General features: G+C 35.1%; 1 protein-coding gene across 2 annotated transcripts; it reads right to left on the bottom strand.

Moving 5' to 3' along the window:
- Nucleotides 1-22,326: 22,326 nt before the first annotated feature.
- LOC129320308 (uncharacterized) lies at nt 22,327-60,424 on the bottom strand. 2 transcript variants are annotated; one of them, XM_054965697.1, is made up of 10 exons: nt 60,249-60,424; nt 56,923-58,576; nt 56,690-56,827; nt 42,453-42,539; nt 34,429-34,470; nt 25,362-25,448; nt 24,893-25,000; nt 24,659-24,751; nt 24,152-24,231; nt 22,327-23,491 (listed from the first exon to the last, which is right to left on the bottom strand). In XM_054965697.1, the coding sequence occupies exons 2-10, from the start codon at nt 58,522-58,524 to the stop codon at nt 22,681-22,683; spliced, it is 3,048 nt and encodes a 1,015-aa protein (XP_054821672.1). In that variant the 5' UTR covers nt 58,525-58,576; nt 60,249-60,424; the 3' UTR covers nt 22,327-22,680. The 2 variants fall into 2 exon arrangements, with proteins under 2 accessions (XP_054821672.1, XP_054821670.1); XM_054965695.1 differs by having other exon boundaries at nt 56,923-58,565.
- Nucleotides 60,425-72,089: the final 11,665 nt, after the last annotated feature.

The following is a 72,089-nucleotide window of genomic DNA, read 5'->3' as shown; positions in this document are numbered from 1 at the left end:
TATATGGAATAAGCTAACAAGTCATTGAATCTTCTTATGAATTCTTTCTCATCCAAGTCTCTCTACCTAAAAGCATGAAATTCCTCTTCCTTCTTGGTTTTGAATGAGACTGGAAAATGTTCATTAAAGAATATTCTCTTGAATTCATCCTAGCTTAACTGAATACCACTAGTTGGCCTCACAAATTCCCACCACCTTTTAGCAGCACTAACCAGTTGCACCATGGCCAAAATAACTTTCTGCTCTGAAGTACAGATTACCACCTTAAAGATGGTTTCCATTTGCTCTATCTACAATTTTGCTTCACCTTCCTTCATACTTCCATTAAATACCGATAGGTTGAATCTAACAAACATCTTCTAAGCATGATCAATAGATGGATCAATGCTAGGAATCTCTTGTCCAATACCTGAATTTCAAGACAATCAAGGTTTACTATATGCTTCCTACACTGGGATATTCTGAGCTTTAACTTTTCTATTTCTTAGCATAACTTAGCCTTATTAGCTACTTCTCAACACATTTAACCATATTCATATTCACAATATAATATGAGCCCTTAAATTACTCATTTCACCATAATTTGTCGCTTGACTTAAGACTCACTAACACAAACAACAGTTTCAACATAATATACTCAAATCATAGCCCCTTTTGTCTCAATCAACACACATACATATAATTGGGCTTGATTTCACAACCTCTATTCAAAACATGTATGCAACCTTATGGAAACTCATTTATACATATATGTACAGTCTTAGTTTAGTTCATTACACAAACTCAAAGTGCACAGCTTCACAACTTAAGCCAGACCAAACTCTCTTTCCTTACTCTGATCACTTCCCGATCTTGTAAACACGTAACCACAAGGGTAAGATAAAAATTTCAATAATAGAATAACTCATTCCTATGGACTATCACATGCAACAATATGAAAGTAAACATAGTATATCATTAAAATCTCATAAAATAGCATTTATATCACATATCTTATTTCATTCTCAACTTTTTATCAATCGCATAGGATCTCATGTCATGTCAAAGCATATCTCATCATATCACATAGCACGCTAGCATGATCTCTACCAACCTAACCTCTAAATCACCCCGACATGAAACTATAGGCTCATCTTAGACCAATGTACAATCTCATTAGTCTTGAGCTCACTTGCAGTGGTAGAATCATCTGGCCAAAGATGTTCTAATGCACAATATGGACTATAGTTTCCCTCAATACACACGATAGGGTGTTGTTGACTCCAACACCGTATTGCAAGGACACTAAGGAGTCTCTCATCTCCAACACTATACTTCAATAGGCACTAAAGAAATCTTTTCCAACACCGTACCTTTCAAGGCACTAAGAAAAATTGTTTCTAACACTGCACCTTAACGAGTGCTAAGGAAACCTTGCCATATGGTTTTTATCATCTCCTATGCTCAAGTGAACTCCCACCTTTATGATCATGCTTTCCCGAACCATTTAAAGTTCCTATTTATCATTTCACTTTCTTATACGTAATATATACAAATAATACTTTACATTACAAAACACACATTTCCATGCTTATTTCAACCAAAAGCCATTTCACACGACAATCACTCAATGCTATAAAACATGCTCAACTTAAAATTGTTTCATGCACTACATAGCATACTAACATATAGTTACAATAAATAGTCAAACAAAAGAAGTTATTTAATTACCTCAACTCTTCTGTCATTAAAAATGTTACCTGTAGATCTCAACTATTATATAAGCTTATCTCAAGCTTCCTTTCTCTATTCACGCGTCCAATATACCAATCTGAATATATTTGGCACCTTTTAGTCATTTGGTCTATTTTGACCAAAAACTCATTTTTTACTACTTAGGGTTATATTCATCTGTAAACTCCTTTTCATTTATCTATTCTAACTCCATGACTACCCAATTACTACTTTACATCACCTCAACTGGTCTTATTTCACTCAAATCAAATTTTTGCCCTAACTTTCTCTCTTACGGCTAAAATTAAGCTACGAGTTTAAAGATCTACCGTTCAGCTTTAAACTAGTCGCAAAGCTCTAATTTAACTCTCGAGAACCTTTTTATTACTATTGACAAAGACTCAAACCCCTTAAATTCCACCTATTCAATTTCCCTATAACTCATTTTCAGAGAAATTTATGTAGAATAGAAGGTAAGAGTTATATATAGCTTACTGACAAGTTATTGATCCTAATCACCTTCCACTACTCCAAAATAGCTTAACTTAGCTTCTCAACCTTTTCCTCTCTCTATCTCGTGTGTTTCTCAATTTCACCCCTCTAAAATTTCTAAAATTTTGTGACTTATGAAGGTAATTTCTAGTCCATGCACTATGGTGCATGCAGTACAAGCCACGGCGTAAGACACAGTGAGATTTATTCTCACCACATATACTTGCTTCAACCCAAAATGCACTCCTCTTGCCCGTATCTGCTCATACAATATACAAACAAGTCAAAATACCAATTATTCATCCGAATCTTTAATCCCATACTAACTTTTACTTCACCCTCGATTAACCTCTAAACTTAAGATTAAGAAATTTAGGATGTTATATTTTTCAAGTCAATTTTGATAGAGATGAAACCACTCTTGCATTTTTTTAACTTGCTTGGAGTAAATGACTTCTTAAGTAATGATTATGTTAGCATGACTTTTTATCTACATGCAATGAAACTACTCAAATGTTGTGCCACTACTTTGTCCATGATACTTTTAATTCTAGAAGTCAACATTTTAGAGATGACTTTGTAGCTAACATTATGCAAAGAAATGGGTTTGAAGTCCTTGGTGATTTTTGGTTTATCAATTTTAGGAATAAGGGTGAGGAGTGTGTTGTTGATCTCTTTAACATTATTAGGATTATCAAAGACACCTTAACTATCTTGGATATATCAACAAGCAATGAGATGCCTGCAGTCTTGGTAAATAAAAGTTTGAATTCCATCATGATCTAGAGTACTTTGAAAGCACCCAAGTCAAAAGTAGCACATTTAATCTCTTCATTTGACACCTCTCTACTTAAGAATGCTTTATCCTCCATAGAAAGATGAGTGTATCCTATTAGAGTAAACAAACTTGCACTTGGACGTTTATTATTTTTGAAAAGATTCTTACAGAAATTCGTATCCAATTGTTGAAGTTCACCTTGATCTTTTTCCCACTCTCTATTTTTTCGATAACCCTATTTTAACCAACTATAATGAGACTTTTAGTTCTAAAGCTACTCCTCCTTGGCAAAATTTTTATTGTATTTATTTCATAATTTAATATAAACTTGTTGAAATTATTGACTATCTCTTCTGCATCTTGTTATATCAATACTATCTAAACTATGAATAAAACCCTTACATTTATAAGAAATGTTGCCTATTCTACTTTTATTTTACTGTGTAGCTTCTCTTTCAAAATTTTTAACATCTACATTCTAGATGTTCATTCTCCAAGCTTTTTTTAACAGTTTTTGAAAACATCTTGTTCAAGTTATCAGGTTGCATAATATCTAAAAGACTTATTTTTAGTCAATTGAGCAACATTAACAATATCTTTAAGGAGAAAAGGTCTATAGTTAGGACCATACATGTTCATATGGAAGACTTTAAAGTAAGGAAAAGTATTGATCCAACTACTATTTAAGAAAGTCCAATTAATCATTTTTCATAGCAAGGTTTTTCTTGTTAGATATGGAAAAACATCCAAGAGGGTAGGTGAACTGGGTGTTTGAGAAAATTTTGGTTCTTTTCCAACTTTTTAGTAAAAATGTGTTCAAAGGAAGTTTTGGCAAACTTGATTTCTAAACTTTGTGTGTAAGAATTCCAAAGTTGTTTTCACAAGCTCAATATGTGTATGAATGTTTAGAAGCAATTTCTAAGTGCTAGTTTGAGTAAGAGTATGTAGAAATATCAAATTCAATTTCATACACAAAAATAAAGCATTAACTAAGGTTGCTAAAAATATAAAGAGTTGAGGAAAGAGAGATTACAAATAATAATTTATCCTCATTCAAATCCTCCTCTTAAGCCTACATCTAGTCCCTAAGAAATTACTTGAGATTTCTTTACTATAACACAAGCTTGAACGGGTGCTTGCCATCTCAGTACATCCACAAGTTTAGTTTAGGCACTTGTGAGTCTTTATAACAACTCACTTTACTAGTGAGCTTTTTTTTCGAAGAGAACAACCTCTCTTGATTCCCAAAGAAATCTCTCCCTCACATTTACAAAGGTCTTGAGTATATGTATCACTCAATTAAAACTCTCTCTAAGAGTAATAATGAGTACAATGAAGCTCTAATACTCAAATGATAAAGATATAGATGATCTTAGCTCAAGATGATTTTCATATAATAAGAGCAATATGATTATGAATTTCATAGTTCAATAATTTTTTAGGTTAATCTCATGTTTAGATCAGTTTGGAGTGTTAAATTTATAAGTGAAATAAGTGTCAGAAACATAAATGACTATTTAAAGACATTACACAGTGAATATAGCCATTGGTGCATTTTCTTATGAGTAATAAATGTTAATTCATGCATGTTTTGGAGGTTTCTTAAGCAAAAATGACATATCACATGAGTTTTGGAAGTGTCTCACACGTGATTTGGCTTATAGAACTTATTCAGTGAAAATAAGGCTTCTGGAGGTCATTTCTCGCATGTGTATAGGTAATTTCACACATGATTGACCATTTAGAAGTTATTCAGTGTGCAAATATGCTTTTGGATGATTTTCACACATGGTCAAGAGGTGCTCTCACATGAGTTTTTACACTGGTGCTAAATCACGAGTGGTTGACTGCTGCTCTCTCGTATGATTTTGCAGCTTCACTATATAAAACTTCATAATGTCCTAACTCACTCAATACAACTCCACATTTGACAAATTATATATCTTTGGAAAGCTACTAAAGTCTAGTTTTCAATAAAATAAGTTTCATGCTCAAATTAGACGTGTATTTTGAGATATGATCAAAAAGATGAATGAAGGTCAAGACTAAAAGCTGTGCAGAATTAGTATCTCAACACTCAACTTCTAAAGCTTATATCTTTCTCAATGGAATCCTATTTTGAATAAATAAACTATCATTGAAAAGCCATTGGAGTCTATTTTTAAATGAGATATTCTTCATATTAAAATGATCTTTTTAGTAAGAGATATGACATAAAACATGATCAAAGGTCAAAATAAATTTTCTACACAATTCACATTTCAAAGCATAAACTTCAAGTGTTTATGAATTTTTCAACTTAACTCCATTTTGAGTAAATAAAAAAACTTTGAAAACTTTATGGAGTTAGTAAATAAAAAATTCAAAATTTGTGAGGCGTATGTGATGAAAGATGAAAATCATGATTATAGAAAATTATATCTTAAGCTTTTTCTTAAGAGCTAAAATCCATGTTTTGGTTTAAAATATCTTTAGCCAATACTTCATATCTAAATCAATGAGCTTACATAAAGGCTTCTAGTTTAATGATATTATACCTATCAAGTTGAAGGCTATCAAGGCATATCCAAGCTTGTATGAATGTCTTCATTTTTCTTAAGTTCTTCTTGGATCATCTTTCTCTTTATCTTTATGTTCTTCAATAATGAATGTAGCATGCGAATGATGACTTCAACTTTATTCCTCTTCATGCTTACTCTCATCTTCACTTTGAACAACCTTAAATGATATACCATAAATAAAATGGTTAGTTTAAGTTTAATATGTATATATCTAAGTTGTGAAAAATAATACTATAAAAACTCTTAGAGATAGAATCAATTAAAGATAAGAAAAATTATGATAGTATAAAATAACTTTAATGCACACAAATCATTTTTCTAAATCTTATGTAATATGGAACAACATGAGTAAAAATACTTTAAAGCACTTGTTCTATAATAACTAACAACTATATATATGAAAGAAATTAAGCATAAGTATATTGAACTCATCTATATTTGTTATCATCAAAACTTAAGCTAACACATAATGTTACAAGTCATTATATCCAACATGTCTTTCAAGGGAATCTATCACTAATAGTGTCCACTTTTACTAGATTAGCATTTTGAATGCCTTTAAAAAATTGCCTCATAGAAGTAACATTAGGAAGAGCACCCCTATGCTTATCATCACGTGAACTGTATGCATTTAAATCCACTATAGTCAATTAGGAAGCAACTATATTTTGATTGAGGATGAAGAGATCTTCCCACAATCTCTTCCTAAATAAATAGTTGGGTTGAGCATGAACATAAGTAAGCCAAAAATGAGAAGATCCATCCACACTTCTTGGAAAACATGAAGAATTTAAGTAGTATACAAAACATAATCAACAAAAAGATCATAGTTATTCTAATTATAAAAACTGAGTTGGAGACAATTTTCTCAATTGTTGCCCTACTAGCTTTAGTTTTCAATAGGATCCAATTTTCACTTTTTTTTACTACTGAGCATATCTTTAAGTCTTAAAGGAAAAGTTTCTGAGGTAGCATCTCTACAATTTCAACTTATTAAATCCATAAAATTTTTTAAAAAAAGCATGAAAGAAAAATCACACAATTAATAGTTAACTTTTTCTTATTCCAAAAATTTCTCATCCTTTATTAATATCAGTTTCCTTCTCATCAATCTCCATTTCAAAAAATTGATCTATTAGATCACTACTTTCACCTTCATTAAAGAAGTAGTTAAGAGCTTAAGAGATGAAAATTCTTGCCTAAGCAAGAGAGGAATAAGAGAGAGCAAGTGAGAGAGAGAGAGAGACAAGAGCATTGTGAGCAAAAATAGTGGTAACATGGTGATAGGTACTAGAACTCCCTTTGAGGAAGTATAGCTCAACCTTTGACAAACTCTGAAGTATAAGAACAAGGCTTGAACAAGATAGACATGGATAGAGCAAGTAGACTAGAGGTTGTTCTCAAACATTTACCACCAAGTCCTAAAGATACAATGAGTCCTCTAACAATATCAAGTCTTATAAAACTTAGCTAACGGAGAAAGAAGTGGTAGAACTAGAACAATACTTTAAAGAGTAAGTTAAAGAGTGGCCGGAAGAAGAGAAGGGTTTATAGGCAAAATATAATGAGAATCAATAAAAAATTCTACAATCACTACATACACTGAAGGTACCCGATTAGACATGGATGAAGCTATGCTTGCCATGGAAAGACATTATTATAATAACCTTACTTGGATGTAGACTAAGAAGGAAGAAAATGAGGGATCAACCAACTACCATGTGGGGAATATCACCTTTTGAACTTATTATTTTAGAAAGCACCTATTACGTTACTCGATTTGAGGAACTATCAAATGCTAATAAAATTCTTTTTGGTGACCCATGGATGATCCAAGAACATTATCTAGCAATTCAAAATTAGAGTCCTAACTTTAATCTTAGGCGTAACACTATAAGAAAGGTAGCTATTTGGGTTAGAGTGCCAAACCTCTTTCTACATCTCTATGACACTAAAGTTCTCAAAGATCTAACCAATTGTATTAGGAAGACCTTAAAGGTTGACCTTAACACACTATCATAGGAGATTGATCATAATAGAAAAGTGGAGAGAGGCCAATTTGCAAAGGTGAGCATTGAAGTTGATCTCTACAAAAGCTTGAGTCTTAAAGCTTTCAGTAGAGGACATGTTTTCATAGTGGAGTTTGAAGGGTTAAATATAATACATATTAAATGTGGAAAATATAGCCATAGATAAGAAGATTGTCCCTTGAGAATGATAGTTACAACTTCTTCATCAAGTTCTACACTCACACATGCAATATTAGTGCCTTGACCTGTATTGCTGGGCAAGCTATGGTGGACTTCCTTTAAAAGACATCTATGGAGAATGGATGAAGTCTAAGAAGCTCTTATGATCATAAGTACCTAAAAGTTAGCACTGACATTTGATAAAATAAAAAGTAAAATGGAAAGGGGAAAGCTGGAAAATCATAGCCTAAGAAGAAGACAACTTCAAGATTTGATGTATTAACAAAGAATACTAGCAAGGGGCAAACTTCAAATGAAAAGTCAAAGAGGATAAAAGAGTGAGTAGTAAAGAAAGGGAAGTTGATTTAATAGATGTAAACCTAGAGAAGCAAACACAAGTTCCCTTTATCTTTGATAGTCTAGTGCCTAAAGCTAGAGGAGATAAAGTTGAATCAAGCAAAAATAGAAAAAGAAATCTTTAGAAAGCTTGAAGGCCTATGCGAATAAAAGGGACATAGAAGAAAATGAGGTGTTTAACAAAAATAGCTCATTTTTTCAAGGACAAAAGAGAAGAAGAATATGGGCCAGTGGAATGATGGATCCAATATGAGCGGAGGGAAAAAAGACAAAAGCTCCAGGCCTCAAATCCTTTCCCGATCCATAAAAAGCAACAAGCTGGACAGACTCGTGTAGTTGTTAAAGGATTTCAGATGGCTAGAGGCTTAATAGACCTAAACTAAAGTAGGGAGCATAATAAAGATTTTAAATGAACAAACACTCTCATCACACATGAGATCTCCAGATAAAGGTTCTGTAGATGGTAATAAGGGGAACTTAAGGAAGGAATGAAACTTAAATGAAGAATTGTTGCTTACGCTAGATGAGGCTATAAAAGAAAAGTACGCCAACTGTGATGATGATCAAACAAGGGAATCAAGCTAATCAAGTTCTTCTTTCCTTATTTATAAATTTTTTTTATAGATATAGTATCTTGAAATTGTAGGGGAGCGGCTGCCAGATCATTCTCTGATAGAGTTTGATATTTACTAAGTTGTTTTCCTAATAAAATTTTAATTCTTATTGAAACTCAGATTAGTATACCAAAGGCTAATGGTGTAATTAGTAAGTTGGAGTTTCCTAATTGGATAAGAGTTAAGACTATAGGCTTTATTAGAGGGATTTGGGTCTTGTGGGATGCTACTACTATTACTTTAAATTATTTGAGTTCATCAACATAATATATTGACTATCTTACTGAGAAAAAAGATGTAAAATCCTCCACCTAATAGCTGTGTATGGTGAAACAAAATATAACTTTTGATCAACTCTCTAGAATGATCTTACAAACATTAGTACAGTGGTTCAAAATGATTAGGTTGTAGTTGGTGATTTTAATGCTTACTTAGATTGTGGTGACAAACTGGGGGGTGCAACTCTTAATATGAAAACAATAAAGGCCTTTCAAAATTGCATTGATAATTCTAATTTGCTAGCTCTTGACTTAGTAAGGGATAAACTTAGAATTTAGGAGCTTTTAATGAAAAAGTCAGGAATGCTTGGACTGAAAGGGATTGGAACTATTATTTGACAACTTTATTGTAGCAACTTTAAAGGGGAATAAGGAGAAGATAGGAAATATTGTATAGAAAAAGCATAGTTATTGAGATGCCTTGAAGATTAAGTAAAGCCATAAGTTCTTAGGACACCCAATATTTAACGTAAGATGAGAAGCAATTGTGGAATGAATACAACAAAACATGCCAACAAAAAGAACTCATTTGGTTTCAAAAGTCAAGATGTGAATGGTTAAAGTTTGTGACAAGAACAGTAAAGTTTTTCATTCTTCTACTATTTTTAAAAGAAAGGAGAAAAGCATTGAGGAATGATGAAGGGGAATGGGTCCACAATCACGAGGACCTTAAGAGAATGGCTACTGATTACTACCAAAATCACTTCAACAAAAAAAAATGATAACAATCTCTTACAAACAGAATCTAGTTTTCTAAATGCTAATGAACCTAAAGTTAGGAATCTCCACAAGATATCGATGATTTGGAAATAAAAAATGCAATCTTTATAATGGGAGCCTTTAATGTGCTAAGCCTTTAATGGCATTCATGTTTTTTCCATCATGATCAATAGGATATAATTGGTGAAGTATGTAAAATGATGAAAGGCATCTTTGAAAAACCAAGAATATTAGGAAACTGACCAAAACCTACTCTCATTCTTAAAGTTGAAGCCCTGGAGTCTATTAAGGAATTCATACCCATCTCCCTATGCATTATGAGTTACAAGATTATATCCAAAGCAATAGTTAAAAGGCTAAAGCCTCTTATAAACAAACTTGTGGGCCCTCACCAATATAGTTTCTTTCGAGGCAGACGAAATAGAGATAATATCATTGTAGCATAATAAGTCATCCACATCATGAAGAATCTTAAAAGAAAGGAAGGGATTGTGCTAAAAGTGGACCAACAAAAAGCTTATGACAGAGTTTTGGCACTTCATTTGTAATACCCTCACATCCTTAGGAATTGATGGTAAGCTCTATAATGTAATTAGGATTACTAGTTTTCATGTTCTTTAGAGCAGCCAAGCTTCAGTCTCCTTCAGACCATCTCGTGGCTTAAGACAAGGTAATATGATGTGCCCTTTCCTTTTGACACGTTGCATGGAGAAGCTTAGTCACATTATTAGAGATGAAGTAAACAAACAAAATTTGAAATCAATTCAACTAGTGAAGGAAGGACCAAAATTCACTAACCTCTTATTTTTTGATGACTTGGTACTTTTTGCACTAACAACATTTGTCCAAGTGGAGGTTTTTAATAGTTGTATGGAATGATTTTGTTTCTTTTCTAAACAAAAAGCAAATAGGAGGAAAACTAGAATGTGTTGTTCTCGAAATGTACATATTAATAGAGCTTTAGCCTTAAGCCAACAACTCCAAGTAAGTTTGACTAAAGACTTGGGTAAATACCTTGGTATTCATCTTTTTCATGAAAGAGCCTCTTGCAATCTCTTCTTGAAAAGACAAGAAACATATTGTCAAACTAGAAAAGAAAATATTTGAATATTGGAGGGCGCTGAGTGCTAACCAAATCAGTCATTTCCACTATACTAAGCAACTACATGCAGACTTTGTTGCTTCTCAAAAAAACTTCTTTGAAAGATGGAGAAGTTAAGCAGAAGCTTCCTTTAGGGGTCTCATAGTAATAGATAGAAGGTGAATCGTGTTTAGTGTCAAACCATCCTAAAAGAGAAAAGAGATGGTGGCTTAGGTTTTAAAGACCTTGAAAAAACAAAATAAGGCTTTCATTTTTAAGCTTTATTGGAAATTGATGAACAATGAGGACTCCTTATGTGTGAATATTTTGATATCAAAATTTAAATGTGGAGAAAGCCTTCTTTCAAAAGTGGAGAAAAAAGCAAACACATCACTCACTTGCCTTAGTATTTCCAAATGCTACGATAGATTAATGGAGGGTATTTGGAAGAGAGTAGGAAATGGCTAAAGTATATGATTCTGGATTGATAACTAGACTTCTTATGGTGTTTCCCTTTGTAACCTCCTCCTATATTCGCTTAATATAGGAGAAGATTACGGTGTTATCATTTCCTCGCATCAAACTTAACAATCAAATTTCATTTCAAAGGCTTCAGTTGAAAACTTATTTTATAAAATTGATCAATTTACAATACAATCAGAGAAAAACACAGCGAAAGTAAATCATACGCCTCAATTACATAGTGGACATAACCCACCAGCATTTTTATTTCCAATTGCATGCAATTCAGCACAAAAATAAAACTAAAACTTAGTACATGGGCCACAGTGGGCAGTCAGTGTGCCGCGGCATGTGGCACAGAGCCACACACTCGCCCTATCTATGTCATGCACCATAACATGTGTCACTATACGCCGCGGCACACCTGTCTGAATTTATGCTGTAAATGATAGCAAAAATGATGAACTTCTGACGTGCGCTAATTTCTTATACGACATTTATTAGAGTGATTCGAGTGCCCACACAAAGCTTAGCTTGTATATTAACTAATGAGACAGGTTTGGACACGATATAACGGTCTGATCAAAATTTAGACAACCAGGTGTAAAAAGTCACTTTTTCTAAAAATTTTGTGCACCCAAGCACTCAAATCGATCCCTTACTCTCATTAGACCACACTAGGCCTTGAACCAAGTCCAAAAGGATCTAATACACTTGATTGACCACAATTAATCACAATCATACTCATATATCAAAATTTGACCCTTCTACGGCCAATTTTCACAATTCACTAACTTAATATACTATGCCATTTCTCGATAAAACTTAGCCCACTTGGCTATTTCTCAATTCATATATATACAATCATATTCATAACGCAATATTAGGCCCCAAATTACTCATTTCATCATAATTTGTCCCATGGCTTAAGATTCAACACAAACAACCATTTCAACACAAACATACTCAAATCAAAGCCCTTTTGTCTCAAACAACACATATATACATAATCGGGCTTGATTTCACAAAAACTCAGCTCAATACATGCATCCAACCTTATGGCAACTCATATATACTTATACATATATAGTCTCAATTTAGTTCATTACACAACCTTAAAGTACACGGCTTCTTAACTCAAGCCGGTCCAGACTCTCTTCCCTTAGCCTGATCACTTCCCGGTCCTATAAACATGTAACCACAGGGGTAAGAGAACAATCTCAATAACAGAATAACTCACTCCTATTAATTATCACATGTAACAATATGAAAGTAAACATAGTATATCGTTAAAACCTTATAAAGTAGTATTTACATCATATATCTCATTTTATTTTCAACTTTTCATTATATCACATAACATACTAGCATGATTTCTACCGACCAAACCTCTAAATCACCCAGACACAAAACCATAGGCTCATATCAGACTAATATACAATCTCATTAGTCTTGAGCTCACCTATAATAGTAGAATCACCCGATCAAAGATGTTCTAATTCACAATACGGACTATGGTCTCCCCCAATACATACAATGGGGCATCATTGACTCTAACACTGTATCCCAAAGATACTAAGGAGTCTCTCATCTCTAACACCATATCTCAATAGGCACTAAGGAGATCTTCTCCAACACCGCACCTTTCAAGGCACTAAGAGAATTATTTCTAATACTGCACCATAACAAGGTACTAAGAAAACATTACCATATGATCTTTATCACCTCCTATACTCGGGTGAACTCCCACCCCTATGATCATACTTTCCCAAATCATTTAAGGTTCCAATTTACCATCATCATACTTTCTTGCACATTATATACAAATAATACTTTTCATTTCAAAACACACATTTCTATGCTCATTTAAACTAAAAGTCTTTTCACACACAACAATCACTCAATGTTATAAAACATGCTCAGTTCGAAACTATTTCATGCATTACATAACATACTAACATACAGTTACAATAAATAGTCAAATAAAGGAAGTTATTCAATTATCTCAACCCTTCTATCACTAGAAAGGTTACCTGTGGATTTTCACTATCACACAAGCTTGTCTCAAGCTTCCTTCCTCTACTCACGTGCCCAATATGCCAATCTGAACACATTTGGCATATTTTAGTCATTTGGCCTATTTTAACCAAAAATACATTTTTACTACTTAAGGTTATATTCATTTATAAACTCTTTTTCATTTATCCATTATAAGTCCATGACTACCCAATTACTACTTTACATTACCTCAACCAATCTTATTTCTCTCAAATCAAATTTTTCCCTAACTTTCTCTCGCTAAAGGCTAAAATTGAGCCTACAAGTTCAAAGCTCTAAACCAATCACAAAGCTCTAATTTAACTTCCGAGAACCTTTTTATTACTATTAGGGAAGAATTAAACCCCTCAAATTCCACCGATTCAATTTTCTATAACTTATTTTCAGAGAAATTTGTATAGATGGAAGGTAAGAGTTATACGTAGCTTACCTGACAAGTTACCGATCTGAATCACCTTCCACTGCTCTAAAATGACTTGATTTACCTCCTCAGCCCTTCTTCTCTCTCTATCTCATACGTTTCTCAAATTCTCTCCTCTGAAATTTTTAAAATTTCACAACTTATGAAGTGAATTTTTGGTCCATGCGCCGCAACGCATGCAGCACAAGCCACGGTGCGAGGCACAGTGAGATTTATTCTTACCACACGCACATGCTTCAACTCAAAATGCACTCCTATCACCTATATCTGTTCATACAACACACAAACAAAGTCAAAATATCAATTAATTATCCAAATATCTAATCCCACTTTAATTTTCACTCCACCCTTGATTAATTTCTAAACTTAGGATTAAAAAATTCAGGATGTTACACCCTTTATCAACTTACTTACCTAGATACATATAAGCCAAAAGATAGGGTGACTGCTTTAATTAATAATGAGGATTGTTGGGATGCGTGAAAAATGGGACTTTGGTTGCCTAGCCATGTTATCCATAACATTGCTTGCTCACCTATTCTAAGAATTAATAGAAGAGAGGATTGTTTTATTTGAAAACCATCTAATGATGGTAGCTTCAATATATGATCTGTGTAACCCTCTCCTATATTCGCCAAATACAAGAGAAGATTAACTAAATCACACACTTAAGTCACCACGGTAATCAAATACATTGTTTGAAAAGCTTGGGTCTAAAACTCCTTTTGCAAACTTATAAAAATTATAGTACATCAGAGTACTACACAGCATAAACTAGTTATATGCATTCATAGGAATTGTTGCATGCCTTCAATACAAAGAAATAAGATCAGATTAGGGGTCATTTATCACGGTAGACAACACATGTGCCACGACATGTGGCACAAAGCCACACGCCCTAATCTCCTCTGTGTCATGTGCCGTGGTGCACAAGTCTAAATTTGCTATTATCATTTGATAGCAAAATAATGAATTTTCGGCATGCGTTGTTTTCATATACAATGTCTAATCAAAGTAATTTAAGAGTCCACATGAAGCTAGCTTATAAGCTAGCTAATGAAATAAGTTTGAATATGATCTAATGGTCCAATCAATATTTAGACACCTAAGTGCAAAAAATTATTTTTTAAAAGAATTTTGCGCACCCAAGCGCTCAAACAAATCCTATTGTCTCATTAAACCACACAAGACCTTGAATCAAGTCTAAAAAGACCTAACATACCTAATTAACCACATTTCATCATACAAATACACATATATCAAAATTAAGCTATTCAACGGCCCATTTTCAAAAAAACTCAACTTTTCACAATTTAATACAATTTAGCCCACTTGGCCTTTTCTTACCTCATATCACCATAAATTTACTACTTTCATATATTCACAACATATCACAACTCAATCTTCGCCCCAGTCACTCATTTCATCACGTAACTTCACACATAGGCTAAGGTTCACTAAAATTAACTACAATTTCAATATTTCACAATTCAAAACATGCATGCAATCCTATGGCAACTCATTTACACCTTAACCACAAAAGATTCAGTTCATTACAAAATACTTTGGGTTCACTTGGCTTCAACAACTTAAGCCAATCTATACTCTTTTTCCTTGCCCTAATCACTACTATGTCCTATAAAAATGTAACCACGAGGGTGAAATAATAATCTCCGTAATAAAACAACTCACTCTTATTGACTACCACATACAATTATATGAAAGTATAACATAATATACCATCAATCATAACATATAACATATATTTCATTTCAAACTACTTATATAAATCATTTCATCACTTTTACACTAGTTTCACTACTCTTCACTACTTTTTCACATATATAGCATGATCACTACCATCTAAACCTCTAAATCACCCCAACTTGAAACCATAGGCTCGCCTTAAACTAATATACACTCTTATTGGCCTTGAGCTCACCTTTAGTAGTAGAATCACCCAATTAAAGGTGTTCTTTTGCACTTTCAGACTATGATTTTCCTCAATACACACAATGGGGTGTCATTGACTCCAACACCATATCACACAAATACTAAGGAATCTAGATCTCTAACACCACACTTCGAAAAGAACTAAGGAGATATAATTTTTCAACACCGCATCTTATCAAGTACTGAGGAGAATATGCCATAGGGTTTTAGTACTATACTTTATATGGGTGAACTCCCACCCCTATGATCATGCTTTTCGAACCAATCATAGGTTTCACATTCACACATGTATCCCCAACATATTTTGTGTGTGTGTGTGTGTAAAGTATGAAATCACATATTTTTGATCATCTATTTGATCAAAATTCATTTTTCATGTAATTCACACAATGCTATAAATCATGCTTAATTTAAAACCATTTCATGCACTAAATAGCATACTCACACACAGTTACATTAAGTAGTCAAACAGAGGAAGTTATTTAATTATATCAACCCTTCTGTCATTAGAAAGGTTACCAGTGAATTTTAGTTACCACAACAACCCATTACAAGCTTCTTTTCTCAACTCACACGTAAAATACGCCAATCTAAACACAATTGGCACAATTAGTCATTTGGTCCAGATAAACCAAAACTACTTAATTACTACTTATGGCTACATTTAGCCATATATTATTTTTCATTTATCCATTCTAAACCCATTAATACTCGCTTACCACTTTATATCACTTCAAATGATATCACTTCAGTTAAACACAATTCTCACCCCTAATTTCTATTGACTTAGGGCCAAATTGAGCCTACAGGTTCAAAGGTCTATCATTCAACTCTAAACCAGTCAAAAAGCTCTAATTTAAATCTTGAAAACCTTTTTATTATTATTGGATAGATATTAAAAATTGTACCCTAGGGCCAATCATTGTACTATGCACATTGTTATTTAATGAATTTCTCTATTGTTATCATATCAATTACATGTTCAATATGATAACTATATCCTCAGACAAACTATAGTGATTGTCCTAAATGTCCTTGGTCAGTCATCTATCAGGGATCATAGATGAAATAAGACTAGTATGACTGTAATTAATTATAGAGATACAAATTAAAGAGTATAAGGTGCTGGACCAACTCACTATAAGAAAGTCACATGGTACAAGTCATAAGCTTATTTCATATGTAGCTATATCACTAAGCCCTTTAACCTAAGATCATCATGAATTCCTATATGATGACCACTAAACATTGGCCTAGTCAAAACTCACCTTTGATTGGGTGATCATAAAGGCTATGATTGAGTTTAGTGATATTCATGCAGAGGAATATGATTGGTCAAGATGAAATTTGTCCCTCACATTAATTGAAAGATACTATCGGGCCCCTGATAAATAAGACTGAGAAAATGTATGGCCGTACTACGATAAAAAGGGTTTTTTCATTGCTACAGCCAGTCTACTTAGAGATCAAGAAAGTAACGGTCAAGTAAAAGAGAATGACAATTTCATGTCTCACACTTGACTAAAATATCATGTGACAAAAGGGATGTGATACAGTTGTATGATAGGTTACATTGGATCATCGATCCCTATGTGAATTTGGTAGTTGTAATGTCTTGCTAAAGGCCACTTGTAACTTGTAGGCTAATAACATAATTAGCCTACTGTCAATTTTATATGGGCTTACAGAATCACACACAAGAATAGCCCAACTCAAGCTGTAATGTCTAAGGTCATTGAATTTGAAATATGTCTAAATTCAATGAATGTAATATAGGGCAAATGAAATATATATATATATATATATATTTGAATATTTATTTGATATATATATATATATATATATATATTTATATGAAATATAAAATTTGAAATATAATTTTATATATATATATATATATATTCATGTGTGTATGTGTATATATATATATATATATATGTATGTATGTATATGTATATGTATATGATATATAAAATTAAATATATATATATATATATTTTGAAATATATATGTGTATATATACATTCATGTGTATATATAATACAATATGTATATGTGATATATATTATATTATATTATATTATATTGTGTTAGTTTTAAATTTAATTTTATATGACAGATTAAATTTAATAATTAACATGATGTGAGAGAATATCATGTCAGTTTTATAATTTGAATTTATAAGATAAATTTGAATTAGATATGATATTCATGGATTAAATTTATGAGATAAATTTAATTAAATTTTTGTAGGCTTCTAACTAAAAGACAAAAACCCTTATCCATATACTATATATAGATAGGGACGTCCTTTATAAAGAAAGAGACAGTTAGAAAAGTTCTGACAGTAAAAATACTTTGAGAGACATGAAACACCTTATAGAAAGAAAAACAAACGTTCAAGAAGAACGAATGTTGAGAGTGCTAGCACGCTGTTTGAATTAGAGAGCTATTCGTATAGATACCAATAAAGGGAGCAGATCTACATTGTTAGCTCCTGAGATCCAAACTGTGTCAAGTTTAAAGGATTAAAAGGTAATATTCTTCTATCCACCTTAACTTAAACGAGTTCGTTCGATCCATATCTGGATAGGGATTTTTAAAAAAATTAATCTTTCGCTGCGCCTCCCTATCCAACATAAGAATCAAACCCCTTAAATTTCACTGATTCAATTTCTCTATAACTTATATTCATAGAAATTTGGGTAGAATAGAAGGTAAGAGTTATACGTAGCTTACTTGATAAATTACTAATTAGAAGTGCTACTGCTCCAAAATCTCTTGCCCTAGCAAACCCTTCACTCTTCTCCACTCCCTCTCATGTGTTTCTAATTTCTTCCTTTTGAAATTTATAAAATTTCATAACTTAAGAAGTCATTTTTAGTCCATATGCCATGGCTCATGCAGTAGTAGCCACGGCACATGGCATAGTAATTCTCACCACACACACACACTTCAACCTAAAACGCAATCCTTTCACCCTGTATCTGTACATTTAACATCCCAAAGATATAAATCATCAAACAACCATCCAAATCTCTAATCCTCTACTAATTATCATTTTACCTCTAATTAATAACTAACCACATGATTAAGAAATTTAAAATGTTACAATCTGCATATGATTTCCTTTTTACTGGTACAAATTCGGATGCTCAAGCTCTCTAGGATAGAATTTAGAATTAGAGCGGACCAAGGAAGATGTGACTTGATGATGTCCAACCAATACCCCCTTAGATGTGCTAAGCAGGAGGATGTAATGCGTCTACTTCGTGATTGCCCGATGCAAAAGAACGCAAGAAATTATTCATCAAACAAGAACATTTGGCAAGCAAGAAAGACGATTGGCTCAAGTAGAACTTAAGCAAAGAAATTGATAAGGACTTCACCAAATAAGTGCCATGGAACGCGCTCTTTAGACATGTTTGTTGGGACATATGGTGCTTTAGATGTAAGAAGACTTTTCAAAAGAGTGAGAAGAAGAGAGGGGAGATTTGGTCACGGCTGCAGTTCATAAGGCAGGAACGAATCTTCACTACTCGAATTCATTCTCTAGTTTACAAAAGAGAGAGAGAGGAACTATTGCAGTAGATGGTTTAGACCAAACAGTGATGAAATTAGGTTAGATGTTGATGGCTCTCATAAGAATGGAATAAGTAAACATGGAGGAGTTATGAGAGACAACAATGCGGATTGGATTTTGGGATTCAATGCTAATATTGGTAATCTCCCACATGCTATTACTGAAGTTTCTGCCATCCCACAAGGATTCTATCTATGCTAGCATAAGGGTTTCCAAAAGGTTAGGGTCTTTTAAACTGTGAGGAAACTATTAAATCTTATCCTTAGGAATGACATTGATTTACGCCCCTACTATGACATCATTGCCCATGTTAGATCCTTTTTATTTAGGGACTGGAGCGTAACTATAGAATTTATATATAAGGAAGCTAATTTTTATACTTATTGTTTAGCTGCTCATGCTTCTAATTGAATACATAATTTTCACACTTTTAACCAAACCACCACCTTAATGTCAGAAGGTGGTGGATGATGAGAAGCTCTTGACTTAGCTTCAATGTGCTTGTATCCTTTGTTTTTGAAATATGATCATATTTTCAATTTAAAAAAAAATGCTTGCCTTGGCATCGTGACAAGGGAGGGACAGATGGCAAATTCTAGTCCGTTAGGTCCATTATGCTCTCCAGTGCTGGAAGATATGCCAAGCCCACCAGCTAAAACCCCTTCGTTTTGTTGGTCCAAATTCAAAGGGCCTTTGTACGTCAAACCCCCGAAAAACCATGTTTTGGGCTTGAGTAACATAGTTTTCCTAAGGTCAGCTGAAAGCGTTTTCAATCTTGTTGTTCGACTCCTATTGAGCCCACTAATCTTTGGGCTTAAGCCTAAAGACAAAGCCTATTCTACACACTCTCCCTCACATCTAACCTTTGCATGCATGTGTAACCCAAAAAAACAAAATTTTGTCTGACACACAACTTCTTTCCCTGGCAGTCCTTTCCTCCGCGTTTGATATCTCTCTTGCCTACACCAAGAGCCGTCAACAAGGGTGAAGCTTGAGGGGCTACCTTTAAACCCTATATTTTTTGAGGCTGGGTTTGAAAAAGAGAGAGGAGATTTTAGTATAAAATGGCTTTTGAGCTTTATCTTTATAAGCCTTACAAAAACATGCTTGGGTTAGGCTTTAAGCCTTTATATATATATATATATATATTAAAACTTTATTTATATAATTTACTTAAAGTTTTGAATTAATACATAAATATTTATTCTAGGGATGAAGATGAAGTTGGTGAGATTGTTAAAATACTAACCTACTCTAAGTACACTTCCTTTTAAAGGGTTTAATGTTTTTATTTTGAATGAGGATTGATGATAATAAAGACTAAAGAATATTTACATTTTGGATTATAGACAATTTTAATTTGTGTGGTTTATATTATATTCTAGGATTTGTGTTATGTTAATTATACTTTAAAACTTATAATTGTCATTAAAAAAACTTACAGGCTTGAACCCTTTAAAACTTGACTTAAAAAGGCTTGGGCCAGTAAAAGTCTAGTCAGTCTTCAATTTTTTTTTTTGGTAGGATAGTCGGTCCTATAGCTTTACTTTTGCCTTTTTCCTGGCACTTAACCCAAGTTCCCTTTATGTAACGGTATGCGAAAATTTTCTTGCTCTTTTTCCCTCCATTTGCACCAATCCCCTTTTTATATGAACTTTTTGACTTCCTTTTGCATCCTCCTCTTATTATCATACAAGGCAGAAGAAAGCCTTGATGAAGACTCCCCGTTGTTCGGCTCCTGTTGAGTCACAACACTTGATTGGCCTCTTTGTAAAATCCATTCTTGGAAACCGCAGTCTTCTTCAACCGGAATGTTTCCTATTGTCGTCGGATTAGCTTTTGAAACTTGCCTACTGGAATTATTTGCTTGCCAGGATGGATGACATAGTATACGAGTTCATGCATGAATACATCTTGTTAAAGATAAGGGATGTTAATCTAATTTACCCTACATTCTAATCCATATAGGGTTATGCTGGTTGATATATTTATTTTAATTAAATGTAATTAAATACAAATCTACTTTATTTTATAATTTCACCCCTTTAATAATACTTAGTGGCTTCATTAAGCAATAAGCATCACAATTTTTACCAAACATACCCTGTGTGTCTAAAGCCATTTCACGCAAGAAGCAATTCATAACATATAATTGAACATGGGATTATTTTCGGGAATTTGACCAATTAGTCATATGGTCAAGAAAGAGGCAGGCTTCAAAATTTTCTTCATTCTCGGGTTATTATTTTGTCAACTCTTTATTTTTCAAAAACTAACCTAATTCAAGAAAATATCTGCCTCAAAAGCATAGTATCATTTATAACTTCTATACTTTTAACACTTCAATACACTCGTTGCTTTAGTTCAGAATTCGTTACCTTAGAACTTTGCCTTTCGTTTCTCCATGTAACCCAGTTTTATACATATATATAGATATATATATATTAAACCATGCAAGCCCAGTTGTACTTTTTTTTTTTTGGTTTGTTTGTAACAAGGGCAGAAAGGAATGAAATAAAAAGATAGTTAATGAATATTCATTAACAAGGGCTTGATTAAAATAAAAGTTATGGTGCAAAAATATCCACACAAAATTTCTTTAGAACTTGTAGCATTCTTATTAAATCAACAATGATACATAAGTATCCATCAACATTACAAAAGAAGCCAATGTTCCCTGATTTATTAAAATAATCTGACATCGACCAGCACTTAATAGATGGAGGAAGGTTAGATTCTTTTATAAAATTAATGAATACCTAAGCATCATTGTTGATTTAATAATACCATAAGTTTCTAGAGAAATTTTTTTAAGTATTTTCGCACCTTAAAATAAAATAAACGATAAGCACCTAACTTAACATTAAGTAAAACTATAAACACCTACATATTAACTTTCACAAAATAATATTTATGTGCGCGCGCGGCGCGTGTGGTCTTTGGATGCATAGCCTTTATTCTCTTTAGTACCTAAAAAGGGGATTTTGAAAGCCATCCATAACTAAGGACAATGCGAGAGTAGTCCCAGGCTAAGGCTAACAAGCAAGAATGATACTTTTTGCCCAAAATAATAATAATAATAATAATAATAAGTATGAATGATATTAGATAATGCAAGGCTACTAGTCAAATATAAATGGAATAAATACTACCTATCTAGGCATACAACAATGTAAAGCATGCAGCACAGCTTGAAACAGGGTTGATCTCCAAATAAGGCCTAAAATCTCACCATCAGATAGCTTGGCTGCTTCGGCCCTGATATAAGCAGTTAATCACTATGTTCCTGCTAATTAGACACCAGGAAGCAAGCTGCTAACTTCAATGACACTGAAAACCAGAGTTCAGACCGAGAAGATCAAAACTAGTGTGATGTCAGAACCTGTCTGGAACTTTACACCATCCTGATCCCCAAAATTCTCATTTTGTAAACCTAGCTTTGTATAAACTAGGAGCAACATATTCCACTGTCACCATTCTGCCATCAAAGAAACGTCCGTGGAGACAATGTGCTGCCTTGCAACATGCTTCAGTTCTTCGGAACTCCACAAAAACACAGCCTGTTTCAAAGACATGATCAGAAATGTCATCTTCATTGCTTTTCACCTCATTCACACCACCCGATTCTGCTCCTAAACTGGCATTAGGATCACTTAAGTCTTCATTACTTTTCACCTCTTTGGCAGCATATAATTCTGGTCCTAAATTGGCATTAGGATCACGCAAGTCTTCATTGGTATCGTTAGCCACTGTCTTGTTTTCAACATCTATTCCAATATCAGTAGTAGCCATGTTATCAAGCAATTGTGACTGATCTTTAGAAGCATTGTGATGATCATGGCATTCCTGGCTCGTAACATTGGGTATGCTCTTATCTTCCACACCTTCTACAGTTGTATCACTCACAACCTTTTCTCCCTGACATGATTTATAGTCAGAAAATTGATCAACAAGCTTGTCAACATCAGCGCCACTACCACCATCAGATTTATCTTCTTGGATCTCTGTATTGCCATTATCACACTCCACTCCACTTGTTGCAGTGGAGTCTGCTTCCAGGTAAACAGCCTTTTCAGAAAAGTTTGATTCAGGATTGTTTTCATCACACGCAAAATCTTGAGAAGCGCCATTGGATCTCAGATCATTGATAGCTTCACTTTCTTCTGACTTGGCTGCTTCATTCCTGTCACTGCTATTCTTGACTACGTTAATAGATTTCACAGTCCCAAATCTGCAACAGTAAGAGTATTAGAAACTAAACAATACTAATGTTTTGGATAAATTATTCTCCCCTCTCCAGAGGGATGTTCAAATTTCACGGCCTTCACTCTAATGTGAAAAATTACACATCCCACTTAAGTTCATCGGCTAAGCATATACAATTATTACACATATTTTGAGCAAAACGTCTCTTATATTTACTAGTGATATAATATAAAAAGTATTAAATATGTAAACAATCAGTTTTTTAGTTCATAAAATCATTTTCTAAAGCCAGTAACTTGTTAAAAAACAGAACTTTCACAAAATACTTTCACAAAGATTAAAGAATTAAGAAACGATCATTAATAATATTTAACACTTCAAACATATATTAATAAACACAGGAATTATCATAAATTTAATAAACCTTTCGAATAGTTAAATCTGTAATTTCAATGGAAAATAAATTAGATCGAAATAAACTAAGAAATATGACTTCTGCTGTTAATAAAGAAATCAACTAGTTTGTAAGGTTCTTTTTACCATCTTTTGTTCCAGGGAAGCTTGTAAATGTTTTCAAAACAGAGGAATTGGCTGGGTAATTTGAGTACCCTTTAGGAGAGGGAAGAGTAATTTATTCAAATAATTTAATACCATGAGTCAATTCAAAGGAAAATTACTTCCGAACCTTGCACATTCCAATCGTACGTCCTCCAAGATTTCTTCAATTTCCACACCAGACAGAGAAGAAAGAGCTTCCATGGTGAACTATGCATATTATGCAAGCACAAGTAACCATCAAAATGACCAGTTTAAATCAACTGCTAACAAAGCCACATATATCAAGCAAAAGCATAGGGCCCCAACAACAACTTGTACCCGATTAAGTATAAAAAACCAGGATTTAAGTAAGGACGGAATACAGGTTCAAATTACCCCCATATTGAAACTAAACGCCACCGTGTACTGAAATGTCAAATGTAAAACTATTGCAAGAAAGATTGAACTCGTCACAATGAAAGAATCACATCCCCACAAATAGTAACATTTGTCATGTGGGTCAATAAAAAATAAAGGATTTTAGGGAAGGAACAAATTAAAGAGGAATAAATTAACAGATTAAAATGGTCAAGGAAACAAATTGGAAGGAACTGAACCAAATACTGAAATAATACAAAATTAATTAATTATATACCACATTTTTTATCTTCAAAACTTCACTTGGCTTGCTAAGCAGTGGCCTTGCATGATTTGGAACCTGATAGGATGTCAGTTTTCCACCATTTTCCTGGCATACATTTGTTGGGGTCAGAGGTCAGCACTCATCTCCACATTTAAGAAGCAATTGCAGCAAAAGTTCAATGTCAATGAAAAAAGCAACAAAGAATTGACGATTAGGCGAGAAGCAAGAGGAGGGTGGCAAAATTACCAAGGATGCGGCATTAGGCATAGCCTGAACAACTGTTAACACCTTGCCAGCAAACGTCAAACCATTTAGACCCGCACAAGCTTTCAGAGTAACAGAGTGGTCTACATACTGATGACCAAAAAGAAAGGGGGCAAGGTAAGGGGAAATAACACCAGAGAACAAGAACAAAACCAAATCTGGCCTTCATAAGCATGGATTACAAGAGAACAGGAAGGATGCCAATTTCACTGTCAATGCAACTCACTTCCTAGGGAATTCATCTCCTAAGGAATAAGGATACAATTTGCATTAAAACACACTCTAGCCTTCATAACCTTTGGGAATTGAGGCGCATCAAGGACGCATGAGTCAACCCATGTCACTTCAGGCCATTCATGGCAGTGAACACCCCTGGCCTTAGACAGAATTGCAGTACTTCCCATTATACCAAATGCATGATAAGAATAAAAAAAAAATAATCCTTCCTTACCTCTAGGAAGGCACAATGTTCATCAGTGTCTTCAGCCCCGAAGTGATAAGCCTTCAAAGATCCAAATGCACCAGCAATTTCCATAAGCTGGAGAGAAGTTTTAAAAATGAGTTATATTCATAAGGTGGGAGAAGTATATTTGTAAGAATAGTCAAATATAATTATTTAAGAGAGAGATTTACTCCTTATCTACAGGGATATGATGAGATATGATTATGGTAGTTAATATTTTTGTATTATTTCCTTGCACAGAAATCCCCGTAATTTGTATATATTTATGCCGTACATGCGACTGAGATCATGACGGAATTCTGATTCTGGAATGCTTCATGGTATCGGAGCTTGGTTCTGATTCCACGTGAAGATGGGGTTCGAATGTATGATCTCAAGACACGAAGTTAGCAGATCAAACAAGGTAAACAGGAACTAACTGAATTCTGGTTGGAGCTAGTTACTGTATGACAAGAAATTGATCTCATATCTCAACACAGAAGAGGAATGGTCTTGTTCCCGTGATGCAACAAGGTACAAGTGACTTGTTGGGGATGAGCGAGTGTTTCAATTATTGGTTAGCATTCATCAATCACTTGATGATGTTTGGGGTAGAATTCTGGCTCGTTTTCCATTGCCTTCAGCTTGTAATGCATTTGCAGAAGTCTGCCAAGAGGCCTCTCATCAAAAGGTGATGTTGGTTGAATCTATTTTAGTTCCTTCTCCTTCTGAATCATCTGCCTTGGTGAGTAGGGCCTCCTCTAATAAGGGACAAAAGGAAATTAAAGGGAAAATTACATGCAATCACCATAAAAAGACGGCTCACTCAAGAAAGGGATTGGAAACCACTATAAGCCCCCTGACTAGAAACCACGCAAAGGGAAGACTCATGGATATCGAGCTACTTCTGAGTCTACTCAAGAAAAATCCAATCCTATGCCTACAATTGATAAAGATCAATTAAATAAACTTCTGGAAGTGCTCAATACCTTACAACAATATGGATAGTCTTCTCAAGTAACTCATAATGCTCTTGTGCCTAAGCAAGGTGATTCCCACGATGCTTTCAATGCCTGTTTTGCTCATAAGTCTAGGTGGATTGCCGATTCAAGAGCCTCAAATCATATGACTATGGATTCCACATTATTTACATCATATTTTCCATGTAGTGGACATGAGAAAATTAAAACAGCAATTGGTACCTTCTCTCCTATTGCCAGAAAACCAGTATCACTATTTCTAAATTTTTACATTTGGATTCTGCTCACCATGTCCCATATCTTGCTTGTTGTTAAGAATATAGTGTCAAATGTGTAGTTTATAGTTTGTAGCAAGTGGTTAGTAGTTAGCATTTATTGAGCTTGTTGCTCTCCTGCTTATATACACTTGCCTACTATAACTCAAAAGATTAGAGATTCATTTTTCCTCTCAATATCTCTTTATGGTATTATAGCCCAATGTCACGGCCTTGGAACTTTCCTTTCTTGAACCGTGCTAACCTTTACTTGATCAACCTCTTAATCTTGACTAAATTAGCCAAACCCTCACAATGTAAGCAAAGAGACTTGGGGCCCATTTGTTTAAGATTAAAAAAATAAATAATTTTTAGATAGTTTAGAGATTTTATATAAAGATATTTATTTCGTAGACATTTTATACAAATCAAGTATTATTTTATGTGTGGTTATAATAATAAAAAATGATTATTAGTTAGTTATTTTTAAATTTTATGCTATCTACTTTGATTTTTGTTTTATAAAAATGATTTGTTACTATATTATTTTAAAAAATTTCATGATATTTTTACATATCTCGCCTTTTTTAAAACACTCTCATGTATCGCCTTAGATTATTTTCAAAAGCTACTTTAAGTAGCTTCTTAAAATAATCAAAAATCTGCTTTTTTTTTGGATTCTAATTATTTTCAAAAGTTTAGAGAAACATCATAGAAAACTCACGAAGTAGATTTTAAAAAAAAAATAATAAGTGATTTTTTTATGAAACAAGCTAAAACAAACGAGCCCTTAAAGATCTTAGCACACAAGTAGAAAGTAGAGAACTTAAATAAATGAACTTGGGAGCTTTTATAACTTTGCTTGGTTTGCTTGTTAATTACAAATGAGGGGTGAGGGGGTATTTAAAGAATTTTCCGTTATTCTAGAGTTTTCCCACCTCCTTAATGGATGGTGGAGATCAATTCAATACAACAATGTACGTTCATTCTCTAGAATATTCTATAAAAATATCAACAAACAATATTTAGATATTTACAAGGATATTTCTAGAGACTAACTTCAAAATATGTGGAATATTTTAGAACATATAGAATATCTCAAAATATTCTAGATATCATTACGTTCCTCTAAAAGTGTCTAGAAACTTCTAGATCCCTCTAGATTCTCTAGATATTTCTAAATTGTTCCATATGCTTTTAAAACATTATGGAGTATGCTAGATTCTTCTTGAGCGTCCTAGGCTCCCTTGAAATTCTCTACATCAACCTGGACATCTCCAAAAACACCTTAACCTTATAGGTTCTTCTCTTTTTGAACACAGGTTGTGACACTAAGGCTCCTTTCTAGGGATGTGCTTCGTTCTAGCCGCCTTCTTTTTTACGTCACTACCTGCTCGGATCCACCTTCACTAGAGCTCCAACATCAAGACGCGCCGCACCATTGGAATTATCGTCCACCAATCTCCAAAACCTAGAAGTTTGACTGCCGTCCATCGTCTAATGTGCCATCACATGCCAATCAAGCTTTTCCAACCAATTCTCCATCACCGACACACAAGGGAGCGCCACTGTTGTTTTCCAGTGTTGTTTCCATCACTATACTCACTATCCTTCATACATTCTAATTCTAGGGTGTGTTGGTCCATTCTGTCTTCGTTGTAATTCTTATACTTTTCTCCTTCATTGTCAATGTAGTTTTTCCTATTATGTCTTCTTTAGATTCAAAGTCAAGTGTTTTTTTCTTTGATTTTTGGGAATACTCTGATCATCACCTCTGAAAAGTTGGGCAGGTCATCCAACTACAAATCATGGGCTGCCTCTATTCACCTATGGTTTAAAGGGCAAGGGCAAGAGGATCATTTAACTACAAAAAGCATCGACATTCCTAAAGATAAGCGACCTGCTTGGAAGAAGGTTGATGCTCAATTCTATTCTCTATTATGGAATTCTCTTGAGACTTGCTTTAAAGTCTGGAACAAGGCTGCTACTTTATACAGTAGAAATGTTCACTGCTACTATGAGATGGTAACCACTTCAGCTCATCTCATGCAGGAGGATATGGATGATATTGCCTATGTTAGCTGCACCAAGGCCTTAAGGCAAAAATTTTGATCTCTAATGCTTGCCTCTACAGAAGTTTAGGAGAAAGAATGGGAGAAAGCTCTTCATGGTTGACTCTAGTTAATCTTCAACCCTCTTTTGGACATCTTCGAGACCATATTCTTGGCGGTCCCTCTATTCCATCATTAGATGTTGCCTTATACAAGTTTCTTTCGACAACCATGGGAAAGAACTAGAGACCACTTCGGATGCATCAGTGTTAGTTTCACAAAGTTACAATAGAGGCAACCGTGATAGAGATGAACGTAGCTGTTATCCTCGACGTCCTTACTACACTTATTGTAAGAAAATCAATCACACTAAGGATCGCTGCTATAGTAAACATGGAAGACCTTCTTCACATAAGGAAAATGTTGCTCATGCATCTAATTCACAGTCACTTGTGTCTTCTACATCTCCTAAAGGACAATCACCTTCATCCATTTTGTTAACTAGCAAATTGGTTGCTTGCCTCACTCAATCCTCTCTTTAACCATGGATTATTTTCTCTAGCACTTCTACTCATATCATCGGTAACAAAAATCTCCTGTCAAATTTCATTGATTCTACTTTTCTTCTAGCAATTACTAAAGCTAACAATTCTCACGCTACAACTAAAGGCATTAGCCAAGCTTCCCTTTCTCCTTCCATTAATTTATGTTCTTTATGTTCCTGAGTCCCCTTTCAATCTTGTTTCTATTAGTCAACTTACTATTGCTCTCCTTTGTTATCTTTAGTGATGTGCCTATCGTTTTATAAGATCAAAGTACAAGTCGAACGATTGGCGTAGGGTGTGAGTCACAGGACTTTACTATTTTCCATCCACTATATCACTAACTGCTTGCAATGCCATTACACCAAATCTTGTTCACAGTTGCCTTGATCATCCTGGTCTTTCTAAACTTCAAAAGATGGTTCCCTCTCTAATTTGAAATCTCTTGATTGTGAGCTGTGAAGGCCTTGCATATTAATCATACTTGGGATCTAGTCTCTTTACCTCTACAAAAATCTCGTTAGCTGCCGGTGGGTATTTACCATCAAGTTTGATCCTTACGATTCTATTGATCGATTTAAGGCACGATTAGTTGCTAAAGGCTAGACTCAAATCTTCAGTATCGGTTATGATAACACTTTTTCTCCTGTTGCCAAAATTGCTTCTATCTGTTTACTCTTGGCTATTGTAGCAATTAATCACTAGACTATCTATCAACTTGACATTAAGAATGCTTTTCTTCCTGGAGAACTCAAGGAAGAGGTGTATATGGAACAACTTCCTGGGTTTGTTGCTCAGGGGGAGTATAGGAAGGTTTGTAGATTGCATCAATCTCTCTACGAATTAAACCAATCTCCTCCAGCTTGGTTTAGTAGGTTCAATATAGTTCTTCAACAATTTGGAATGATTCGAAGTGATGCAGATCACTCTGTGCTCTATCACCATTCACTCTATCACCATTCATCATCTGGTAGGTGCATTTATCTAGTTTGCCTATGTCGATAACATTGTTATCACAGGCAATGATCAACATGAGATTACCAAGCTTAAGCAACACTTAGTAACATCCTTCCAAACAAAAGATTTAGGTAAACTTAAGTATTTCTTGGGCATTAAGGTAGCTCAATCGTCAACTGGAGTTGCTATATCACAACGAAAATATGCTCTTGATATCTTGAAGGAAACTAGGTCGATAGATTGTAGACTTGTTGACACTCCTATGGATCCAAATGTCAAGTTGCTACCTAGACAAAGGGAGCCACTTTCAAACCTGGAGAGATATCGAAGATTGGTTGGGAAACTCAATTACCTCATCATTACTTGTCCTGATATTTCTTTTGTAGTAAGTGTAGCGAGTCAATTTCTGGAATCTCCTTGGGCTAGTCACTAGGAAACTGCAATTTGCATCCTTAGATACATCAAGGGTCTCCATGACAAGGATTGTGGTATGAAGACAAGGGGAATTCTCATGTAGTTGGATAAGGTTATAGTGACAAGGAAAAGGATGATGCCCAAGATGACAGTGATGATATTGAAATAGTTGGCTACAATAATGTAGATTGGGCTAGTTGTCCAATTGATAGACATTCTACTTCAAGATATTGTGTGTTCATTGGTGGAACCTTAATCTCATGGAAGAGCAAGAAGCAAAATGTAGTTGCAAGGTCTAGTGCTAAAGCAGAATATCATGTCATGGCTATAACCACATCTGAGCTTTTATGGTTAAAACTTCTTCAAGAGCCAAAGTATGGGAATGTTACTAGAATGGATTTAATTTGTGACAATAAGGCTACAATGCATATTGCCTCAAATCCAATGTTTCATGAGGACCAAACACATCGAAATAGATTGCCATTTTGTGTGAGAAGATTTAATCTGGTTGTATTACCATCAAGTTTGTTAATTCAAATGATCGATTAGTAGACATACTTACTAAAGCTCTCCGAGATCCTCAAATAAAATGCATTTGTAACAAGCTTAGTGCATATGATCTATATGCACTAGCTTGAAGGGGGTATTGAGAATATAATGTGAATATGTAGTTTGTAGTTAGTGGTTAGTAGTTGTATTAAGCTTGCTGCTCTCTCTTGTATATACACTTACCTATAGTAACTTAAATTAGAAGATCAAAAATTCATTTTTCCTCTCAATATCTCTTTACTTGTAACCTATTGTCTATAAGCAAATTGACTAAACAAGCTCGCTAAATTGAAAATACAAAAACATAGTTCCGTTCTCCCTATTCTTTGTTTCCCTTTCTCTCTCGTCTCTTATCTCTCTCTCTCTCTCTCCCCCTTTTGTTTACTTTTCTTCCTTCCTCTTTCCTTCTCTTTCACTCCTTTGTTCCTCTCTTTCTCTTCTTTCTACTATATCAGCGATATCCAGAGACAGTCTTTCCTTCCCTTTCTATGCCAAAAATGTATTCCCAAGATGCATTCAAGAAGATGATAAATCAAAATGATGCAAGACTTTGTATCTTGGAGAATCAAATCCAAGCCCTCATCGCCGAAATAGCACAACTTGTCAGACATTTTGATGAATCTCACATTGGTGGAGATCTTCTTCCAAAGATGTAGGTGGCAACCATCAATCCAAAACAAAATTTCCAAGATTCTAGCGAGAAGACATTCTTGGGTGGCTTTTGAAGAGTGAACATTATTTTCACTTCGGTGAAATACCCAATTCTCGGAAGGTTACCATGGCAAGTATTCACCTGGACAAGGAGGCATTTTAGTGGCATCAACCCTCCAGCAATTGAAACAGGACAAACAACTTTTTTAGGAAGACTATGTGGAAGCCTTAGAAACATATGTAGCAAGACTAGACAAGGACTTTACTGCTCAAGATCATATCTTGAAGCCTCTATCATTGTGAGAAGCTCAAAGCATTGCACAAGTGCACGACTTCAATCTTCAAAGAGCGGGAGACGCGTGAAAAGTCCAAAAGGCAATGAGTCTTAATTTTTTGGCTAGGTTTCTGATGCAACTTTGGGATACATTCAGACACATAAGAGGAAATGAAGGAAGGGGTAGAGTGTAGAAAAGAATTATCCAACATATTAGAATTATTATCTAATGGGTCCAGCAAATGAGGATTAAGTCATTATGAGTGTAGGGTGGCTGTAGAATCAATTTTAGATGCTAGGATCATCATTTGGTTTCCTTTAATATTTGGCTATTGTTTTGGTTAGCACTCAAGGATGTTTTTGTGAGTCAAATAGAAGTGAGAGAGTGTTGGTCTCTCGAACGCCAGTGAGAGACATTGTTCTTGTTGTTGCGTAATTCCTCTTGTGTAATTTCAATGATAGGGAATAAGGTTTTGGCCAGAATCAGTGAGTGTCTCTTTCATAACACTAATTCGGTTCTTATGCATTAATATTAAAACCTCAGAATTTCCCTTATTGATCCACTATTGCATTTGAAGATTCTGTAAGACTATTTAATATAGAGCACAGCTCTATCAGCTCCAGAGTGCTTTTTTGGGTTCGGATAGGTGAAAAGGACACAAAAACACAACTAGTGGTGGTAGGTCTCAACATGTTGAGGATAAAAATGTCCTTCCCCCAAAATACATTCTCTGTTTGAAAGCTAGTCCTACTTCTACTATTTCATCTAGTGCAAAGGATTCTTTGAAAACAAACTTGAAAATCGCGAAAAAGTAGAACCGAAAAAAAGCAAAGCACAAAGCCCAAAATATTTGTCTTTTCTACCATCAAAAGTGCCGCAAAGATGGGCTCTCCCATGGGTTCCCATGCTAGGACAATATTCAAGATGAAAAGTCAAAACCCCATCTATCATACAGGTGGCATTTCCAAAAGCAAAAGCTATGACAATTTCCTTTAATAGGCTTAAAGGAGCTTTGAAATTGGGTTATTCATGTTGGGCTATACAAGGTGATAGGGATGTCAGAGAAAATATTAAATAAATGGCCTGGATGGAAGCAAGGTAGATTATTACATGAACATTGGTTTAGTGAAGAAGCTTGCCTGATAAAGAAGAGCATCTTGGACATCTTAGTTTACTTTTAGAGGCAATTTCCAGACCTTCCCATCTTTGACCCTTGAGGTCAAGGGTTTTTTTAAGTGAGGGTATTGACATGTAAAGAATGAACAAATAAATAATAAATAGTTTAGTTAATTGCAGGATAGTTAGTTAGGTTCTGTTAGAATAAAGGGATGAAGGAGCCTATATATAGGATCCTAAGTGTAGTCAGATGTTATGCTAAATTGAAAATACAAAAGCACAGTTTAATTCTCCCTATTCTCTATTTCCCTTTCTCTCTCATGTCTTATCTCTTCCCCTCTCTCCCCTCTATTTTCTCTTCTTTCTTCCTCTTTCCTTCTCTTTCACTCCTTTGTTTCTCTCTCTTCTTTCTACCATATCAAATGAGAGAGAAACCTGCTAATAAAGAGAGATATCAAAGACTTGTTGATAAACTTATCTACCTCTCACACACAAGACCTAACATAGCATTTTCCATGAGTGTAGCTAGTCAATACATGTGTGAACTAAAGGAGAAACACATGGAAAGGGCCTTCAAGATTCTAAGATACCTAAAGGATACTCCTAGGAGAGGCTTGTTATTTCAAAAGCATGAACGAAGACTATAGAAGTATATACCAAGGCAGATTAGGGTGAACATCGTTTGGATAGGAGATCCACTTCTAGTTATCACTCATTTGTAGGAAATCTTGTTAATTAGAAGAGTCAGAAGCAAAAGATTGTCTCCAAAAGCAGTGCTGAATCTGAACTAACGGCATTTGCTCAAGGCATAATGGAAGAACTACTGTTGAATCCAACATGAGAGGTCTAAACATGTGGAAATAGATAGATACTTCATCAGAGAGAAGGTTGAAAATGGGATCATATGCCTCACCTTTCTACCAACAAATCTTCAAGCAAAAGATGTGTTGATCAAGGGGTTACATAAACCCACTTTTGAAAGTTATATGAGCAAGTTGGACATAATTAGCATCTATAATCCAACTTGAGGGGGAGTGTAAAAATAGTCAAATAAAATTATCTAAGAGAGAGATTTACTCCTTATTTGTAGGGATATGATGAGATAGGATTATGGTAGTTAATATTTTTATAATCTTTCCTTGTATAGAAATCCCTGTAATCTGTATATAGTTACATCATACATGTGAATAAGAAAATCAAGGAATTCTGTATAACGAATCATACAAAAAGAAACCAAACAATCAATGAAGAATAAATTTTGCTCAAATAGAACTCCAGAAAACGTACCATCTCAGACGAAAGATGCTTTGAAATTCCACCAATGAAGATCTGTATCAGCAATCGATGATTAAATAATTAGAGAAACATATAGTAACAGTAATGTACAAAGATGGTTAATTAGACCAAGTAACAGAACAGAAAAAATTTAAGAATGAGAAATAAGTTGAATGATAGAAGCTAGAAGCATGAATTTGAGAGCTCTTGGATGCAACAAAGAGAGCCCATTAAGGGTTTGATGTGTGTTTCTGGTAACTAGATTCATTTCATTAATTTTTCCCAAGTACTTCTTTCTTTTCCAATCAAAAACACACTGCCCGGATTTTCTGTCTCACTCAATGCCAGCCTCAGCAATATGACCCCCTATCAAGAACAATGCTGTCAACAGCAGAATGACATGGCAATTCATGGGCTACCCCATGCAGGGCAGCAACAATATTGTCGCCACAATGGCCATGGCAGGCACCTTATTGAAAATCCTGAGACAAGATTACTGACATCTGCACCCAAGTTTTTCTTAGCCCCAGCCACTAGGCTTCTTATTTTTAGGAAAGAGTCCATCAACAGTGTCTGTAATAAAATAAAGCAATGAAAGTGAAGGGGGAAAAAGGTTTATATTATTGACCGAGAACTCTTAATTAACAATATTCTTAAAAGCTTGGTAAATGATAGATCACAATGACATCATACAATTCATATTTGTTTGTTTGTTTTTTGTTGTTGTTGTTGCTTCTGTAATGAAAATGAAGAAAAAGACACCGATTTGTACTCTTACTTCTGAGATCCGAAGAGTTCCAATGAAGCATCCTCAGGCTTTTTATCACAATAAACCTTGTAGAAATCCTCTATCAATTTACTAGAAAGCTCCTTCAATCTCTAATCTGTTTATCTTTATTCTTTTGAATGTTAATCAAAACCTCTCCCTCTTTCATTTGTCTCTAAATGACACTATGATAGAACTTCAAAAACTACAACCTTCAGATGAAGGAGGGTAATTCAATCAACGATAAAAGACTACTTTGCAGAAGGGAAATGTTCCTGATTAACATTTGTAGTGAATGAGCAATCTGCTTTCCCTCGTATATTGATCAAAGGAGGCCGAGTACATATATATACAGGAATAGGAGCACTAATCTCTCCGAAGAATAAGGGACCAGTATCGGTCAGCAGCTAAATAAAGTAATATCTAAATAAAAACAGATCTTACCTAATCTCCTAGGATAATGAATATTAATAGAGAATATATTCACATAATATCTAATAATTACACAATCTGACCACGGTCCCCCTCAAGTTGGAGCATAGATGTCAGTCATATCCAACTTGCGTATACAACTATCAAATGCTGGTCCATGTAGGCCTTTGGTCAATACATCTGCAGCCTGTAGCTTTGTAGGGAGGTATATAAGACATACTATACCTTCTTCCACCTTTTCCCTTATGAAATGCCTGTCTATCTCCACGTGCTTGGATCTTTCATGCTGAACAGGATTTAAAGCCATACTTATTGCGGCCTTGTTGTCACAATAAAGTTTTGATGGTGGATCAACCTTGACATGTATCTCCTCCATTACGCGTCTTATCCACAATCCTTCTGAGATGCCTTGGGAGAGAGATCTTAGTTCGGACTCAGCACTGCTTTTAGAAACTACCCTTTGCTTCTGGCTTTTCCAGGTAACAAGATTTCCCCACACAAATGAGCAATAACCTGAAGTTGATATTTTGTCCTTATAGGTTCCTCCCCAATCTGCATCCGAGTAAACTTCTATTAATCTTTGCTCTTGTTTTTTGAAAAATAAACCTTTTCTAGGTGTACCCTTTGGATACCTTAGAATTCTGTATGCAGCATCCATGTGGCTCTTCCTTGGATCACACATGTACTGGCTAGCAACACTCACAGCAAAAGCTATATCCGGTCTAGTATGGGAAAGATAGATCAATTTTCCCACCAACCTTTGATATCTCTCCTTGTCTGCAGGTTCATCCTCCTCTTCATTCTCTTCTAATTCTTCCTCAAGTTCCTCATTTGATTCTTCACTTTCTTTTTTCTCCTTGGACTTCTTTTTTACCTTCTTCACTACAATTGGCGTATCTACAGGTCTGCACCCAAGCATACCTGCTTCCTTTAGTAGATCGAGGATATATTTCCTTTGAGACACATAGAGCCCCTGTTTTGACCTTGCAACTTCCATTCCCAAAAAATATTTTAAGTTGCCCAGGTCTTTTACTTCAAACTCTTTACTTAAAGCATTTTTTACTCTCCCAATCTCCTCTTCATAATCCCCTGTAATGATTATATCGTCCACATATACTATGAGAATACACCTCTTACCGTTTTTCATTCTCACAAACATGGTGTGATCTGAGAGACCTTGCTTGTACCCTTCAGCTTTCAAGACTTCTGAAAATCTATCAAACCACGCACGTGGGGATTGTTTTAGGCCATAGAGTGATTTCTTTAATTTACATACTTGATTTGTGTGCCCAGTGCCGAAACCTGGAGGTAAGCTCATATAGACTTCTTCCTTGAGATCTCCATTCAGGAAAGCATTTTTTATGTCTAGTTGATGTAATGGCCATTCAAGATTTACCGCCACAGAGAGTAGAATTCTGATGGTATTTAGCTTAGCTACAGGAGCAAATGTCTCCTTATAGTCTAAGCCATATGTTTGTGTAAAGCCTCGTGCCACCAGTCTAGCTTTTAGCCTATCTAAGGCTCCTGTGGAATCATATTTTGGAGAAAAAACCCATTTGCACCCTACTACTCTTTTTCCCTTAGGCAACTCCACTATATCCCACGTTTCATTCTTTTCCAAAGCTTTGATCTCCTCCATAACAGCAACTCTCCATTCTGGTATGCTCAAAGCTTCATATACATCACGAGGAATCTTCATTGTATCAAGATTAGTCACAAACACACGAAATTAAGGAGATAGAGCATGGTAACTTACAAAACTTCTAATAGGGTGCTGAGTACACGATCTCAGTTGCCTTCTAAGAGCAATAGGTAGATCTAGATCATCTATCTCCTTTTCTTCAGCAATACCTTTCACTTCTGGTTCGTTATTCTCCATAATCTCACCTTCAGGGACCTCTTTCAGTTCTGAAATTGGTAGTGCTATTGGCATGGCAGCCTCTACATCTCGCCTCTTCTTTCTTGAGTAAGTTATGAGTTCTTTTTCCGGTGCTGTACCTGCATTACTGTTATCCTCTAAAGGACTTTTCACTTCAGTTTCTGGCCTAGAAGTCCGAATTTCCGGTGCAGGTATGTTTGAAGCAAGTAGTTCAGAACCGTTTTGAGGCTGTTCTAGCTGGTCAGGAATAGATTCTGGCGTGACAGACAGTTCTGAAAAAATATTTTCCTGGTTTTCCTGGTTTTCCTGTCTTCCCAAATCCTGAAATTCACTCCCCTTCTCCCCCTGAATTGAAGAATTTGGGAAAAAAGGGACAGATTCAAAGAATGTGACATCTCGGCTGATATATAATTTCTTGGAGGAGGGATCAAAACATTTATACCCTTTTTGAGTGGAGGAATAACCAAGGAAAATACATCTGACCGCTTTAGGATCCAATTTGTGGGAATGATGAGAATGGACAAATGCTGTACAGCCAAAGATTTTAAGGGAAAGATGAGTTTCAAGATGAGTGATAGAGTGAGATTCTTTTAACTTATCAAGTGGGGTAACATGAGACAAGACACGGCTGGGCATGCGATTTATCAAGTAAGTTGCAGTGAGTATCGCATCACCCCAAAAATATTTAGGGACATTATAGGTAAACATGATGGCACGAGCAACTTCCAAAATGTGTCTGTTCTTGCGTTCAGCAATACCATTTTGTTGTGGGGTGTTGGGACATGTACTCTTATGAATAATGCCATGGTTTGTTAAGAAAATATTCATTGGCTTATTGCAATATTCAGTTCCATTATCTGTATGAAGTACCTAGATAGTGGTGTCAAATTGGGTTTTAATCATGGTATAAAATTCAGAGAAAATAGTGGGAACACTAGATTTATCACGTAATAAGTAAACCCAACATAATCTAGTGTGGTCATCAATGAAGGTAACAAACCACTTGGTATGAGTACGATTAGCAACACGAGTAGGGCCCCACACATCACTATGAATAATGGAAAAAGGACGAGAAGATTTATATTCAGAAGATTTGTAGCTAGATCTTTGATGTTTAACAAGTTCACAATCAGTACACTGAAAGGAAGACAACTTATGGAATTCAGGAAATAAATGACATAAATATTGAAAATTTAGATGACCCATTCTCCTATGCCATAACATAAGATCATTAAAGTCCTTATTCTTAGAGGTAGAGGCAATATTGCACCGGATTCTAGACCAAAGATTACTCACGGTTGATTCATCGAGATAGTAGAGACCATTATGCTCTTTAGCACTGCCAATCATCTTCCCCGATAAGAGGTCCTGAAAAATACAATGGGTAGCACAGAAATGAGCCCAACACTGAGCTTGTTTTGTCAATTTACTAATAGACAACAGGTTGCATGCTAGGTAAGGTACATGAAGTACGTCTTCTAACTTCATAACATCAGAAATAATAACATTCCCTTTACCCGCTATAGATGAGGCAGACCCATTAGCAGTACTGACAGTTTCATGCCCAGCACAAGGTGTATAGGAACTAAATAACTTAGAATCTGATGTCATATGATCTGTGGCTCCAGTATCAACAATCCACTTGAAATTACTAGCAGCAGTAAGTAGAGTACAGTTACCTTTGTGCGCTATTGATGCGGTGTGACCTTGCTTCTGATTCTGCTCAGCCTTTTGAATCACATCAAGCATTTCAATCAACTTACCCAACTGTTCTTTGTTTATCAAAGGTAATGAATTTGAGTCGGTCTTCTCTTGTGAAGTGTCATGAGAAGTCTGATATCCCCGTGTCTTTCCCCTTCTAGGCTTCCAATCTGCTGGCTTCCCATGCAATTCCCAACAGGTCTCACGAGTATGCCCTTGTTTCTTACAATGTTCACACCAAGTCTTCCCTTTTTGGCTTCTATGATCTGCTCCTTTGCTAACAAGTGCAGCGGAGTCCAGAGATGGTGAAGAATTGGGAACCGTACCAGGGAGCATCACCTTACGTCGTGAAGCTTCTCGGCGTACTTCAGAGAAAACTTCTCTCGGTGAAGGCAGTGGTGATTTACTGAGAATACATCCACGTACGTCATCTAGAGATTGATGTAACCCAGCCAAGAATTGAAAGACACGTTCATTCTCGATTTGCTCCTTATAACGAGCCACATCAGTAGCATTTGACCACTCCACCTCAGTCATTAAGTCGAGTTCTTGCCACAATGCAGTAAGCTCCAACCAGAATGCTGTAACATCTCGTTCACCTTGTTGAATAGTCCACGTCTTAGTTTTGAGTTCGTACAGTCGTGCCAAGTCTTTTCCATCTGAATAAGAGTCTCGCACAGCCACCCATATCTCATGCGCTGAAGGTAAGAACATGAAGCTCTGTTGAACTTCCGGTGTCATCGCGTTAATGAGCCATGACGAGACCAGAGAATCGTTGGTACACCACCGCTGCCTTTCATCGGGTTTGGTTTCATCTGGGATTCTGGACGAGCCATCCAGAAGACCCATCTTACCTCTGCCTCCAACAGCAAGTTTCACGGCCTGTGCCCATGTGCGGTAATTGTCGCCCGTTAGCTTCATAGTCACGATTTGCATTGAAAATCCATCGTGGTTAGTAGTCAACCCAGAGGGACCACCAACCTGTTCGAATCATACAGCGAGGACCCATCACTCTGCGTCATCGGTGAAGACGGGCGACTGGGGTACAACTCGTCTGCGATGCTTTCTGACTCGTGCTCGGTGTCGGAAACGTGTGGAGAAGCAGCTGGCTCTGATACCATGTAGTGAATGAGCAATCTACTTTCCCTCGTACATTGATCAAAGGAGGCCGAGTACATATATATACAGGAATAGGAGCACTAATCTCTCCGAAGAATAAGGGACCAGTATCGGTCAGCAGCTAAATAAAGTAATATCTAAATAAAAACAGATCCTACCTAATCTCCTAGGATAATGAATATTAATAGAGAATATATTCACATAATATCTAATAATTACACGATCTGATCACAACATTAAACCTATTTTGTTTTCCTGGACAATCAATATTGAACTTGAGGTTTATAGCATAGATAAACGTATCATCCATAGAGTGTGATAGGATAAAAGATAGGTTGAGAGAAATCAGGAAGAGAAATCTTTATTAAAATTAAGAAATTAGAATCTAACTTCATAAGCCAATAAAGATAAAGGAAAATATGTAGAAGACGAGCAAGGATCTTAAATTCATGCAATTAATAAAGCCCAAAGAGAATCTCCACTAATATAAACAAATAATTTTATTTCCAAATGATTTCTACACGCTATAAAGCTCAATATTTATAGACAGAAAAATAACCAATAGCACCTAAAAAGACTCTCAATAATCCATATCTCATATGATGGAAAACAGCTACCTGAAAAATAAATAAATAAAATTACTGAACTAATCTACAAGTACCTTAACCCACTATTACTACACTTGAGAACCACTCAACAAAACAAAAGATTAACTAAAATAATATTATTAAACAGAAACTATCAGAAATAACTTAAAACAACATTTATTCTTAATATTCCTCTAACTTCCCACATCGCCCATTATCCCATAATAATTGGTACTCTTAATACTTCCCCCTTGGAAATTCACCTTGTCCAAAAGGCAAGGCATCGTTCCCAGGGACTTAAATAACATGTGCTTTGAATATGGGGAAGCAATGATTACATAATTTTATAGAAAGAGCCAAAAGAGAAAGAGGATCGAAGCTAGGTTGAGAAAAAGAAGAGAAATCTTTATTAAAATTATGAAATCAAAATCTAACTTCATAAAATCAATAAAGATGAAGAAAAATCTTTAGTAGCAGATAAGCAAATGATCTTAAACTCATGCAATTAATAAAGCCCAAGGAGAATCTCCACAAATGTAAACAAATAATAACTTTATTTCCAAATGATTTCTACAAGCTATGAAGCTCAATATTTATAGATAGAAAAATAACCAATAACTCCTAGAAAACTCTCATTAATCCATAAATCAGATAATGGAGAATAACTACCTGAAAAAAATAAATAAATAAATAAATAAATAAAATCACAAACTTATTGCTGGTTTGTTTAAGATTAAAAAATAAATGAATTTTAGATAGTTTAGAGATTTTATATTTTGTAGAGATTTTATGAAAGCAAACATTATTTTATGTTGGATTACAATAATAAAAAAATGATTATTAGTTAGTTATTTCTAAATTTTACGATATCTTCCTTAAATTCTGTTTTGTAGTAATAATTTATTATTTAATTATTTTAAAATTTTATGATCTCTTTGTGTATCCTCCATTTTTAAAATATTTTCTCTCATCCACCACATCAGATTATTTTTAAAAGCTACTTAAAGTAACTTCTTAAAATAATCAAAAATCTGCTTTTTTTCATATTTTGATTATTTTCAAAAATTTAAACAATCATAAAAACTCACAAAACAATTTTTTCCCCAAAAAAGTGATTTTTTCCTTAAAAATGCTGAAACAAACGAGCCCTTAATCTAAAAGTACCATAACCCATTGCCCCTAAACTTGAGGACCACTCAACAAATCAGAAAAATAACCTGAATAATATTATTAAATAGAAAACATCTACAATAACTTAAAAATAATATTTATTCCTAATATTTCTCCAACTTCTCGCATCACCCATTATCCCATAATAATCTACACTCTATCAGAGTGCTTCACATTCATACCAAAGAAACTAATGAAAGAGAAACAATACAATGAAAAAAATTAAACACATTATGCTGTACTGTAATCACAATAAGTTAAAGATAAGACAGCATGTAATCCATGTATTGCAGGACTAAAAATAGCTGGCATTTAACCTTAATTCCAACAGATCAAAGAACATAAAACTGGCCAAATAGTTACACTTAATTCTAGCACATACCTTATCCGGTGAATCAATTACAAGATCACTAATAGTATTGGTTGTATTTGTAACATCATCATCCACAGATCTCTCTAAGTCACCAGTCTGCATGAAAATAGTAACTGTCTGAAAACCTGTTGCATGGATGATAAGCAGAATATAACTCAGAATTCACAAGCCTGCATAAGGCATTAGTTGCACCAACAATAACTGACTTGTACAATAAAATAACTAAAGCAGATCATTAAACTTAAACATTAAAGTAAATCAGAAACAAAGACAGCAATCAAGCAATAAAGAATTCAGCCCAAAAAAAAAGTGAAAAATTATTACAAAAAAAATTAGGAACTATTTCAAAACTCTACAAATAACTTCTCAAAAAAGTAATTTGCCATACAAACTGAAATGAATAAATGGCTTAGCATAAATTCAGAACATGACTAATAACATCAATTGCCCATTCAAATAATATATGTAATTCTTGTTATTCTTTACAAAGACTGCTCTTAAAATAGCTAAATCAATATCCTATATCTTCTATTATCAGGTATAAACTAAACAGTATCGTGAATCCATCTCACAAGCCACAACTAGTTATAATCCTAACAACTAACACAGCATCTAGCTAAATGAAATATGTTCGAAACACTTCAAAGTTCTATATATAAATTTAAGTTGATGTAGCTATAGTAATTACAATGCATGATAAATTTCAAGAAATTGTATTCAGTTTCTCCAATCATTTGAACCAAAGGAAGTACATTCTGCCACATAATTACAAGGCATCTAACTGCATGAAAAAATAATTGGTTGTCACCACACACACCCCAAATTATATTAAAAAAAAAAATCTTATGATTCCACCGCAAAGCCAAAGAAATTGCTCTCCATACAGAAAGCTAACAAACACATAAATTTCCTCACAAAGAATGTCAGGAAGAAGCAAAATACAGAAGGCTAAGTATTCCACCAGTTGTCATTGTAATGTCTTGTAGTAGTTCCAAGTAAGCAGTGATCCTTTCTTCATGGAAGATCTGGAATAATTTGTCATCTTCAAAGAGTATAGTTTTGACCAGCAAATTTGGATCACTTTAACACTAGTTCAAGTGTTTTGGGTACAATATGGAAAAGAAAGTACTTTGACAGAGTCTGTATGGTGCAATAGACTAGAAAGTGGATGCAAGAGGACTTGATCAGAAGTTCCTTCTGTCAAATTTAAACTTCTTGGAATAGTCATTAATTTTGGCTTCCCTTTGGGTTTCAGCAAATGGTTCTTCTGGAGGTTTCGGTTATTAATTTAAAACGGGGTTTAGAAAGACTTCTTAACTATTATTGTTCACTTTTATTTGTTGTTTCCCTCTTTCTTTGGGAAGACTACTTGTCCTCAATTGATGTACTTCTTTTTATTATTAAAATAATTTTTGGAAGATGATGATGATCATTCTATTCATCACATAGTTTATAAGCTTATGCACAGAAGCATTCAGGTAGATGTGTGAACGTAACTCCAAAATCAGCATGGCTTCTTTTTCAACAAAGTCGTTTGTGCTGTGCTGGGAGAAATGTATCCATAAACTTTCAAAAGAATATGAAAAAGTACTAAGCTATGGACTTTATGGATGCACCTGCCTCATTAATATTAGGAGATGAGTTGTCGGCATGCACTAAAATTAGACAACAAAAGGAAGGCCCACAGGGGAAAATGGAGAGCAGACGTACCAAGAGAGACATAAGAAGCAGTGTGAAGTTACATCTCATAGCACTTACACGCTAAACTTGATATAACAAAAAAATCATGAGAGCATAAATAGCACCATCAGAGCAGCATACAACAAATAACCCTGAAACATTTGCCAGATAAAAGCCTGCTAAAGCATCAGACTTGCCATTACACCAGGAAGTCTTCCCTAATAAGGAGTCAGCTTCATCACCATCCAGATTGTGTTTAACGATATACCCATATAAATATCCTATTTAAAGATTCCAATACTTGGGTCAGAAAATATCTCACATAATGAAACAAGAAGATCTTTCCAGGTGAAATATAAAGCTCTTGAAGTTACAGAATCAGTTTCTAGAATCAAAACTGTATTCATTTTCAAATACAAGTCCAATAAACCCATCATCTTAGAGAATGTCATGAATACAAGCATAATATTCATTGATAAGACAACTGCTAAACCTAGGCTCCAATTGTCACACTTAATCTATCAGTGGCAAGACAGTTGAAGGGACCTATGTCTTTCATTGTCGATAAGGTATTCTTAGGCACAACAACACATTATTTTATATCCAACTAATGCAGCAGTTTCCAAATTCCTGATGAACTAGATTTTTTAAGTTTCTTGACAAAATATGGCAAGATAGGCTATTATCGCATTGCATATTATCTCATTCACAGAAGACTTCTACATTATCATAAAAACTAAATACCCAAAAGTTCCTAAGGGGAATGGGACTTCTAATCCTGGAAGTAGTATTTCTTAGCCTTATTATTCTGATTTATGCCTGTTTTCTCATGGTTTTTTGACAGTGGATGATGAAGCATGCAAAATTGCCATCCAAAGCTCTTGAATTTGATGCAATACCCGTAAGTCAGGTTTCAAAGTCAATCTCGGTCTTCCTAGCACAAAGGGGCAATTTTCTTCAAGCCTTAAGAACAGCCAGGGCTGAAACTTCGTGGATTATTGACTCTGGAGCATCGGATCACATGACCAATAACCACCAATTATTTTCTACATATACTCCATGTGCTGAAAATTTGAAAGTCAAAATTGCAGATGGGTCCCTTGCACCTATCGCAGGGAAAGGGAGTTTTCGTATCTTTGAATCTATCACTCTAGAATTTGTTCTTCGTGTACCAAAATTAGCATGCAATTTGTTGTCTGTTAGCCAACTGACAAAGCAATCTAAATGTTGTACTAATTTTCTTCCAAACCATTGTGTCTTTCAAGATCTAATTGGGGATGACAATAGAACGTGCTAAAGAGTGTGAGGGACTCTACTTTCTTGAAAATGCTAGAGTGAGTCACCATCAAGCTACTAGTATATGTAACTCTATATCGACCCCTAAAGATACAAATATTCTGTTATGGCACAAAAGAATAAGTCATCCTAATTTTTATTACTTACCTCAATTGTTCCCAAAGGAACTATTACTTACCACGTCATTCTGGACGTGCGCGGCTAAAGAGGTTAGTCCATGAGAGCAAAATTAGATTTGGTACTTGGAATGTTGGGATATTGAATTGTAAATCTGTAGAGGTTGTATGGGTTATAATTCAAAGGAAAATCAATATCCTTTGCCTACAAGAAACAAAATGGCGTGGAGAAGAAGTTAAGGATATTCAAGGTTTCAAACTTTGGTATACAGAAAAAGTAAGCGCACGCAATGGAGTAGGCATCATTATGGATAAGGAATGGAAGAAGAACATTGTAGAAGTTAGCAGAATTGGAGACAGAATTATTTCCTTAAAAATGATAATTGGACGTGAGACTGTTAATATTGTTAGCATTTATGCGCCTCAAGTCGGGACAAAAGCCAGTCTTAAGGAATTATTTTGGGAGCATCTGGAGGGGTTGATTCGACACATACCACAAAGTGAAAAGATTTTTATTGGAGGAGACTTTATTGGGCATGTCGGGAGGGACGCTGGTCAATATGCGAGAGTGTATGGTGGTTTTGGTTTTGAAGAGCTAAACAATAAAGGACAAACTCTTCTTGATTTTTCATTGGCGTATGATTTTAAGATTGCCAACACTTGTTTCAAGAAGAGAGATGAGCATCTCATCACTTACAAAAGTGGAGCCTCAAAGTCACAGATTGATTTTCTTTTGGTTAGGAACACAGATAGAAGACTTTGTAAAAATTACAAGATGATCCTCGAGAATGTTGTAACGACACAACATAGAGTCCTAGTCCTTGATGTGTGTATTATGAGTAAAATTCAAAAACGTCGACAAGTAATAGCACCAAGAATTAGGTGGTGGCAATTAAAAGGTGAGAAGCAAGATATTTTCAAGCGAAATCTTTTGGACAAAGGAATTTGGTAATCTCAGGAAAGTGCTAACATCATGTAGGAGGATATGGCTAAAAAGATACGGGAGGCTGCAAAAGTAGTTTTGGGAGAATCAAAAGGTCCTAGTCCGAGAGATAAGGAGTCTTGGAGGTGGAATAATAGTGTAAAGGACAAAATCAAACGTAAGAAGAACTGTTTTAATACCATACATTTGTGTAACAATGAAGAAAATTGGGAGAGGTACCGTATAGCTAAGAAGGAAACTAAGAGAGCTGCAGGTGAAGCTCGTTCTAAAGTTTTTGAAGAATTTTATAGGAGCCTAGAGACGAAGGAAGGAGAACGAAACATTTATAAGATTGCTAAAAATAGGGAAAGAAAATCAAGAGATCTAGAACAGGTAAAGTGCATTAAGGATGACGAGGGAAGAATTTTGGTTACAAATGATGAAATTAAAAATAGATGAGAGACTTACTTTTCCAAACTTTCAATGATGGAGAGGGTTTATCTAGTAACTTGGAGGATTTAATAACCGGTGAAGGAGAATAAAATTTGTCATTCTACCGAATAATACGTGATAAGGAGGTAAAGGATGCTCTTAAGAAAATGGCAAATGATAGAGCCAACAGACCTGATTGTATATCTATTGAAGTATCGAAATGTTTAGGTGAAGAAGAGGTGAGATGGTTAACTAAGTTATTTAAAGTGATTTTACGGTCGAAGAAAATGCTTGATGAGTGAGGAAAAGTACATTAATTCCTATTTATAAAAATAAAGGAGATATTTAAAATTGTACTAACTATAGAGGGATTAAACTCATGAGCCACACAATGAAATTGTGGGAGAAAGTAATTGAGCATAGGTTGAGATTGGAGACAAGTATTTCTGAGAATCAGTTTGGTTTTATGCTAGGCAGATCGACTACAGAGGCAATTTATCCACTAAGGGGATTAATGGAAAAGTATCGTTGTAAAAATAAAGATTTACACATGATTTTTATTGATTTGAAAAAAACTTATGACCGTATACCAAGAGAAGTGCTTTGAAAAGCGTTGGAAAAAAAAAAAGAGTATGGATTGCTTATATTAAAGCCATACAAGATATGTATGAGGGGGTAAAAACCAGTATAAAAACGCCTAGTGGTCAAACAAAGGATTTTCCTATAAAGATTGGACTATATCAGGGATCATCTTTAAGTTCTTATCTGTTCAACTTGATCCTAAATATTTTGACGGAACATATTCAAAGGGAAATTCCCAAATGTATGCTCTTCGCAGATGATATCGTTCTTATAGCAGAGACAAAAGAAGAGGTTAATTGCAAACTTGAGTTATGAATAAAGGTATTGGAGTCGAAAGGTTTCCGTCTGAGTAAGAGTAAGACGGAATATTTATATTATAAATTTGGTAAGAGACTATTCGACAGTAATTTGGAAGTGAAATTGGGCGATCAAATTATACCTCAAGTGAAAAAATTTAGATATTTGAGAGCCATTATTCAAAATGATAGCGAAATCAATGGGGATATTTCACATAGGATTCAAACTGGGTGGTTTAATTGGAGAAAAGCTAAAGGAGTTATTTGCGATCGTAAGGTACCTAATAAACTTAAAGGAAAATTTCATCGTACTGCTATCAGACCAGCTATGTTATATAGTAGTGAATGCTAGGCTCTAACGGGAAAGCAAGAGCATAAAGTTGGAGTAGCAGAGATGAGAATGTTACGATGGATGTGTGGATATACACGTAAAGATAAAATTCAAAATGAGCACGTACGCGAAAAAGTGAGGGTAGCACCTATTGAGGAAAAAATGGAAGAAAATTAGTTGAGATGGTTTGGGCATATACAAAGAAAACCAAAGGAGGCACCAGTGAGAAGAGTGGAACATATAACTTTGAGTTCAATTAAAAGGGGTAGAGGAAGGCCTAAGAGAACACTCTTGGAAGTTGTTGAACGCGATCTCTTAATTAATAATATTCCTAAAAGCTTGATAAATGATAGAGCACAATGGCATCTTGCAATCCATGTAGCCGACCCCACCTAGTGAGATAAAGGCTTGTTGTTGTTGTTGTTGTATCTCGATTGTTCCCAAACCTTTGCCCCACTAACCATGATGTCAAATGTGAAGTGCGTGAACTAACAAAGCACTATCAAACGTCTTTTCCTAGAACACCGTATACACTCACCAAATCTCGTGTTACCATACATAGTGATTTATGGGGTACATCCCGTATCCCAAACTGCACCAAATCAAAGTGGTTCATTACCTTCATCAATGATTTTACTTGTGTTTGCTGGGTATATCTCTTAAAAGACAAGTCTGAGACTGCATCTGTATTTATCAATTTCCTTACCATGATAAAAACCCAATTCAACACAAACATCCAAGTTCTGCACACCAACAATGGTACTGAACATTTCAACCAAATCTTGAGTACCTTCCTCCACGACCATGGTATTGTCCATCAAAGCACTTGTGCCCATACACCCCAACAAAATGGAACAACAAATAGGAAATATAAACATATTCTTGAAGTTGCTAGGGCCCTTATGTTCACCAATAATGTTCCAAAGTTTCATTAGGGGGATGCCATCCTAACTGCCACCTACCTCATCAATCAAATGCCTAGTCATATGGTACAAGGCCAATGATACTCTTGACCAGTTAAAGGCACGCTTGGTAGCGAGAGGATTTACTCAAACATATGGTATTGACTATGTGGTTAGAAATAGTATTAATTTAATGTAAATATATGTTATTATTAGGAGAGATATTGGGTAGTTAAAATAGAAGGATTTACATGATTCACGTGATTCATTCCTGATATTCTCCTCTGATTCTGTCTCCTTGATTCTCGAATTTGATCATTCCTCCTCATGTGTGTATATATATATATATATCTGTACATATCTTCTCATCAATATAGAAGCATTATTCAGCTCAATAGCTACACAGTATCAGAGCCGTGACTCTCTCCAATAGAATCCGACTTCGAGAGCCTATAAGCAGATAGTGCCGAGGGCAAGTCAAACCCAACTGACATTGTCCTGATGTCAACTGATGATGGATCTTCGAAGATTGATATAAGCAAGGTAGGTGGTCTCATAGGATCAACTACTAGCCATGAAGGGTCTTCAGTACATCTCGTCTCTGTAAAGCTCAACAGTGCAAATATGTGAGCACAGGCCATGAAACTCACGATTGGAGGTCAGGGGAAGATGGGTTACCTTGATGGTTCATCGAAAACTCCAAAAGAATCCAAGACGCAAGAGTTCCAATAGTGGCACACTAAAAACTCACTGGTATCATCGTGGCTGATACATGCCATGGTTTCAGAAATCCAACAAAGTTTTATATTTTCTTCCCTCGGCCCATGAAATCTGGAAGGCTGTGCGAGACTCATACTCTGATGGGAAGGATTTGGCTCACATACATGAGCTTAAAACGAAGGCATGGACACTGCAACAGGGGGAGCGTGATGTCACGACCTTCTAGTTAGAGCTTAATGCTATTTGGTAGGAACTAGACTTGATGACAGACTTGGAGTGGTCAAGCAGCCAAGATGCAACACGGTATAAGGAGTAGTTTGAAAGTGAACAAGTATTTTAGTTTATGGCCGGTCTAAACCAATCTTTAGATAATGTACAGGGACAACTTCTGAGTCGTACACCTCTTCCATCAACCAGGGAAGTATTTTTTGAGGTGCGTCATGAGGCTTCAAGACACAACGTCATGCTTTTAGGACCTACTTCCACTCAACCAGCTTTAGACTCGGCTGCAATTGTAAGCAAGAGCAATGACATGAATCAGAAGACCCAAAAAGGGAAGGTGACCTATGACCATTGTCAGAAGACCGAACATACTTGTGAGACTTGTTGGGATATACATGGCAAACCAGCTGCCTGGAAGCCAAGAAAAGGAAACACACAAGGATATCAGACTTCCCATGATGTACCACCAGATAAACCAGAATCAACCCCACTGGTGCCTGATATCGATAAGGAACAACTTGGTAAGTTACTCGAGATGCTCAGTATGCTCCAGTAGAATGAAAAAAGGCAGAAACAAAACCATACTACATCTGTGGCTCATAAAGGTAATTATGCCTTACTTCTACTAACAACTTCAAATGGATTTTTGATACTAGGGCAACGGACCATATGACATCAGACTCTACGCTATTCAGTACCTATGCTCCTAGTGTTGGAAATGAAATAGTGAGCACAGCAAATGGCTTTTCCTCATCAATAGGAGGGACGAGAAGTGTCGTTATTTCTGAAATTATGAAATTAGAACATGTTTTACAATTACCGTACTTGGCCTGTAGTTTGTTGTCCATGAGTAAGTTGACTAAACAAGCAAATTGTTGAGCTCATTTCTATTATACTCATTGTATATTTCAGGACCTCTCATTGGGGAAGATGATTGGCAATGCTAAGAAGCATAATGGTCTCTACTATCTTGATGAATCTACCATGAGTAGTCTTTGGTCTCGAATACAGTGCAATGTTACATCTACCTCTGAAAATAAAGACTTTAAAGATTTTATGTTATGGCATAGGAGAATGGGTCATCCAAATTTCCAGTATTTATGTCGTTTGTTTCCTGAATTTCAAGCCATTAAAAATTCTTCATTTCATTGTACTAACTATGCACTTGCTAAACATCACATATCTGTTTTCAAACCTATGGAATATAAGTCTACCCATGCTTTTTCCATAATCCATAGTGATTTGTGGGTCCTACTCATGTTACTAATCATACTAATACAAAATGATTCATTACATTTATTGATGATCATACCAGAATGTGTTGGGTTTACTTGTTACAAGATAAGTCTTCTGTACTCTCTATTTTATCCAAATTTTATACTATGATAAAAAACCAGTTTGATGCCACAATCCAAGTGCTTCATACTGATAATGGGACCGAGTACTTCAATAAAACCATGGATCTATTTCTAACAAACCATGGAATTGTCCATAAAAGCACCTGTCCTACCACTCCTCAACAAAATGGCATTGCGGAAAGGAAAAGCAAACATCTTTTAGAAGTTGCTCGTGTTTTATTATTCACATATAATTCCCAAATATTTCTGGAGTGATGCCATCCTTACAGCAACATACTTAATCAACCGCATGCCAAGTCGTGTTCTTTCCTATATTTCACCAATTGAGAAACTCAAAGAATCTCACTCTCTCACTCACCTTGCCACTAACCTACCTTTAAAAATATTTGGTTGCACCACCTACGTTCACTCTTACCATTCTCAAAAATTAGATCCTAAATCTGTCAAGTGTCTCTTCCTTGGTTATTCCTCAACACAAAAGGGTATAAGTGTTTTGATCCTTATACTAAAAAAACTCTACGTAAGTCAAGATGTTACCTTTGTTGAGCATGAACCCTTTTACCCAAATGCTTCAATTCAGGGGGAGAGAGGGAGTAACTTTCAGCATTTGGACAGTGAGGATGTTTTAGGTCCTGTTATTCCAGAAAATCCAAAAAATCTTTATGTTCCAAAAAAAAACCCAGAAAATCCTCAATCTCAATACAATACAGATTCTGAATCTCTTGTCCATCATCCCACCAAACTCAGAATCCAGCCTCCTAGGCCAAAAACTAAGGTGAGAAGTCTTTCAAAGCATAATAAAAATGCAGAAAATGCACTAGAAAAGACACCAATCACTTACTCGAGGAAGAAATGGTGAGAAAGGGAGACTATTATGCCTAAAGTACAGCCAGAATCTGAACTAAGAGGGGCTCCTGAGACTAAGAACATAGAGAGTGAAAATCACTCCCAAGAATCTGAGGCAGAAGAGGTAATTGAGATGGAGGAAGTGGAAGAATTAGATTTACCTATAGCCCTCAAAAAGCAACCTAAAATGTGTACACAACATCTTATTCAAAGGTTTGAGTTACCATACCTTGTCTTCACAATTTCATGCATTTGCAACTAACCTTGACAAAGTGAAGATTCCTAATGATGTGCATGAAGCACTGAGCATTCCAGAATGGAAAAACGCTGTACTTGAGGAAATGAATGCATTGGAAAAGAATGGCACATGGGAGATGGTAGAACTTCCAAAAGGAAAGAAAGTTGTGGGATGTAAATGGGTATTTAACCCTAAATATGATGTTGCTGGAAATTTAGACAGGTTAAAGGCATGTTTGGTGGCAAGGGGGTATACTCAAACGTATGGTTTGGATTACAAAGAGGCATTTGCTCCCATGGCCAAATTGAATACAATCAGAATTTTGATTTTTGTAGCTGTAAATCTGGATTGGCCCTTGCCTCAACTAGATATTAAAAATGCTTTCTTGAATGGGGATCTTAAGGAAGAAGTCTTTATGACGTTACCCCCAAGTTTTGAGGCAGGGAGAACAAATCAGGTGTGTCAGCTGAAAAAATCTTTTTATGGTTTAAAACAATCACCCCGGGCTTGGTTTGACAGATTTTCCAAAGTTTTTAGAGCAGAAGGGTACACACAGGGATTGTCTGATCATATTATGTTTGTGAAGATGGAAAGTGGAAAAAGGTGTATCCTCATAGTATATGTTGACGACATAATTGTCACCGATGATCACAAGGAGGAAGTAAAAAGAATAAAGATGGCTCTTAGAGAGGAATTTGAAGTGAAGGACCTTGGGAATTTGAAGTACTTTATGGGTATGGAGGTTGCAAGGTCACAGAAAGGGATCCATGTGTCCCAAAGGAAATACATCATCGATTTGCTTGCTGAGACAAGTATGTTGAGGTGTAGACCTACAGACACACCAATTGTGGTTAAAAAAAAGGGGGAAGAACCCAACGAAAGAGAAGGAAGATGAGGTTGAATCTGAAGAAGATGACTGTGAAGAGGAAGAAGAGAAGAATGAGTCAATGGACAAAGAGAGATACCAAAGGTTAGTTGGGAAACTAATCTATCTCTCTCACACTCAGCCAAATATAGCTTTTGCAGTAAGCATTGCAAGTCAATATATGTGCGACCCTAGGGAGAGGCACAGGGAAGTAATGCATAGAATCTTGAGATACTTGAAAGGAACACCTGGAAAAGGGTTGTTATTCAAAAAACAAAACCTACAATCCATAGAAATTTATACAGATGCAGACTGGGGAGGAACATACAAGGATACGAGGTCAACGTCAGGATATTGTTCTTTTGTATGGGGAAATTTAGTCTCATGGAAAAGCCAAAAGCAAAGTGTGGCCTCTAGGAGCAACACTGAATCAGAATTAAGGGCTTTGGCTCAAGGCATTTCAGAGGTATTATGGGTAAAACAAGTCATGGATGAGATACATGTCAGAATTGATCCTCCATTAAAGCTCTATTGTGATAACAAAGCTGCAATAAGTATGGTGCTAAATCCTATCCAACATGAAAAGTCCAAGCATGTGGAAATTGACAGACATTTCATTAGGGAAAAAGTTGAAGAAAGAGTCATGTGCCTCATCTATCTACCAACTAGACTCCAAGCTATAGATGTACTCACCAAGGGATTACACAAACCAACATTGGATGATTGTATTAGCAAATTGGACATGATTAGCATCCATGATCCAACTTGAGGGGAAGTGTAGTTAGAAATAGTATTTATTTAATTGTAAATATGTTATTATTAGGAAAGATAGAGGGTAGTTAAAATAGAGGGATTTATGCGATTCATTCCCTGATATTCTCCTCCGATTCTATCTCCTTTATTCTCGGAGATTTGATCATTCTTCCTCATGCATGTCTGTACATATCTTCTGATCAATATAGAAGCATTATTTGGCTCAATAGCTACAAATTACAAGACTTTTGCACCAATGGCAAAATTAAATACCATCAAAGTCTTATTATCTGTGGTAGCTAACCTAGAATGGCCACTTCATTAACTTAACATCAAGAATGCCTTCCTAAATGGTGAACTCAAATTAGTTTATATGACTCTACCACTAGGATTTGATAGAGGCAATGGTGATCAAGCATGTGGGTTGAAGAAATCTTTGCATGGCCTAAAGCAATTTCATAGGGCATGGTTTGATAGATTCTCAAAAGTCCCCAAGCTAGAAGAATATAAGCAAGAATTGTCAAACCATACAATGTTTGTTAAAGCTGAAGGAGGAAAAGGTGCATCCTTATTATATATGTTGATGACATTATTCTCCAGGAGACTATCTTGAGGAAATCACAAGAGTAAAGATTGCTCTGGGATAAGAATTCGAGGTAAAAGACCTCGGTACCTTGAAATACTTTTTTGGGATGGAAGTTGCAAGGTCAAGGAAAGGTATTTATGTATCTCGAAGGGAGTATATACTTGCTCTTCTAAAGGAAACAGGTATGTTTGGTTGTAGGCTAGCCGAAACTCCTATTGTGGTTCTGAAGAAAAAGAAGCCTAAGAAGAATAAAGAAAAGTCAAACAAAGCCAACAAATCTAACGATGAGGGTGAAGAAGACAATGAGAATGAAGAGGCCACTAATAAAGAAAGATATCATAAACTTATTGGGAAGTTGATTTACCTTTCCCATACAAGACCAGATATTGCCTTTGCAATAAGCGTGGCTTGCCAATACATGATTGAACCGAACAAGAAGCATATGGAAGCAGTGTACAAGATTTTGAGATATTCAAAAAGCACTCTTGGTAGAGGGTTGTTCTTCCAAAAACAAGAATAGAGAACCATAGAGGTCTACATAGATGCAGAGTAGGGAGGAACTCATTTTGATAGGAGATCAACCTCTAGTTATTGCTCCTTTGTTTGGGGGAATTTGGTTGCTTGGAAGAGTCGAAGGCAAAGAGTTGTTTCTAAGAGTAGTGCCAAGTCCAAATTAAGAGCCTTGGCTCGAGGAATAATAGAAGAGTTATGGCTTAAACGAATCCTAGAAAAGATACATGTCAAAGTGGACTCACCATTAAAACTCTATTGTGACAATAAGCCAGCTATAAGCATGACCTTAAATCCTGTTCAATATGAGAAATCAAAACATGTGGAAGTGGATAGGCATTTCATTCGAGAAAAAGTGGAAGACATAATGATATGTTTAATCTATTTGCCAACGAACCTTCAAGCTGCAGATGTTCTAACTAAGGGGTTGCATAAGCCCACTTTTGAAAGTTGCATAGGCAAGTTGGACATGATTAATATCTATGATCCAACTTGAGAAGGAGTGTAGAAATATTGTATTTATTGTAAATATTCTTATCTGATCATTTGGAATTATAGGATTTATTAGAATTATTAGCATTTATTAGTCATTATTCCCTTATCTCCTAGCTCAGTGTTCTTGTATCATACTATCTAGATTATGAATGAATTTCATATCTTTTATTCTCAAAATACCACAAGAATTCATTCCATATCGCCTACTAATGAATGTAAAAGAATACACTGGCATAATAAGTGGAACTCATAAATTTTTCTATGATAAATTCATAATCATTTAAACAAAATAAGCAAACAAAACTAAAATAAAATATGAGCGCGTGTGTGTGAGAGAGAAAGAGAGAGAGAGAGAGATCAATTTAAAACAATTGCAGAAAAGTGAGATAGATGATTAGATAATTTTCATCTAAAATATATTATCTGTCTGAATGTTTGAAGTATTTATGATCAAATATTAAAATTTGGTGGATGCAGAACAGTAAAATCAGGCATAAATATTTCATTTCCACAAAGAGGAAAGCAAAACATTCATGTCAAATAGTTATTACATTAATCCACTTATATGACAATCAAGAGATTAGACTTATGTAACAAGTACTCGTAAAGGGAGATAATCTTTACAGGCATCACATAAAAGGGATCATGTTCATCGTAACCAGTAAATCATAAAACAACAGCAATATGAAAATAACGTTAAATGGCTTGTGCACACACTAATATCCCTTACTGATAGCAGAGAACAAAGTAATGAAGAATATAACATTAATTATCATGTGCTGTGATTTGACATACAAAAATAATACACCACATTTGGATACATAAAAAATTAAGAAATTCATAAAATGTGAATGGATTTACAAAAGATAGCCTTTCTGAACACAAAGATAAAAAATATGTAGCGCATGAACAGTGTCAGACTTGAAATTCAGCACAAATAAAGGGCAAAGACAACATTATACCAGGACAACTCAAGCTTATTCTAACATCCAAACATCTAATTCAAATTATGCATTTTTATGGACATGAATTAATAAGTCACCCATATAAGAAAAACAATAAGTAATTCAGGGATGAATAAGAATTTTGCCCTTACGGTAACTTCAACAAAGTCTTTGGGCCGTCTAATTTTGACAGTGGAGCCAAACAGTGTACTTCCATCAAAAGAAAGAGCTGCTGAGGCATCCTCAGCTGTAAGAAATTCCACGAGTGCTTGACCCTTATCTTTGTGCAACTGCAGTTGAGGTATAAAAGGTTAACCTAAAAACCATTGCATTGTGCAGAAAAAATTAAATTTACACATTACACATTTGCTATCTCTAAACTCACAATGCAGCTAATACACGGCTGGGCTCCTTGGATGAGGTTTGCACCTGCAGAGAGCAACAGGTTATTAAGAGACCCGATCACAGCTTTCTCAGAAGCAGAGGCTGGTAGATTCTCTAGATAAAGCCTTCTCATAGGCCGGGTAGCTTGTGTCAGTTGGACAGAATCAATGTCAGCATTCTTCCCTATTGATGAATCATTCAGATGAGGCACAGGAGGCTTCACAATGACCGGATCCACCAAAGCAGCAGCAGCTACATCATGTACAGCTGATGATATTGTAATATTTGACAATTGAAAGGCTGAAGAATTATCAGTCCCCCCAGGGGGAAGATCCCATCCAGCTCTTTTCTTCTCCAAAGAATGCTTCGATGGAGAAGGTGTCTTGACAGCAGCCTCAGTTTTCCTCTTCCTTGGTGAATAGCCACCAAGCCCACTTGTAGACCCACCATGTCGATGATAGTGACTTCTTGAACCATTAGCTGCTACTCTACCTCTATCAACATCAGAATGTGATCTTCTAGAACTGTTCTTTAGAGAATGTGGAGGCAAATCTTTATGCTCTCCATCATAAGTACGTCTTTGAGCCCTAGGTGAAAGATCCGGAGACAATGTTCTTCTTTCATCATGCTCTCGCCTTCCTGACCATCTCCTCTTTGTCCTTGATTCTTCACAATGAGACTTGACTGATTCCTGCCTCTCTTTCTTTTCCTGATCCTCAGGGTCAGGATTTTTTCCTAGATATTGCTTCCTAGCAATACTCCTATCTTGGATTTTTTCTTCATCTACAGTTTCATATTTTCTCTTGGATTTTCTTTCATATTTTCCTCTACCATCCGCATGTCTATCCTTGCTTCCTATATCTAAATGATGCTTCTTTTCAACTGCATTTTGAGAATTATCACTTGACCACTTTTTTCTTTTCCAATGATCATATGTATCTTTGTTCTGATTCCTTTCAGTTTTATATTCCCCAGGACTTACATCATCTACAGTACGATACATTTTCTTTACTTTCCTTTGAGATCTTTCCCTATCTATTTCTAAATATTTATCCCTATTAGTTGAATCCCTTGTTCGTTTATTTTCAGCTTCATACTCGGAATTATCAATCCCCCTTCCATCATTTTTTCTCCTAATATGAATCTCTCTGTCAGCTTTACTATTTTTATTTATCCATCCCATATTACTTAAATCAGCGCTTAGTTTGGTTTCTGAATCATAATCTCCACTGTCTTTCCCATCAGTTAAATCATATTGCTTTCCAGGAGTGCTTTCAACCTTCTTCCTAGAACTCAACTTCTCTGGTTCCTCCAAGGCATGCTTTTCCACAATGGAGGATAGATTTTTTTCACGTTTATAGACCCTCCCTGACTCAAAATAATCAGTAGTATTCTCAGAAGAAGCTCCATGTGATGCATTCCAAGCTTCCTTTGCAGAGTCTTTTCCTTTTTCAAGTAATTCTTTGTTTTTTCTTCTAAGTAAAATCTCTTCAACACTGAATGGCCTGGTCCGAGCTGCACTCTCTGTACCCTCTTCAACATATTTATCACCAGAAAGCTTATTACTTTTTCCGTGCTTCTTCAAACGTTCAGATCTGCTCATCTTGAGTGATTTAAACAAATTACAAGAACAATTTCACAACCCTGCCAATAGACTAGGGACAAGATTAGCGAAACAAGAACATTTCAAAATCATGAAAGTCTTAAAAGCAAACCCCAGACCCCCAAACTCTGTCTTGTATAGAGAGAAAAATGATGGCATCAACCACAAATTTACATTGTCTATGCAATAATCTAAGCGAAGTGACAGGGAAGCAGGAGATTCCATTCGACCACTAACTAGTTCATGACTTCCTATGTGTCTTCCAAGAATGAAAGGAAAAAATTAACAAAATATCAACACAACAAATACATAGGTTCGTCACATGCTTCCACAATCTGAAAAAATCTTTAAAAACAAACAAAATTATAAGTCCCTACCTTCTTTTCCAAAATCAAGCACATTTCAAAAGCCTCTCTTCTCATGAGTTCTCGTGCATGTCATTATGCATCATCATCTATGTGATATCTTTTAAATCAATAATTTCATTTAAAAGCAGTCAGTCATAATTAGCGGAATTATAACTATTGAATATTATCGTATAACTAGGCCTATTTCTACAATTATGACTATTACCGACTTGTGAGGAAATTGCCTTGATTTCACACTCTAATACAATCAGCATAGAGAAGATAATAATTGTTTCTATTCAAATTTCTATTAGCCTTTTGTATTTAAGAATTTTTCAGTAATAACACAATCAATCTATATTATTATATGGCTCTGAACCACATTAGGCAAGAGATGGAAAAGCACATGCCCAAATGAATCAAGGTGCTTAAATATGATACAATGCTTAAAATTATGCCATGTCAACAAAAAATAAATAAATAAATAACTTTAAGTTTGTAGGTACAGTTTACACAAAAATTAACTATTCAAACATCAATATTGAAGTCATGTGTCATATTAATCATCAAATGCAAAATTAGGTTACTGATACCAATATTCAGGCATAATAATCAATAAAGCAGATGTCAATATTCAGCACAGTAATAAAACCTTTAAAAAACGGAGATCATAAATAATATTTTACAGTGAGGATGGTTATTTTGACCGTTTTTGCTGATTACTTATTGGGATGAGTTTCATAGTTTTCCTGTTACTGACAAAGTTATACTGTGCTAAAATACTTGAACCAGCCCACTAGGATACTAGCAAGGATAAAGAATAGCAGAGAGACTAGAAACAAGAAGCAGGGAAAACCTCAGTTGACCTGTGCAAGAAAGGTGGCAGATGATATCTAAAATATGCTTGGTAAAATGAATGTGAATGTTAGAATGGAGAAATTATAATGAGAAATACACGTGCTTGAACAACTCCACGTTCCGCATTCCCAATTTCAAACCCTAAGGGAATGGGGGTAATTTCATCACTGACCATGGCTGGCGAAGACTGAATTATAACTACTACAAGAACATCACAAATATATCCCTCGCTCTGAAATCGAATATACATGTACACAGCCGACAAATGCTCTTTAACATCCTAAGTTCCAGTGCATTCGTTCAATACAGGCTTTTTAATCCCTAAATGAAGGCAAATATACTTACTACTAAACTCCCTGGGATAACAAGTCCCACAACGGTGTAAAAAGCTTTCCTAAATACTAATGGCTTCCTCAAGTAAATTTAGAGGCGCCAAAATCAATATTGCGACAACCATTAATAATAAAAAAAATTAATTTAATCACTACACGCAAGAGTAGCGGAAATGGTGGAGAGAACCTGAGGAAAAGATGGTTGACCGCGGAGACGGAGACGGTGGCGCTGGCAGCGGTGGAATGAAGCTAAGCACGGACTAAGGCGAAGGGCAAACCAAAAACGAATGAGGGGGATAAATCCGAATGTTGGTCTTGTATGAAATACGTTGGACTGCCCGCCTGGCCATTTGATTGATGATGAACATTGATGATTGTGTTTCCACGATAAGAAACGGGCTACAAATTATCTTGATATTTTCTGTTGTTTTTGTTTTTAAAAAAATTACAGTTACATCCCATACAAAAGAATTAATTACTGCAAATGTTGTTAATGCAGTTTAATTCAGTTATCAATTAACCTTGTAGTAATTAATTTTTTTGTGTGGAACTTTAACATCATTCTCCCTTTATTTTTTAACCAATGATCTTGATGATTAATAAAACTTCGCAAATTATTTCTTTTAAAATTGCATGATTTTTTCGATAAAAAAATTAAAGTATGCACATCAACTTTTATGAATTAGTCATTTTATTTAAATTAAAAAAACTGAGCAATCAATCATGTATAAAAGTATATATATATCCACAATGCTTGTAGCATAATTCACCCATTCTTTTCAAGGTAACCAAAAAAAAAAATATTCATCCATTCTTAATGTGATGGAAAATGCATCCAATAATACAAAATAATATTTTAAATTTATAAATTTATAGTTTTGCTGTGGAAGGGCCGAAGGGGTCAAGTATTCTCATCGTATAAAATCGCTCTTACTAAATCATAATTAACTCTAAAATTGAGAAATTATGAGACTAATTCAAATAAATTATTAAGTTTGTGATGTTCTCCTTATTACCTTGACACTTAGCCAAAACCTCCATAGTAAATATGGATTAAACTATATAATTATCAAACAATGGTTGTAGACTTTAATCAATTATTATAAGACTAACCATAATAGGGGAAAAAAAAGACAAATCAAATATCCACTATGGTTTAAAAGGTTTCAAAACAAAGATTATGATACTCATCACTTCACAATCAAATAACAACTTCATTTAAAAATAGGAAAAATATAACTTTGGATTCCTATATTTTACTTTTTTTTGTTATAAGTTCCAACACTTTTTTTTCATCGTTTTAGGTCCCTACACTTTTGTTTTTCGGTATTCTAGCTCCTCTTTTAAGAGTTGAGAACCCAAGTTTAATACTTAAACTTTGAAATCAAGTATAAACTAAATTAAAACAAAGTATAAACATATATGAAAGTGTGAAAATCATACCACATAAAGTAACAAATTAATTTAGGATTAAAAGAGCCAAAATAGCATTTTTGGCACAATATGCCACGGCATAATGCAGATATGCTGTGGCATAAGGTGCAGTAAGCACACCTTATTAAAGTTTGGAATTACACCACATTATAACATTTTACGCTGCGGCATAAAATATAGAATTTATGACAACAACATGCTATCATGGTTGATTTTCTAACCAAACTTCTAACGCATTTCAAATCTTCATCCAACGTCCGATTGAAGTAATCTAAGTGTTCACAAAAAGCTCTTTCAAAACTCTAAATAAAGGTATTCATTTACAAACTCTAACCCAATCATAAATTGGACCCCCAAATGCAAACTACCACGTTTTCACCATTAAACCAAAACTTGAGTGTCCAAAATTCACATCAAGTACCAAAAGCACAACCCAATAACTAGATCACACTTGATAGACTTAAGACAGTCTATATAACACACCATAACAATAAATATCACATATTTTATAAATTTGACCCTCAACCCCAAACTCATCAAAAGCAAAGAGGGAAGCATTTTAACATCTTTGTCTCACAATCTTCAATTGCAATCATCTTAAAATCAAAAGTCATACTCGCGCCAATATTTTGGGCCCTGCCTGGACTTGTAAAATCACAACACACCATTCTATAGCCCAAAGTATAACCAATCAACATAAACAATAAAATGATGCAAGAAATATCAAAATATGAATTTTCCTAATTGGCATTATAAAATTAGTTACACATATATAAACTAAAATAAAGAGGCCTACATTAGAAAACAAGGTTCGTAAGCCTTTAGTGCTTTCCCTTTATCCTGACCGGAGCTAGCACCTGTAAAATGTTAAATAAAAAGTGAGTACAACCATTCAGTAACTAAGATCAATCTAGCTTATGCAAATACATGTCAATTAATTACAAATGCAAATGGCAATAACAATTCTTTCACAAATTTATGTTCTTTTCATAAGCTTGCCATAACTACAATATTAACAACCATATAGTCGAGCACAATCACATATTAAAACTCACATCAATTATGTACGTCAAAACACATATGGAGTCACAATACTAACAACCATGTGCCCTGTCAAATGAAACTAGACCACAATAATAACAACTATGTGGTTGGATATAATATACATGATCAGTGTCATTCTTATACTCTTATAATACCTCTGACATAAAACTGGTGACTATTTAGTGGGCTACATATATAAACTTAGATTATTCAAGCCTTCCACTCATGAGGAGTTACACAATTGAGGTTATTGCACTCACTTGTGATATATAGTTTCTCTTAATACTAACAACCATGGGGTGTCGTACTTCTAATATAGCTTTCTCATGAATGATGGAGACTAATTAGGTTTGAATCCCTCGAAGAACAAGTGAGATAGTCCCTTACAACCATAAGATAATGACTACCTCCTGATTCTAACAGTTGGTAGTCTGGCTAGCTTCCAATCCCAACAATAAGGCCACCAACACCACGTGGATTTTATTTACTCATCTCCCTAAGCGAACTCCTGTTATAAATAATCATGCTATGTACACATCAATATACATTATGCAATTTTATTGACATTAATGACCGTGTATCATACTCATCACTACCACATACACAATCATGCTCACTACACATATCTCAATTCATAATTTTTCCCTTTTTCATTATTGTCATACATGCATGTAGGGGTGCTCAAGTTATACCCAGCCCGACTGGCCCGTACTCGTCCCAATCATATTGGGATGGGTCTATCCCGGGTCGAAAAAAATCAGGACGGGACTTTCTTGGGACAGGACCAAAACAAGAATGGGACGGGACGGGACTCGGGTCTATTATCGGGACGTCCCGTCCCGTCCCGTTTACATGGCATGTTATTTTTTTTTACCATTATTTTCAGGCTTTCTTTCGGTTTCACCGTTTCAGCTTATGCCTTGCAGACTTAAGTGTCAGGCTCACGAGGATCGAACAGAACACGCGTTCAGTTTCAACTTTCAAGTTCAACTTCAGTCTTCACTTTTCCCTTTCCTTTTCCATCTTCTGCTGCACGCCTGCGCCGACCGAGGAGAGCCAGTGAGCCACACCATACAGACCTCATCACCTCAGGGCTCCGACTAGTTGAAGGCCTCCGCCCTCGGCCCTCTGCCTCACGCCTCGACAGAACAGCAACAGCAACTGCAAGAAGACCCAGATCTTGGCCTCAACTTCACGCCTCGACGCGACGCGACTAGAAGAAGGAAGAAACTTGCTTTGCCTAGCTTTGCCTCAGATTTCCATTTCCATTCTCAGCTTCGCCTTGACCCAGATTTGCTGTTGCCTTCGTCGTTCTCCTCGTCGTCCTCACTGCTCAGATTTAGTGCGTTTCACCATCAGAAATTCATTTTTTTGTTTTATATCTTCCTTTTAATATGCATTTGCAATGATCTGAGTTGCTAGTTAGTTGTTTGCTTTATGTTCCTTTGCAATTTTATTTGAAATTTTAATATCAGTAAATCATTGATTTCACGGCTTCACGCACCATAAAGTAATAATGCATATATGGTGCTTTTATCCGAGTAATTTCCTTTGCAATGATCTGGGTAATGATCTGAGTAATAATGCATATTTAGTGATTTCATGGCAATTTTATCTATAACAGATAAAAGCAAGCACCAGATTTTATTTTCAATTCCTCGACATACATTATTAGTTGTTCCTTTTTGCTTGCTTTTATCTGTTCTGTTCTGTTCACAGCAATTTTATCATGTGGTAAATTGAGAAAGTGTGTGTCAATTATATATTATTTAGAACATATACAATTGGGCTTTTAAGTGTTTGGTTACATAATCTAAATTATTTACATGTCATAAATTGATTGTGGAAACTTAACACCCTTGATTTTTATGCATGCTTATTTGAATTTTAATATGTGAGTTTAATCAATTAAGGGTGGTTGTTGTTGTTGTTAGCTAAATTTGCATTGTGAAGAAAAATGGACCCCACACCCACTACTCAAGAAAATGTTAAAACAATAGAAAGAGATCTTGAAAAGGCTTCATCCCCTGATACTGAAGATGAAAATGAGGGAAATGAGTCAAAAAATGAAGGACAAAGTGGAAAAAAGAGACGTAAATCAGCTATTTGGGAGCATTTTGAAGATTGCCACTGGACAAAACTAATGGTGAACCTCGTGCCAAGTGCAAGTATTGTCCAACAACAATTGGTTGTGACTCTACAAGACATGGGACAAATGGAATAAGAAAACATGTAAAAAGATGTCCCAAAAATCCAAACAAAGCAAACAAGTTGGTACAATCTTTGTTATCAAGCTCTCAACTAGGGTCATCTAAAACTTTGAGTCACCATCTATTTAATCAACTCGATTGCAGGCAAGCTGTTGCACTATTTGTGATATTGGATGAAATGCCTTTTAATGTTGTGGAAGGTAATGGTTTTAAAGAGATAATGAGAAGGTTAGAACCTCGCTTTCAAGTCCCTTCAAGAGCGACAGTTACTAGAGATTGCTACAAGTTGTACCTTAAAGAAGCTAGAAAATTGAAAAGGTATTTTAAAAAATCTCAAATTCGTGTTTCCCTCACTACTGATACTTGGACTTCCAATCAAAATGCCAATTATATGAGCTTAACTGCTCACTAGATTGATGAGCATTGGACATATCAAAAGCGAATCTTGAATTTTTGTGTAGTTAAAAATCATAAGGGAGAAACAATTGCTCAAGAAATTGAGAAATGCTTATTGTTTTGGAGCATTGATAAGTGTTTACAATCACAGTTGATAATGCTTCTTCTAATGACACTGCTTTGGCATCTTTGAAAGGGGTCTTAAGGCATTGGAATGGTTTAGTTTATGATGGGGAGTTCTTGCACTTGCGTTGTTGTGCGCATATTTTAAATTTGATTGTTTCTGATAGTGTGAAGGATATGCACAAGTGTATTGAAGGCATTCGGAATGCCATTAAATATGTGAGATCTTCTCCATCAAGGTTTCATAAATTCAAGGAGCTTGTGGAAAAAATGAAAATTGATTCAAAGAGGCTACTAAGCATGGATTGTCCAACTAGATGGAATTCAGCTTACATCATGTTAGAGAGTGCAATTAAATTTTGCATTATTTTTGAGAGGATGGAGCAGCAAGATAATGATTATAGAAACTTCTTCTTGGATAAAAATTTGATTGGCCCCCTAATGAAAATGATTGGAAGGATGCAAAAGATTTTGTGATCTTTTTGAAGGTCTTCTATGACATTACTTTGCAATTTTCAGGATCACTTTATGTGACCTCAAATGTTTGCTTTCAACAGATAGTTGATGTCTTTGCAATTTTATATGAAAGTGCAAACAATCATGATTCCTTGCTTTGTGATATGGCTAAGAGCATGTTGACCAAGTATAATAAGTATTGGGGGAACTTAGAGAAACTTAATCTTTTGCTTGTAGTAGCAGTGTACTTGACCCAAGGTATAAAATGAAATATTTGCAATTTGCTTTTGAGGATATGTTTCTTGAGGCTACACAACGTGAAGCTATGACAAAAAAAGTCTCAAATGTCTTGTATCGTTTGTATGATCATTATTCAAGTAGGGTTGACACCTCTCAGACTCAAAGTCAAAGTCAGAGTCAGACACAAGTAGCAAGTGAAAGTAGTTTGACTCAATCACTTAGATCAGATCATAGGCCTTTAACTTTCTTAAGTTTTAGGTCTAGGGCTTCATTTCAAAGGTTTCTTGCCCAAAAAGAGATTGAGGTTCAAGCAGATAAGTATGCAGAGGTGGACAAGTATTTGCACGATGAGTTAGCTGAAGCACTTGATCCAAATTTTAATATTTTAACATAGTGGAAATTGAATTCTGCTAAATATAGAGTCCTTTCATTGATTGCACGTGATGTATTGGCCATGCCTGTTTCCACTGTGTCTTCAGAATCTGCATTTAGCACAGGAGGTTGTGTAATTGATGATTTTAGGAGCTCCCTATCTTCAAAGATGGTTGAGGCACTAATTTGTGCCCAAAACTGGCTATCTCCATCAACTGCAAATTTGAAGGGTGTTGATATTGATAATTTTAACGATACAGAGCAAGCTGTGGAAGGTAATATCATTTTTTACAATTGATTATTTCTTTTAATATGATTTAACTTTCTATTTATCTATATTTAACAATTTTTGTTTATATTGTGTTTATTGTTTTATTTTCAGAAGAATCATTAGCTTCAAATATCTTAATTGAAGAGGAAGAGCAATGACTTGAAGATGAAGTTGTGCTTAGGGCTTAAGTTGTTAATTCTTCACTTGTTGTTGCACTTATCGCTTGGAAGTTACTTGTTTTGTTGAGTTGTATTTGCTAAATTATTGTTGTTCTTTGTCTTTCAAATGTTGCTGCTGAAATGCTCTTCTTAGACTTGATTTAATTTGATTTTCTGTTATTGCTTTTTTTCCTTTAGTAGGAAATCTTGGTATTTCCAAAAGCATGTATTTGTTCTTTGTTTTAGACTTAATTAGTTATTTCTTGTTCCCTTTTAAGTTCTACAATATACTTTGATAAAGGTACTCCTTTTTCTTGAATTTTTTTCTACATGACTAAGCATATTCTTGTGGGGAAGATGGTGGCATCATTAGTTGATCTATGTGTTAAGAAATGGTTCAATAATGTATGGCTTATAGGAGATGTTCATGGACCAGTTAAAGCATGTGGAAGTGTCTACTAAAGTAAGATGGACTTATTAAATAAAATGTGAAAAGTCTAGTTATGATTGGGAACAGGTGAACAGCAAGACTGAGTTTTTTATTTCAATATGATTTTGCAGGGAAGGAATTTAAAGTGATTGAGAATATGGGAAGAATTTAAGTGCTGTTCAAATGGAAGCAATATGAGGTAATTTTTTTCTCTCCAAATCTCCCATAAAATTAGCATATTGTAAAGAAATATTTTCAAAGAAAAAGATCTATGTGTTGAGTTGTGAACAAAATTTAATTTATATGATTTAATTCTTCTAGTCAGTCATTACTTCTATGATCAATCATATTCATAATGAAATTTGCATTAAATTTTTTTGGGGTTTTAATTAATGTAACATATGTTTTTTCTTGTCAAATAATAAGTTGAAAGATTGTAACAATCTCGTTGATGTGCATTCAGGACGTCCCAATCCCGTCCCGGTTCCGTCCCGACTCTTTTCGGGTCGGGACAGATTTCGGGACGGGACGGGACACGGGACAAATTTTGAGTCCCGATCATTTTTTGAGACGGGCCACGGGACTGGGGTGTCTCGATCCCGTCCCGTCCCGTGAACACCCCTACATGCATGTACATCCTAATTATCAATACAAGCATACACTCATTCATCATGCAATTTGTGTAATATCTCTCTTATTTAATCACAATTAACTACAAAATCCAAGTTAATTATATGACTAACCCAATTAGATTACCAAGTTTGTAATTTATAAAAATAGGATCTCAAGTTTTTCATAATTCAAATTTCTTAAACCTGATTTAACAGACCTCTAATAAGAGGAATATAATGTTTTAGAATCTAATAAGAGTAAAATAATGTTCTAGAACCATGGAATATATTGCAAGAGTGAAAAGACTCAAAATCATTTGAAAAATATTAAGACATAAAAAATAAGGCAACGTGTCATGGCATGTGCACATGCACCATGGCTATCCCTTTCTATGCTACACGTCGCAGTGTGTTGTATAACATTTCAAATTTTAATTCTTAGTTAATTAGCGAGATAATCAAGTTTAATATGTTAAATGGAGTTAGAGGATGGTTAGTGAGGGCTAAGATAATGTGATGTATGGGTATAGAGAACTAATAGATGTTTTGGACAGTGATTTCAGCCTTAAGATTAGGTTTGGAGTGAAGTTGAGCCACCCGAACATCAAAAAGTGAGCAAAATAAGGACAAATGGCTTTGTGCTAGATATTGCGGCGTATGAGCCATTAGAACATGAAGTTTGCCTCTCTATACCGCATGCCACGATGGTGGTCTAGGCATCGTGGCGCATGGTATACTTTCTACAGAGTTTAGATGTGAAACTAATGTGAAGAACATAGGAAAAGAAAAGAGAAGACGAGGGAAGGAGAAGGAGGAGACTTAGAGCTTTGCTTGGGCTTTAATTTTAAAAGGTTAAAGGCATTTTAAAGCTACCAAACCTTAAGAGTAAGTTTTCTAACCTATTCTTCTCTCTTCTCAACCCATTTTCTCAAAGTTTTTGGTTAGGGTTAGATAATGGGAGACCGTTTTCGGTCTATATAGGTTATAGGTCTAAACCCATTAATTCAAGGGGAGTTAATGGGAGTTGTTTTGAGCTTTTAAACTTAGAAATTATGTGTTTTTACATTTTTGGTTAGTGAGCCTCATTAATGTCTGAAAATTGGCATTTAATTTGGATTTATGAGGGTTATTGAGACATCAATGACATTAGAAATAATTAAAGATGCTAATGGGAGCTATAGAAAGTTCAAATACTTAATGGGTAAGCCTAATTGTGAGAAATGAGGGCTTTGAATGTTTTGGAAATTGGAAGATTAAAGTTGGAAGCGTGTATTTAACAACGTTAATAAATTTAGAATTGATTAATTGTAAATTAATCATCTAAGTACCATATTTGGCTTGGAAAAGCAAGTTTGGAAGCATATATTGAGAAATAAACCTTTGACCTCTCAAAGGTTTGAAGTAATTTGGGGAATCTTATTCTGGGTAGTTATTTGTTAATTGAGTTTTAATGTGAAAATAGGTTTATTTGCGTGTATGATTGAATTTGTAAATGTAAAAGCATGCCATAAACTATATGTTAGTATATTAATCTTAATCTTATCTAAATGTGGAGTTGAATTTAAAATGAATTTTCAAATCCATTAATCTCCCCATTTCTTTCACATTTATGAGTTTATAGTTAGGGTTTGATAGTGAAAGTGGAATTTCGGTCCATATGAGTTATGGGTCTGAATTTATTGACTCAAATAGAGTTAATGAGAGTAGAGTAGAGTATCTAAACCTAATATAATAAATTTTTGGTGTTTTGTGTTATTGGGCACCATTAATATCCAAAAATCTTATTTATTATGGGTGATTGGAAGATTGTGATGACATTAATGAGAATTTAATGGTTCATTAATATTATCAAGGACTAAAGGTAATTAATAAACTTGAGAAATAGGCTTAAATTCTTATAGAGTGAATGTTGGGCAATTTAGAAGTAGAAATTGAGGGTTTAATACTTGAGATGGTAATGCTGATGAAATTTAACTTAGTTGATTGTAGTGTTTAGCTCTTGGTTACCTATCAAATTGAAAAATTCAAGCTTGGAAGCTACAAAATTGAGAGGTAAACCTTTAACCTCTCAGAGGTTTGAGATAATCGAAAGAAACCTATTTTAGATAATTATATATTAATTGATTGTTGAATGTGAATTGTGAATGTCACATGCATGGGTTTGATTTTCAATATGAAACCATGTATTAGTTTCAATGCATGTATGAAAATTTGAGTGTGCATAATGCCATTTTGGCTTGAAATGCAAAATGTGAAGTTAAGAGGGTTTTCAAACTATGAACATACTTATGCTTTTGGAAAATAAATGTGATGTGGTGTAGAGGTAATTATGTGTTAATGAGAAGTAGATTTTGAGATAAGTGACAATAATGTTGAGAAAATGATGAGAATATATGCTTAGGTACTACACGGTCATGAGCCCAATGTGATTGTTGTGATAATGAGTAAAAGAAAATGAAAATGTGAAAACGAGTGAGTACTGATTATGGCATGATCAGTGGCGGGAGTTCACCTAGGGATTGGGAGTAGAGAAAAATTTATATGATATTTTGGCTACCTTTCGGTGCACGGGGATATAGCCTTGTCCTACAATTTATCAAGGGAATGTCCCGTAGTTTATCGAGGGACTAGAACCTAGCTATCTCTACTAGTTCAATGAGGAGAATAGTCTAGGGTATGAGACATTGTAGAGATTCGAGAATAGGAGAAGTCGTGGTCTTATAGTGAGTCATGTGATCTTTGGCCGAGTCACACCTCACGATTAGTGAGCTTGGGTAGTCCAGTCACACGGACGGAGTCTTATTCAGTATTATAGCCCACGATTTCAATTTGAGGAAATAAAGAGGTTATAAAGTTGGTTGATTATTGCCTAAATAAATATATAGCGTATCACACATGTTAAGTTGTGGTAAGTCATGTGAATAATGGGTCATGGTCACATATCTGAGAATATGGTGATAATGCACCTAGTATATGTGAGATAAAGAAGTTATTAAATGATAAATGACAAGTTATAATATGTGTGATCATGTTTTACATACTTATTTCCTTATACATGTACTTGGTTTATGATTGATATATAACTGCATAGGATAAGTTTAATCTTGGTTATTGAGTGGCTAGACTCACCCCTTTCATTTAATACTTTTCAAGCTTTAGCTCTGGTGCTGAGAGGGAGAAGATTCAAGAGGCTAGAAATTAGCATATTCCTACTGTATGCCTTTGGCTTAGATTTATTTTGTGTAATAGTATATAAATGCCAATTTTAGGATACATGCCATCGTACTTGCACTATTTTGTTATTGCAAATGTTAAATTTGTATTTTGGGCCCTGAGCATTTATGTAGAGATATAAATGTTTGTAGGGCTAAAATACTATTGCAAGTGTAGAAATGATGATTTGAACATGTTTGGATTGAATTGGATACAAAATAATGACAATTTACCTCCCTTTGTTTTTAGTAAAATAGGGTCGAGGAGTGAATTTTTGTTATACCATTGTTTTAGTACTTGTGACGTGTTGTATTGATAGTCCTAAGTTCAATGGATATGATCCAGGTGTTAGGAAAAACTTTTGACACTTGTTGAGGGTTTTGGACACCCATTTTGTGTGAAAGTTGTGAAAAGTGGTTAAAATGTGTTTGGGTGTCCAACTTCTTGGTATGACTTGTTTTGGAAGTGAAACCCATGCCACTAGTTAGTTCATGTTAAGAGCTCTCCATAAACACCTAGATTACATTAATCGGATGTCGGACGGAGAATCGGGGCTCATCGGAAGTTTCCCGATTCTGCTATGATTTTTCGTGCAACATGCTACGCCACATGGTGCCTGAGCCACGGCACTTGACATAGAGAGCAACACATCATGGCGCAACATGTATGAGCCGCGACACATTGCCCTATATCACAGCATATGTTTTGCTTTTTAGCCATCTTCGAATTCTTGTATTCCTTTAAGGTATCCCATGCTTCCAAAATTTATTTTTACTCTGACATAAAGGATTTTGATTGATTTAAACTCATTGTTATTTAGAAAACTTAAGATCCTTTGCTTTTGAATTAAATCTTAGTAATCACTCTGAGTTAATCTTTTGATTACCATGAGTTTTATTGGTTAATTGGATTTAGTGAAGTGAGAATATTATAATGACTTATATGGTTACCTCAACCATTTTGTTCGTAAGAAAGGATTACCAGTGTTATACTACCTTTCTCAAATCTCTTTTTGATATTAACATTTCATACACGAGAATCTACATAAAGATTGGCAACCAGAGTCAATT

Source organism: Prosopis cineraria, unplaced genomic scaffold (assembly GCF_029017545.1).
Source record: "Prosopis cineraria cultivar Desert tree isolate PC_DT_omini unplaced genomic scaffold, ASM2901754v1 PC9, whole genome shotgun sequence".
Classification (NCBI taxonomy): Eukaryota; Viridiplantae; Streptophyta; class Magnoliopsida; order Fabales; family Fabaceae; genus Prosopis; species Prosopis cineraria.
The sequence above is the reverse complement of the archived record's forward strand: the minus strand, read 5'-3'. Positions and strand labels throughout refer to the sequence as shown.

Coding starts and splice junctions, on each gene's coding strand:
- LOC129320308 (XM_054965697.1), bottom strand. CDS start 58,524: ATGAGCAGATCTGAACGTTTGAAGAAGCACGGAAAAAGTAATAAGCTT. Junction 34,471..42,452: donor TAATTGATTCACCGGATAAG/GTATGTGCTAGA, acceptor TTGCTGATACAG/ATCTTCATTGGTGGAATTTC. Junction 25,449..34,428: donor AGCATCTTTCGTCTGAGATG/GTACGTTTTCTG, acceptor ACTTCTCTCCAG/CTTATGGAAATTGCTGGTGC.